Below are 72,089 nucleotides of genomic sequence, written 5' to 3' on the forward strand. Positions count from 1 at the left end.
TGCTGTTTTTGAAGCCTGTTTTGGCCATAAACTGCTCATCCGAGCTCGGATTTGAGCACTTTGATATTGTAGAGTGGGGTTTTTGGCCGTTTCGGACGCAATTTGTGTGTGTGTGTGTGTGTGTGTTTGTATGTTTGTGTTTAGTGGACAAATGGATAGTCTCTCTCCTCTCACTCCATCGGTGTGTTTTCTGTCTCGGTCAGGTGGGTTGTGTAAGCCGAGTGGCATCCCATAGTGTGTGTATGGGTGTGTATTATCCCAAGAGTGTGTGTCGAGTGATTGTAGAGGCATTGTGTGTGTTTTTATCCCGCTCACATTCTTTTGGTGCCTCCATGGAGGATCTTCTTCGAGTACCTTCAGCTTCAGGATTACAGATTCAAATTACAGATTACAGATACAAGTATAGGTATAGGTGATTCACACAGGTACAGGTAACTGAAGTAGAGTGATATACTGGCAAGTGGGAGTCACTTGCAGTTGTTGTGGATATGCATCATTTGGTGCATGTTTGAGTGCATTGTCTTGTATTGTACGTTACTTGTGGATACTTCCATTGTACACCTTTGTGGAGTCATACTTGGTTTTATTTGGCAGTCCCATCCATTTCTAAGACTTGGTCTGAAAGATAGTCCTTTTGAGACTTGACTATACGATATTTACATATCCTTCATGAGAGGGTCGTGGTGAGGTTTTATTGAGCTCGGGGATTCTCCAGTGTAAGATCCTTTCGGTGATACAGGTGGCTGGAGTACCCTTTTTGTGACCTCGTCATAAGCTATGTACTAGTGATTCCTACTTGATGCTTGGGTGCCATTGTTGGCAGGTTATGCATACATATATAGTCTATATTTTGGGTTTTTACTTCTCTAATTTTGGGGAAACTCTACAAAATTTTTCCAAGTTGTGATGGTTGGTTTTTTGGTTTTTTGAGCCATTTATGTTGTTATGCTGCTGAAATTCTAGTAAGATCATAGGGTAATTAGTCAAGTGTGATTTCTTGGGAGCTGCATGGTTTGTTTTTAATGGATAATCACGACGGGTTCAGTTCACTCCTTTTCATTTTTCACAAAGAATCCAGATAAATTTTCATGTGGACAGGAAGATTTTTTACCAACAGCACATAGTCTTTATATTTGGGCCAAGAAGATTAAGAGAGATATTGGAATCCCCTTTGCCTGTTGTAATTCCGATGATTAACTATGAAAACTCATTTGATGTGCACGTGTTCATTATTTTCTAAAGCTTGAGCTCCATGGAAGTTTTTGGGATTGAGTCAATAAAAAGTTTTGGGTTCTTTCACCTGTGTTAGAAGGGGTTCTCAAAACATTGAAACTTGGGTAGCAGTGGCTTTACCCGGAATTTCATGGAAGAAGTGATGAAGATGTGGAAGAATTTTTGAAAAAGATGGAGGTTTCTTGCATTAGCAACTAGATTTATGATCCTGCCCAGATGTTACGTCTTCTCCAGATTTGTTTGAAGAGTGATGCACGAGTTTGGTCCAAAGCTTTTGAAGAGGAGTTGCGTGCGGTTGATCCACCTGTGAGACTAAGTTGGGACAATCTAAGGCATGAATTGGAAGTGGAGTTTGTGAAGACAGAAGATCCTAACAAAGTGTGGCAAGAAGTACAAGGTTTGATGCAAAGGGAAGGTGATCCAGTAGATGAGTACATACGTAAGTTTTCAATGGCATGGAAGCAGATGTGCAGGGCCTTAGCACCACAGGTACCCCCACCTGACATGATGAAGAAGAAAAAATTCTTGGCTGGTCTTTGGGAGAATATACGTTGGAGAGTGGAGCTAAAGAAGCTTAGGACATATGAAGATACACTAGATGTAGTGAGGAACAAAGAGTGGAAGCTGAGAAGAATGTGTCAGCTAGGAGTAGAGTCTTTGTTGAGCAGGCCTGAGTTTCAGCCTATGGATTCTTTGCAACGTCGCATGCCAAGGTTTCATCATGAACCAGTGGTTTCTATTACTCCTCATGTTATGCCAATAGCTCTACATCAATGCAAGATGATGGACTAAGGCAAGACATGAGGCAAGTTGTAGATCTAATGAAGAATCTTAGCATAAACATGCTAGGTAATGTGGGAAATAATCGAGGTCGGGTGAGGTTTGCAAATCAGCCAGGAGGTGAAGATAAAACCCAGGAATGGTGTTGGATAAAGCAATGGTAGGGTCAGGAGGTAGACACCCACGTGTTTTAATTGCGGAGAGTTGGGCCACATCAGCCCGCAATGTGATAAGCCACCAAGGATGGAGGGGAGACATGTATCCATTGCCAAGACAGGTGCTAACTAGGTCAAATAATTATGGCATTGAAATTAAGGGAGAAAAAGGACCTAGTGGATTAACCCAAGAGGAAAACGGAAAAACAAAAGTGATAAGTGTGGTCACCTTGGAGAAGGCAGCATAGATGGAGGATACATTAGTGATGCCTATTGGGAAGAGGACCACACAGGACAAGGAAGGAAGAAATGATGCAGGTCCTAGTAAGAAGAAGGAAAAGAGCCATGACAACGAGGATCTTAAGGCCAAGAGGAAAAGAAGGGCTTGTTGTAAGTTTCACGTTTAAGATTTTCCACTAGGAGATGGGCAGTTAAGCTATGACTTTAAGGAGGATCTAACAAATAGGAAAGCAGATGTTACTTTTGGGCAGCTTATAGAGATGGTGCCTAAGCTAAAGTGACAGTTGAAGAGGATGGTTAGCCCAATGGAGAAAGAACCAGAGAGAGGTTCAATGAAAGGTGTTGGTGATGGATGACTTACCAGACATTTTTCCAATAGTAGATGTGTGGCATAGAAAAATAAATCAGGGACAAGGTTATGTTGATGGTAGATCCCAAATATGTGTCATAACACACTCATGCATTGAGAAGATGGGTCTTATAGTGACTGGGATGTCAGGCTTTCGGATCAGATTAGTAAAATTTTTGGGTGTTGTAAAGATCTTAGAAGTGGAGGCGTATGATGCAAAGATGGTGGTTGATTTTCATGTGATGCCAGCGGGGTTGGGAGCATATCCTATTATACTGGGCATACCATGGCTACGTGCAGTGGGAACTGATCAAGATTGAAGACGTGGTACGATTAGCCTCTATGGAAAGACAGGTGCCAAGAGGCTATATAATATGGACACAAGGAAACTACTGGAGGAACCTTATGAAGATGAGGATGAGTCTAGTGATGACGACTATTCCTACAGTGTATGACGAGGACAATGATAGTGCTACCAGCAATGATGAGGATGTTGATGTTGCATTTCTTTTGATGGACAAAGAAATCCATGAGTCTAGTTTAGTTGCATTTGCAAATGAGATTGAAGATGAAAGTGAAGGGCCATATGAAGTGATTGAAGGGCTGATGCAAACCAAGGTTGAACTGTCAAAGAAGAATTGATGACACAAATGATTAGTGGAGACCTGTAAGCTTGGAGAAGGAGATATATTTGCACATGCTGGCTAGTTTTCCTAATTTGTTCATTACTTCATATGAAGAGATTAGAGGGTTTAAAGGAGAAGAGATGCATATAGAGCTGAAGGAAGATGCTAATGCTAAGACAGTGCAACAAAGGCTAAGAAGGATGGGTCAAGAGTAGATGGAACCCTTAAGCAAAGAGGTGGACAAGCTATTGAAGGTAGGGTTCATAGTCCCAGTAGAGACCACAAAATGGGTGAGTCCAGTAGTGGTCAGCCCAAAGAAGGATGGAAAGTGGAGGATTTGTTTAGATTTTAAACCCTTAAATGTAGCCACTACAAAGAACCCATATCCTCTTCCATTCATCGATCAAATCTTGGATTCAGTGTGGCAGGTTATGAGAGGTACAGTGTGTGTAATGGTTTTTCATGCTATTTTCAATTGAAGATTTCTCTTAAAGACCAAACAAAGACAAATTTCATTACGCCATGGGGTTGTTATTGCTACACAGTATTGCCATTTGGGTTGTCAAATCAACCGTCCTTCTATCAAGAGAGAGCAAATTGGGTATTGTCACCATTCATTGGTAGTTGTGTTAAAGATTTTATGGACGACTTTTGTGTCTACAGCAGTAGGGTTGAACACCATGAGAAGCTGCAGATGCTATTGGCTTGATATGATGAATGTGGAGGACAACTAAATCCAAAGAAATTTCATCTAGCACAGCCAAGGGTGAAGTTATTGGGCCATATGGTGTTATAAATGGCATTGAGGTTGATCCAGACAAGGTTAATTCTATTATTCTTCTCCCACCACCTAAGAGTACAAAGCAATTGGCAACCTTTATACACAAAGTGAAGTACATGGCGTGATGTATTCCATTGTCTTCACATCTCCTTTATCCATTACAACAAGTGGAAAAGCATGATACATTTCAATGGGATGACAAGTGTAAAGAGGTGTTAGGGGGGCTGTCAGCCATGCAAGCTCCTGATTTGGACCAAGTGTTTTATGTAAATCCATCAGTAGGGGATGATGCCATTGGAGCCATGTTATTGCAAAAGGAAAAGGGCAGCCATTATATGAGGCCAGTCTATTGTGCAAGCCGAGTGAAGTTGGTAGCAAAAAGAAAATTGTTGGAAGTAGAGCTAGTGATGGCCAGTGTAATATTTGTCTGTCAACGATTTTGTCATTACTTGCTACCACGACCTTTTGTTTCCTTAATGACTTATGCCTTTTTGCCGCAGTTAATTAATGGCACTAACATGTCAAATGTGATCGAGAAATGGTTAATTGAGATGCAAGAGTTTGAGTTCTCTTTTTTAGTGGAAGACAGTACAAGAGCTACCCTAGCTGATTTGTTTACTTACAAGGAGAATCCCCTTCTTGTTAAGGAAGAGGTGGTGAGAAGGGTAGTTGAAGAAGTTCCATAGATCAGAAATGCACATGTGTTGTTCTTTGATGGCTCATACAGAAAAAACCATGATGCGGCTTCAGGGGGTATAGCACTTTATGATCCAGAGTGGAAGCTAGTATGCAAGAGAGGGTTTAAATTGGATGTTCATAGTAACAATGAGGCTGAATATGCTACTTTAGAAGCCGGATTACACATTTGTTTGAAGCATGGGATTAGAAGGTTGAGCATAAAAGGTGATGCCTTGTTAGTTGTGAAGACAAGTGTTGGGTGTGTGGAAGAGCAAGAACGCCTCATTGAAGGAAATGTGTTTCAGAATTAAAGGCCTGTTAAAAAAGTTTGAAGCATGGAGCATCAGACACATTGAGCGTTCTCTCAATGGAGAGGCACATGGAGCATCTCAAAGCATGATTGGGGATCTATTTGTGTTAAGGACTAATTTACCTCTTTATCATGGCCGGGAAAGTTTAGCTCAAGAAGAGGAGTTTTTGCTAACAAGAACCATTCCGAAGGACAATCAAAAGTCTAAGAAGTATGGTTTTGTGCGTAGAGCATCCAAGTACAAACTGATTGGTGATGTCTTGTACCTGAAAGGGGCTGATCTAGTGTTGAGACATGTACCTTGGCGGGAGGAGCTTTATAGAGTGTTGGAAGAGGATCATGAAGGCGCATGTGGAAGACATTTTGCTCTAAAAATCACCTTGCATAAGATCTTGCAAGAGGGGTATGTATGGCCTAGTTTGCACAAGGATTCTCACCATTGGTGTAGTTCTTGCAATAAATGTCAAGCATTTAGGAAGACAGTGATGAGCTACAAAAAACCATTATGGCGTTTGATGTGTTTGAAAAGTGTGGGATTGATGCAATAGGCTCTCGTTACCTATCACAAGCAGGGGCAAAAGCTATATTTTGACTGCAAATGACTATCTCTCTAGATGGGCAGAGGCTACAGTAGTAAAACAAATCACTACAAAGGATGCGGTAAAATTTGTGTACGATGAAATATGTTTCAAGTTTGGGGTGCTAGTGGAGTTACTTTCGGATAAGGGGGCCAGGATTTAGAGCTAAACTATTAGACTTTTTATGCATGCAAAGATGAAGATTAGGCAACAGTATACCACTCCTTATTATCCACAATGTAATGGCTTAAATGAAAGATTCAATGGTGAGTTGGTACAAATTCTTTTGAAAGTGACAGAGCACCAAGGAAAGAATTCGGATTTGGAATTGCCTAGTACATTATGGGCTTACCGTACTTCGATGAAGATAGGTACAGGGTTTACTCCATTTCATTTGGTATATGGAAAGGAAGCACTATTGCTTGTGGAAGTGGATTTTTTTGCGGTAAATATGTTTAAGAAAAGTTACTTGGGCAGTCCAATGATGCATTCAAAGAGAGGCTCTTACAATTACAAGAGGTTCAGCTGGATAGGATGAGCACATTGGAACATTATGGACAGATGCAAGATAAGGCTTTAGCAAAGATAAATAAAAAGGTCAAAAGTAAGGGTATCAAGAAACATGACTTGGTTTTGCGCTTTGATAGTAAGCTGGACAAGACATTCCAAAAGAAGTTTCAAGTTAAGTGGGAAGGCCCTTTCAAGGTAGTAGAGTGTTTCCCGAATGGTACATATCAACTGGCTAACCTGGATGGGATTCTATATAAGTCAAGGGTAAAAAGATTGCATCTTATTATATCATGCTAGATTAATGATGGTGGAGCAACATGAGTTGTCTATAGAACAAGTAATGTATGTGAGGGATGAGGAGACCTGTGACGCGGCGAGTCACATATCTCTTTTTGTTGTTGCTGATCATGAATGATCTAGCAGGCTAGGGGATGAGCAAATTATGTTAGGATTTTTTTGGAAGAAGTGATTGCACATATGTACATACACATGCATGGTGTATTGAATAAATAATTGCCCATTGCCCAGAGCCAGGTGGTTACGTGGGACCCACATGTGTACAGGTAGGACAGTGTGTACATAGTACATCGATTTTCATTATCACTAGTATCAATATGTTTTTCTATAATAATGAGGAGTTGGTGAAGCATAAAACTTCTCAAAGAAGCTATCAGCGGGCCCATGCCATGAGGTAAGCAAGTGTGTCGGATGGCATCCAGTGGCGTCAGGAGATTGAATGGGATCAAGACTTGCACGTGGGTAAGTGAGGACACAACAGGAGTGTTTTCTTGTGATGAATTATGTAGAAAGCGCATCATGAGGACTATATTTGGGGGACACTTCACGTGATTGCGGGTCCAAATCTTAGAAAAAAAGATGCATTATTGAGAAAATTTGAGTTCCATGTGTGCGGATGGATGCAGAAGGGTAACAAAAACGCACTGCGGGGCCATTTTTTGGATGTTCAGGATCTGTTTGAGGTCAATCAAAAGACCAAGGGTGCCCAAGGGATGAGGTTAAGTGTGGACACTAAAAAACTTGAGAAAAAAACCAGAAAAACGTGGAGAGAAGGGGATGAAGAGCTGCTGCTCAATTTTTGTTGTTTTTGGAGCCTGTTTTGGCCATAAACTACTCATCCGAGCTCAGATTTGAGCGCTTTGATATTGTAGAGTGGTGTTTTTGGCTATTCTGGATGCAAGGGTGCTGTCCATTTTGCCAAATTCCTCACTATTTTCCTGTTGTTTTGGCTGTGTAATTTTCTCTTGTGAGCGAAGCCTTTGCTCAGATGCAAATGGGTTATTGATATGGATTATGGGTGGTGTATTTAAATTGCTAATGCTCTACCAAGGGATCTTTACGGAGCATTCTTGAATGTCAACATTACAATAGGGGATGTGAGTGATGAGCAAAATTTCTTTGTACAAAAATATTGTACTTATCCTCTTAATTTGGGGCAGCTTTTCATTGTGGCGGTGTGGATAGAGACCAAGGTCTTAGGTATGGATCTAATTATCACTAGAATTTAAAAGAGAGATGGTAAGAAAGCTATTCAATTTTATTTTTATTTTGTAGACCATGCAAAGAAGTAGGGATAGCCTTTGGGATCATCCTTTGCAAAATATGATGTTAGCAGCGGCTAACACAGGCTACACCGATTATGCATCAAGCGGGAGATATGCTATGGATGTGCACAAAATTTCCTATTTACATTGTATAAGGTTTTTGGATCATTGGGAGTTCCAAATTGTATATGCTAACTAGGAGGCTCAAAATTAATCCTATAGTAGGAAGGATTGTGGTGCAAGCCTTTATAAGAAAGCCTTTATGCAAGGAGGCTCCATTCTTGAGTATCCATACTTGAGATCTCTCTCTCTCTCTCTCTCTCTCTCTCTCTCTCTCTCTCTCTCTTGAGTGTTCACTCTATGGATGGCCTAGCCTTGAGCTTAATTCCCATGCTTAAGAGGCTAGTGCTAATCCATGGTAAATAAAGAAGCATTTCTTAATCTAATCTCTACGTTCTTTATTAGTCTTAATCCTTCTATATTCCATTATGTCATGAAGTAGTTCACCTTCTCATTATTCCAAATTTGAGTGTGTGTGATGAGTGTGTGATGACTTCTTGCTTATTGACCACTCATATCCTTCTATGAGCACTTGATTTGTGATATTTAACATCTCTAATTAGGTTGATTAAGTTGGTTCTTAATCTTGTGATTAGTGTATGTGCCCTGTTGTTTGCTTGTGTGGATGGGTTTAATGAAACTCTAGCACCATTCACCTTGTGTGTGTAGCTTTTGATGAAGTACCTTGATTGGCATGTGGTGATTGGAGAGGCCAACACCAATGCAATTAGTGTGTGCTTGTCATGAGTGTGCATTGAGATTCTAGTCTATGGTAAGTCGGACTTTGGTGGGCTTAATGTGTTTAGGTGATTCTTGATTGATGATGTACTTAGAGTTAGTGATTCATGGATAATCTCTATTGCATTATTGGAAGAGCATTCTCTTGAATCCTCTCATTTGATACATCCGATGATGCTCATGCTTCCATACCCTAGCCGGGTTGTCGGTCCTAGGATTGATGATTTTGTCGGTCTTGGGTTGATTAGGCTATGCTATGATTGCCCCCAACATTTGGCGCCGTTGCCGGGGATCAATAACCTAAGCTAGTGACTATAGGATGTTTAGAATAGAGTAATTTCACTATTAATTTCATTGATTTTGAGTGTGTGTAACTCAATTTTGGTGTGATTTGATGATAAAGTGCAAGTAATTGAAGCTAATTTTTGAGTTATTAACACCCCAAACCCCCAATTTCACTTATTCTATACTAATTCTTACTAATTTTGCTTCATTTCCATGCTAATTTTTTACTAACATTGCTAACCTAACCGCTTACATTTGAAGTGTAATGTATGTTCAATACCCTTATAAGAGGTGGAATCAACACTTTTATCAAGTTTCTTTGTGCTAATCCATGTCTAATTTGGTGATTTGAGTGTTTGATTTTTGGCCTACAATTGTCAATTTTTGGGCTAATTTGGAAGAGCCACACATGTGTGTGCATGGTGGAATTGTCGCGTGGAGCAAGAGTTAGCCTAGATGCAATTGATTGTAAGTGCATTGACCTACTCCATTCAATTTTGGGTGATTAATTTTATTCCAATGTGTTGCTAATTTATTGTTAAAATTAGGTGTGTAAATCAATTGACATACTTTGAGAGCCTAATTTGATTTTTTTGGAATGAAATTGATGGTCAATTTTGACTAATTAATGATGTGTGTGTCAAGATTAAGCTTGATTTGCAACAAAAATTCATGTGTGTGCATAAAAATCATTGTGTGTGTAATGCACCAAAGAGGGAAAATACTGCCATAAAATTCAAGTGTATGTGCACCTAATCTTGAGTGTGTGCATGCAGAGAAATTGATAGAATTGATGATATGAGAGTGTGAATTCATGTAATTGATGTGTAAGTTAGGCTAATTCAATCATTGGATAAGCCTAAATACCAAAAAATTGGACAAAATTTGAGTGTGTGTTCCTATTCAAGACAACTTGATGTTCGATCTTGATGGTCAATTGGGGCACCCAAATGCTTTTTGATTGTGAAATCTGCATAAAATGTGTGTGCAATCATTAGGGATAGACCTAAATACATTGCCAATTGAGCCAAATTTAAACTTTTGTGCTTACTTTTTTAGTGTGTGCATTTGCTTGATGGGGTCAAATTAGTGCTAATTTTTTAGAAATTGACCATGCATGCATTCGCTTATGCTTGATCAAGTTTGCAATTTGAGCATTACATTGTGCAATTGATGGACTAATTGCATAGATTTTTTGTCTAAATTTGGGTGTGTGTGCCTACTCAATGGCATTCAATGTCCAGATTGAAGATGAATGATTGGTTTTGGTTGCCAATTGTGATGAGTAATAGACATAAAATATTGGTGTGTATGATCAAATGACTTGGTATGACTCAATTGTACACAATTGAGGATGATTTTGTTGCCATTGATGTGTATGCTAATTGGATATGGTAGAAATTTGAATGATTTGTGCAATTTCTAGTATCATAATCAAAAGTGTGTAGCAATCCAAGCCTAAATGACAAACCTAATTAGGGTTGAATGATTTTAGATATTGAGAATGAGCAACTTTGGTTGCAATGATTATTAGTTGGGCTTAAATCTTCCATTGAAAAGTGGTTACACTCATTCTCCCTATGTCCATTAATATTTGATTGAGTGCAAAATTGCATTGATTTTGAGTCGAGAAAAATTGGAAATTCATGCATGCTTCCATATGTATCACATATGTGTATCCATGAGGTTGTGTCCAATTGGCGAATTGTCCAAAAAAAATTGCATGCTTTGAGGCATTTTTCTAATCAAGTGTGTGTGCCATAATTGGCCTTTGGAGCTTGTGTTTATACTTAGCTTCAAGAAGCTATAAATAAAAGGGATCAAGAGACTTCTCTACAAAAGTATGGATGTGTTGCTCAAGGATGCTCAATTGAGCATGAATAGGTGAAATCCTTCCATGATATTGCTCTTTTGTTTATCTCTCCATTCTCTATGCTTGGCTTAAGTAATTTTTACTTCTAAGCTATGGTTCTTTCATGTTCAAAAACTAAGCATATTAAAGTTTCAACACTTTGCTTTGTGAATATTAACTCATTAAAAATTTGGTTTTATTGTGCTAAGCATAGGTAATCTGCCTTGACCTTAGGTTAATGTAGGATCATTGCTCATTAGTCCTAGAGTCTTAGTGATAGTCTTAATACTCCATTCATTTTTAACATAACATAGGCCTATGATTAGGCTTTAATCTTTTAGTCCATTTTCCATAAATACTCTCATGATGGAAGCAATAAAAAGTGCTAAAAATTGAAAACAATGAAGCAAAAAAGTGTCAAGAAAAAGTAGCAAAAATGCTATTAGACACATGAAAAAGAACATTTATATGTTATGTTATGTCTATGTGAGGCCTAGCACCTTATTGGCACTTGGCAGGCGAGGGGAAACACCTTGGCTCTCTTGGTCAAGGCCCTAAACCGATGCCTTAGGCTGATAAGGGTTAGCCGTCACCTTGGTAGGCTAGTAGGCTTTTGGAACACCTTCTTGAGGGTTCAAGGAGCCGAAAGTCGTACCTAGACTTGCCTTGGGGTGGTAGCCTTGTGATGTGCTTTACTTTTTTCTATGAATGACAAAAATAAACTTCCGTGAGCTTCAAAAGGCTGTGACAATGTACTAATAGATTAGGAGCTTTTTGATAGCCCGTAGACATAATAGACTTGAATGATTTATTAAGATTGGTCACATAGTTTTTAGGCTAGTAGGTTTATGACCTTACATTAGCCTAGGGTCATAATTGATTGCTTGTGTTTCATGCATAAAACTAAAATTTCAAGTGGTTTAGTATTAATGATAGTTAGGTGTTTTTTTGCTTTATGTTGTTTAGTTTTTGACTATGATTAACCCATCTTTTAGAAAAAAAAAATCACTTTGCATGATTGTTCATTGTACTTCATGTTTTATTTATCCTTGTTGGCCTTTGATGCTCATTACTTGTTTTACGTTTTGAGGTTCAACATTTCTTCCATTTATGTGTGTTTTACCATGTCTCCGTGCTCTGCTTCAGTGGCACACGCGGACGTGCGCCAAATTAGGAAGGGGGGAATGTTAGTAGAGGCTAACACAGGCTACACCAATTATGCATCAAGTGAGAGATATGCTATGGATGTGCACAATATTTTCTATTTACATTGTATAAGTTTTTGGGATCATTGGGAGTTCCAAATTGTATATGCTAGCTAGGAGGCTTAAACTTAATCCCATAGTAGGAAGGATTGTGGTGCAAGACTTTATAAGAAAACCTTTATGCAAGGAGGCTCCATTCTTGAGTATCCATTCTTGAGGATCCATTCTTGAGAGCTCTCTCTCTCTCTTGATTACTCTATGGATGGCCTAGCCTTGAGCTTAATGCCCATGCTTAAGAGGCTAGTACTAATCCATTGTAGTTAGAGAATCATTTCTTAATCTAATATCTACTTTCTTCATTAGTTTTAATTATTATATATTCCTTTATGTCATGAAGTAGTTTCACCTTCTCATTATTCTAGATTTGAGTGTGTGTGATGACTCCTTGCTTATTGACCACTCCTATCCTTCTATGAGCACTCAATTAGTGATATTTAACATCTCTAATTAGGTTGATTAAGTTGGTTCTTATTCTTGTGATTAGTGTATGTACCCTATTGTTTGCTTGTGTGTGAATGGGTTTAATGACACTCTAGCATCATTCACCTTGTGTGTGTAGCTTTTGATGAAGTACCTTGATTGGCATGTGGTGATTGGAGAGGCCAACACCAACGCAATTAGTGTGTGCTTGTCATGAGTGTGCTTTGAAATTCTAGTCTATGGCAAGTGAGACTTTGGTGGGCTTGATGTGTTCACGTGATGCTTGATTGATGATGTGATTAGAGTTAATGATTCATGGCTAATCTCTATTGCATTGGAAGAGCATTCTCTTGAATCCTCTCATTCGATACATTCAATGATCCTCGTGCTTCCATGCCGGTCTTGGGTTGATTAGGCTATGCTACGATTGCCCCCAACATTAAGTTCAAGGCTAGGCCATCCATAGAGTGAACACTAGAGAGAGAGAGAGAGAGAGAGAGAGAGCTCTCAAGAATGGATACTCAAGAATGGAGCCTCCTTGCATAAAGGCTTTCTTATAAAGGCTTGCCGCACAATCCTTCCTACTATGGGATTAAGTTTGTGCCTCCTAGCTAGCATATACAATTTGGAACTCCCAATGAGCCCAAAATCTTATACAATGTAAATAGGAAATAATGTCCACATCCATAGCATATCTCCCACTTGATGCATAATTGGTGTAGCTTGTGTTAGCTGTTGCTAACATCCCCCTGACATCGGCACCAAATGTTGGGGAAAATCCTAGCATAGCTTAATCAACCCAAGACCGACAAAATTATCAATCCTAGGATCGGCAACCCGGCTAGGGCATGGAAGCACGAGCATCATCGGATGTATCGAATGAGAGGATCCAAGATAATTCTCTTCCAATGCAATAGAGATTATCCATGAAACATTAACTCTAATCACATCATCAATCAAGCATCACCTACACACATTAAGCCCATCAAAGTCTGACTTGCCATAGATTAGAATCTCAAAGCACACTCATGGCAAGCACACACTAATTGCATTGGTTTTTGCCTCTCCAATCACCAGATGCCAATCAAGGTACTTCATCAAAAGCTACACACACAAGGTGAATGGTGCTAGAGTTTCATTAAACCCATCCACATACAAGCAAACAATAGGTCACATACATTAATCGCAAGAATAAGAACCAAGTTAAACAACTTAATTAGAGATATTAAATATCACAAATCAAATGCTCATAGAAGGATAGGATCTTATCAATATGCAAGAAGTCATCACACACACTCAAATCTAGAATAATGAGAAGGTGAAACTACTTCATGACATAATGGAATATAGAAGAATTAAGACTAATGAAGAAAGTAGAGACTAGATTAAGAAACGATTCTCTAATTACAATGGATTAGCACTAGCCTCTTCAGCATGGGCATTAAGCTCAAGGCTAAGCCATCCATAGAGTGAACACGAGAGAGAGAGAGAGAGAGAGAGAGAGAGAGAGAGAGAGAGCTCTCAAGAATGGATATTCAAGAATGGAGCCTCCTTGCATAAAGGCTTTCTTATAAAGGCTTGCACCACAATCCTTCCTCCTATGGGATTAATTTTGAGCCTCCTAGCTAGCATATACAATTTGGAACTCCCCATGAGCCCAAAATCTTATACAATGTACATAGGAAATATTGTGCACATCCATAGCATATCTTCTGCTTGATGTATAATTGGTGTAGCATGTGTTAGTTGCTACTAACATATAAAGAAGGAGCTTAAAGAGTATAGAGACATTCACGATTTTTTTTTAGTTCCATTATAAAGAGGACCTATCATGGTGCTCAAAGAAAGTCTCACCTATTGTTAACGCTAAAGAGGCTTTTTTTTATGATTCTCGGAGTTAAGTTCAAAAGCTTCAATATCTTACAAGAAATGTAATGGTTTATGTTAATGGGAGAAGCAAAATTTTTGCAATGCTCAAAGACTTTTCACTAATGTAAACTGTTAGATGTGGATGAAGTTATCTCAAGGGTTTTGGAGAATTTTGTTTTATGGATATGATGGATGATCCTACTCAATCCATCATGATCGTATAAACTCTATGAAGGTAAATTTGGTGGACACTCATGAATTCCTTATGCATTTGAAGATTTTAATGCGGAGGCCATGCATTCAATACAAAGAACAAAATAATTAAAAATAAGATCACGCATGTAGATGTACCTCTGCCAAAGTAAAGCAATGAGATTATGGAGGAGGCTTCTCAATAGCTTAGTCTTTGGGATCCAATGAAGATTAGGCACAAGTTTTCCACAAAGACATTGTAGGAATTGAATATTGGAGATCAGGGTTTTCTGACACAAGAGGCATTAAAGCGTTTCTAGAATATAATGTAGAGACATGGGAAATATTTTCCTTTCTCCCCAAGTAAGATTAATTGTGTTGGTCTTTGTGGCTTATTCCAGTTTTACAAAGGATCATCTACCTAAGTTGATTGATTTTCTTAATGAAAAGATCAAGATGGGGATTTTGGAACCATCTTGTGTTGCCATTAGGAAGAGGATGAGGTCTAGTAGGGCCTCTTTATTTTCCATGAGATTATGGAGGTGATTAACATTTTGACGAATAGGTGCATGCCATGTGTGCAAAAATGTTGGGTGTGTAAGAGAGGTGTAAGAGTGGTCAAAGGATGCACTTTCCCTCCCATAAAAGGAGGTGCACAATTTTATGATCAGTGGCCCTCCATAAATCCTACATACAACCTTCAATTTAAGCAAAGATTATAGATATGTGATCTTTCCATAGATATGCTACATGATATGGTTTTATCCGATAGATTTTGAATTTCATTTTGGGAGAGAAAAATTGAATTCGAATAAACTATTCATTTTGCCTTTTTGAAATTAAAAGTTGCCCTTTGATTGCTTTCTTAATGCTAAAGGTTTGACTCCCTCAAACTGTCAAATGTGGACCTCCTAGATCCTATTCTCTTCCTAATGATATTCCAACATGTAGTTGACAATTCCCAAAAACAATGGACCATTGATATTGATCAAAGATATGCAACCCATGAATAAGGTAACAATCAAGAACGTGGGAGCAGGTCCAAATGTTGATTTGCAGAAGACTATTTAATTAGATCCATCTATTTTATGGGGGATTTATGATTCATTCCAACTGGCTATGGAGAATAGGGATTCGACTTCTATGTGCAATTCTTTTGGGCTGGTAAGAACAGGTACTTTACCACAAGGAGCAATCAACTTGGCTACTCATATGATAAATGACATGAATAAGGTGCTAAGGATTTCATTCCTAAACTCACCATGCCTATTGATGATGTATCAATTAAGGGGTGTGAACAGGACAAAAAGGATATGGTAGTGCATCAAAGGAGGTGCAAGAAATTTTTCCCTCACCATAATTGTTAATTTTGATAGGATTCTATTTAGGCTTGGACGGGTTAACCTTATTCTTTCAAGGTAAAAGTCTCTGTTTGGAGTGAAAGAAGTTTTGATTGTGAGCTACTTGTGTAGGCCATCCCAAATATTATTAAAGTTGAGCCTATCCAAAGAATGAGTCATGAACTTTGATTGTAGAAGTTTAAAGATTCTTAGGTGCATATTTTTTCTATTTAATTTGGTTATCTCATTTTTCCCATACTAGAGAATTTTTGTATCATCTATTGCATAAGGGGGAAAAGATTCTATGGAAAGAAGAACGTACAAAAAGTTATACAAAAGCTAAAGAAGATGTTATAGAGAGCTCCAACAATGAGGAAAGTAGATTACAAGTGTAGGAGACCAATTTTTGTGACTATTAATACTAACCCCATAGATATAGGGTGATAAATTGAACATGATGACAAGAATGGTGAAAGGTATGTAATAAGATTTAGTGCAAAGATGTTAAGTGCTCAACAAAAACCATATCCACAAGTAAAGAGAGAACTTTGGGGTATTGGAACCAACCCAATGTGTGATAAATATTATTTTATGGGTGCTATTGTGGTACTCAAGATGGATTTTATTACCTCTTCTTGGGATGATTAACGAATTGTTCAACTTGTTCAACACCAGATATTTCCATGTTGCATTAGATTGTGTACATGAAGCCTTTAAATCCTTAATTTTCACCATATTGCAAGGAAGAAAAATTCAATTACTAATATGTTATATAGGGCCAAGTTTGAAGATGAAGAGGGTATGATTATGGAGAGAAAGTATGTAGGTTTAAAGTATTTCACTTCTTGAAGTATTGTGAAAAAATGGTTGATGTGCTTCAAACTTTTTGATATATAAAGGTGCTTGGTTCTTGATTGGTTGATACTTGAGCACATTGACAAAGCCAAAAGGATGGAGTGACAGGGAGTTCAAAAGGATTTGAAGGAAGGCTTATGGTTATTTTTTGAAGGACGGGTTTTGTTGAAAGCACCCAAAATAGAGGAGAGGGAATCTTCAAAAAATGGTCTATGATGAGTCTATGATAAGACAGCTTTACATATCATGAATGAGTTTCATGACAGCTTGTGGCTGTGACAGAGGTGTTTGGCCTAATTTTGCAAAGATCAATGATCATTATTAATGGAAGGGAATGTATAAAGATGTGGTTTACTTTGTGGAAACTTGTGCTACATGTCAAATCTATTCAAGCATATGGCATCATGATGGTTTGCATCCTATTAATCCTTTGGCTATGCATTTTTAAATGGGTTGTGGATTTGGTTACTAAACCATGGGTCTATAGCAGATGCACTATATTGTGCCTACGAGCAAAGATTTAACTAACCAAGCTGAAGAAAAAGATTTGAGAACCAAAGCTATGAGTACAATAAGTAATTTTTTTCTTGAGGATTCTATATGTAGGTATGGATGCATTAGTAAGATTCATGCTGACAAAGGGATTTGGATGTTGATGAAGCCAAGGATTTCCTTATTGTTATGGGTCTTAAGTTAGCTCTTACTACTACTTATAATCCTGAGGAAAATGGTAAAATTGAAAGGAGGCATCCTTCTATCATCAAAGCATTGTCAAATTCATGTGAGGACTCGTTCTAGAATGTCTTAGGTTGTTACCTTATGCTTTGTGGGTGAACCATACTATGATCAGTACAATTATAAGTATATCCGTGTAGAATTGAAGTATGGATAGAAGCCTAATATTCTTGACATCTTTTTGGAAGCAATGATCACTTAGAGTATTTAACCCTAGGCTACAAGCTAAGTTGAGGGGGTCTACTTCCTTTAAGGATACGCCAATCAAAACGATAGGTGCACATATTGAAGCGGCAAAGGGAAAGCAAAAGGATGTTCATTTGAAAAATGAAGGGGTATTGACAATCAACATACATTGAGGCTAAGTGAAATTCACGAAGGAGATTGGGTTTTGGTTTATGACAATAGCCTTGATAATAAGTTTACAAACATTGGAAGATGGTCAAGAGGTGGTTTGGTCCTTATGTTATAAAACATGTTTATGACAATGCTATTCAAGAAGTGGATTCAGATTTTTAGGTTGAAGACAAAATCTTGGAAGTGTATGAGGTTCAAGGATTGGATGATGAGGATGATGTATCCAATGGAATAAATAGTTTTGATGAGTTTTAAGGTTGGCACATGCCGGCAATGGATGTGCCGTTTCAAAGGGGGGGAATGTTGTGCCACTTTGTGTGCACAAATTAAAATTTTCAGTCCTAGACATAGTTGGTGGTTTCTAGGGTCCAATCGGGCTTGAAATGGCCCAAAAATAGCAAAAACCCATCATTATGTGTATTGTGGGGTTTTGAGGAGGGATAATGGAGAGGGGTCATGTGGTGATGGCCAAACCCCATATGGGGTTGTAATGGCTCAAGGATCACACTCTTTTGGGATTGTTTTGGAAAACAATGAGCGTAAGTAAAAGTGAGAAGTTTGCAACTTTGCAGCGTGAAGAGAAGAAGATAGAAAAAATAGAGATCTCTCTCTCTCTCTCTCTCTCTCTCTCTCTCTCTCTCTCTCTCTCTCTCTCTCTCTCTCTCTCTCTCTCTCTCTCTCTCTCTCTCTCTCTCTCTCTCTCTCTCTCTCTCTCTGCATAGAAATGCTAAGGTTGCATCTCTGGAAGTTTGGAATTTTGCTTAGCCTTAAGGGGTGAACTCCTCTCTGGTAAGCACTAAACCCAAGTCATACTCTATGTATACATCTTTGTACATATACTTAAAATGCCCAAATCGCAAACTAGTGACCGTTCCTTTTATCGCCTTCTCTTCTTGCTTGGTCATTTCACAAGGGATGACGCCCTCCAGCTCATTGGTGCTAAGATCCAACCATGCCAGATACATGCAATTTCCAAGTGTGGGTGAAATTGTTCCTAACAACGAATTGTTGTCAAGGTGCAAAAAATTTGATTCTTGGCATAAGCCCCTATTCCGATGGAATTAACTCATGAGACGGATATTTGAAATAGTTAGCCACTCTAGGCTACTGTAGTTTGAGAGACTGGGTGGGTTGAGGCTGAGGCTGAGCGTAAGTAGCTATAGTTTCCTTGTTGTGTTGCGGATGTCAATGGGGATTTCTTGCTCAATAAAGTTGCCCCACATAACCATCTCTTTCATGTTAGGCATAGCTAGTAGCGGTGTCAGGAAGGCTCAAGTCATCAAGTTACACCTGGCATCTATTGCAGCAAGGCTGTTGCAGCTCTCTAAGGGCACTACCCCGGACAAATCATTCATTGTCTAGCAATAGCAATGTGCGGAGCGAAGGACCACGGATCTTGCCATGAAGGCTTCCTATGAAGGCATTTGCACTAAGGTAAAGCACCTTTAAGCTATTTGCCAAGATTACTTCCTATGAAGGCATTTGCACTAAGGTAAAGTACCTTTAACCTACTAGAGTTGGGGAGGTATGCATGAAGAGGCCCCGTGAACTTGTTGAAGCTCAATACAAGCTTATACAGAGCCGACAATTTGGATCATCTTGTTTCTTCTTGTTGTCAAAAGATCCACGTCCCTAGTGTACAGAATCCCTAAAATCGGGAGGTATTGCACCTATGAGATTGTTTTTGGAGACAAAAAGCACATCTAGACTTACTAGCTAGTTGAGGATGGTGGGAAATATTCCAATGAAGGAGTTCAAGGAGGTGTTGGCATGGTGCAAGCTTCGGCAGGAGTTGAGGGATGTAAGAATTAGTCTTATTATAAAAGCCCTTTTAAAGAGACTTAAAAGGGTTAGTTCTGAGCAACTACCAATTATGACAGTTGTGAAGTTCAGTAATGAAATGAGAAGGCTTCAAAAGAGAAATAAGATTAAAGGAAATGTTAAGGTGTGTAAGTGTCCTGCACTGATTGATACGGATCGAGAGGCTACCTGAAAGGCTATTGTCTAAGATGCCAAGCCATGAGAAGGTGTTGCAATGACTCTATCATCTAGGATTGAAGCAGAAGTGCCCATAGCAAGGATCGTCATGCTTCCTCCTTGAGGAGGATAATATAGAAGTTTTTGGGGAAACTTGCAATACCCCTAATTGCATATACCTAGGCACATGTGACAGCCAATCAACTTAGTCAGAGTCTTACCAAAGGGAGAGCAAAATTTCTCAAGCAAAGAAAATATCGAGCGAGCATTCCCACAAAGAGAGAGAGAGAGAGAGAGAGAGAGAGAGAGAGAGAGAGAGAGAGAGAGAGAGAGAGAGAGAGAGAGAGAGAGAGAGAGAGAGAGAGAGAGATTATCACTCACATCATTTTTTTTGCCAATGCCACCTTAAGACTACTTACATTATCTCTCAAACCTCGTACTCTTGCATATGGTATTAGCCAACATAATGGTATTGGAGGGCACTTGTAGCAACTAAAGATGAAATTAGTTTGTAATATGTCTCCTTGTCTATGCATGTAAAGCTCGTTTCCATGTCTTGACTTAAAGGTTGCTACAAATTTCATCTTGTATGGGACTATTTGAAGACATGCCTCTTGTGGTGCAAGAGATGTATCCATCTGATATTGCATAGATCTTATATCCTACTATGGGCTTTACATGTTTTCATCTTGTATATCGAAGCTTTTGACTAGATTGATGGCACACATAGGGCTAATTCGATCACTACTCTCAAGAACACTCGAGGATTTTGCATCTAGGCTTCTCCCACCCTTCCTCTTTCTTGAGACACAAGACTAGCCACAACCAAAGAAATTACATTATTCACCATTTTCACTCAAAAACACTATTGTAAGATAATTCAGACCTTGGCTAGGGAACATGAATGAACTTTTAGATTATCATTTAGTTGCAAGAATGTTTATATCTTACAAAACAAGCATGTAAACAATATCAAGGGATCATTAATGTACTACTTGTAGCCATTCATGTCAGCACAAGCCGCAATAGTCTAATGGAAGCTAAGTGTATCATTTTGCAATCATTAAAACAAAATTTTGAAACAATATTTGTGTTTTAATTTCTTGACTAATTATTATGAAGATTGGGTAAACATAGTTCTTTAACACTAGAATGGTAACAGGACACTTTTATGTCCTTGGACACTTTTGTGTCCTGTTAAGTGACCATTTTGCTTGAATTATTTGAAGAGTATGAAAATGATTTTTTAGGTGCTATATATCCACAAAGTTGCCTTATGAGCTGAAAAAAACTTAGCATTTTTTTTTGAGTATCGATCTCACCATTAACCTTACTCTTGCACAACATTTTTGAACCTAAACTGTGTGAAAAAACGAGTCTTGTTTTTGGCTTTTTTTCAATTTTTGGCAACTATACCACTCTAAACTTCCTGTTTGTGAGGTTTAGATGGCTAGAAGGTTAGGCCTTCATAGTTATCAACATGTTTTGATGCTTGTAGGGAGAGCTAAATGTTAAAATTGAAAGTTATGACCAATTTACAAGAATTGCATAATCCTATTTTTTGGCCAAAATTAGCACTTTTATGATTTTTTCGGTGGCTTTCTTGATATCCAAATTCAATTTTGATTGTGTAAGTGTAATGTATAACATAAAGCTAATCTTCCTTGAGTTTTGGGGGACCTAATATGCTATATAGCATAGTATATGATGATGGTTGAGTTTTTTGATTGCTGAAGAATAAGATACATTTTAGAGTAGCAAGTATAACTTTCTCAATATTGCTAGTTTCTTAGACCAATTGTGTGTATTTTTTAGGTAGTAACCATATCTAATCATAGACTACAAACTTGGCTAGATATTGAGTAGTTTCTATGGGTTTCTAGAGGTCATAATGCTAAACCCAGTTTTTTCATGTTTACTGTATTTAGCACTTTATCATTGCCCCAAGGTTCCAATTGTAAGAGATCCATTATCCTTTTGACATGCTCCATGGCTCCTTTTGAATCCAAAGGCCCAAAGGGAACCAAGAAAACATGTATATAGTATCTGTATTAAGCGTGACTATAGAAACTTTGATGATAGGTCCGCAGAACGGTAAAAATGCAACTTTTTTGGAAACTTTTTTTTGCCCAAAAAAAAATAGTGAGGTAAAAGCAACCATATGTTTTGGTCACCAACCCATTGAAGTTAACGGGGCATTTTATCTCATGTCCTACAAAAATCCCCACTCTTATTTATATGCAATCAACCGTAAGAAATTGTTGTTTTGGGCAAAATGCACTGGTCCATCAACTTTGGAGGCTTGTAGTGACCAAGGGATGAGAAAAATTACAAGTTTCTCATTTTTTTCCATATGTAGTAGTTATTGAACTATAAGATCATGAAAGGATTTTTCAAAATGAGTGGATCTACTATGGTTTTGGAATTTTTTTCCAAAACCCTGAAAGGACACTTTTATGTCCTGTTAGGTTACCATTCTAGTGTTAACTAAAAATCAAGAAAGTTTAGGAAACATCATTTAAGTCCTTCAAAATATTTATGGTACCTATACATGACGTATTCATCATTTGGAACATTACCAAAACACCCCTTTGATTTGTGGAAATTTCGAAAACATTCCCCAAATAAGAAAAATTTCCAATATACCCTTGCATCATTTTGCGATGGATTTGCCCCAATTTTTGCATAGTCTAATGTTTATGATAACATAGATGTATCTTTTAGCATGTTAGACAAAATTATTCACCAATGAGCTCACATATAGAGGCACCTATGCTCAAAAATGATGAACGATTTCAAATGTGTTCAATACAATCTAAAATCCGAGTTCCATCCTCTTCTATTGAGGAGAAACAAACTTCCTGTGAAAAGTTGCAAAAACAATTGCTTGTAGAGATGTTTGTGATGTTAATTAGGTGTCTTTTGAGAATTTTGGTAAAATCAAAGGGTATTTTGGGAATTTTTGGCCAAATATGAGGGGTACATTGAGAATTTGTCAAATTTGAGGGATACTTTGAGAATTTGCATAAATTACAAGGGTATTTTGATGATTTTCCATAAGTTTTTGGTTACCACTAGCCATTTGTGGTGGCATGGATGGCTTGAAGGAAAAAAAGTCATTGAACTTTGAGAAAAACAAAGTGTTTAAATTTCTTGGCTGAATTCAATTTTTGCCTCAAATAGGGTAAAGGAGCCAATAACGGACCATGGTCCAAAACAAGGCCACCTTAAAATTAAATGAAAAACATTACCTAAATATATGGGAATTATGATTGGGATGGCCTTGGTAATGGCAAGAGCTTGATATGATCTATCTTTTTATATCAATTCATTGAAAACTGTCAATCTTATCATTTAATCCAGATCATTCAATTATATGTCCCTCTATTGGCCCCCATGTTTTAAGTGGCCTTATATTGGCCCCTTTACCCTAAGCAAGTTAGCAAGCCTCAATTCTTGAGAGGACTATTAAGAAATGCACAACAAAACCTGCTTTTAGTCATCCGCGCCATCGCGGACTGCCAAATGCGAGAGTTACATGACCTACTTTTGCTCATCCACACCGTCGCGAGCTGATGTCCAAGGTTGTTTACATGATCCTCAAAAAAACGGTTCTTAATCAAGCCTCAAGGGAAACTTTGAGAAACTCTCATCAAGATCTACCTCTACCCATCCGCACATGACCAGACGCAGGTTACTTTTGGGTGAGCAGAAGTGCTATTGGCAAGATTGGTGAGCTAGAGCACGCAGTTGTGTTGGAGAATCCGCACGTGAAGTAGTCGTCTCAACTCGATGGTGAGTTGGAGTTCAAAGGGCAACACAAATCACTTGTGAGCTGGGGTCAGGACCTGCAGTTGAAGTAGCCTAAGCATAAAAGCCTTAACCCAACCTCAAAAGGCTTGGGTGCAACACAGAAGGCTTTGGGGGGGGGGGGGGGGTTGGGTTTTCATAGCATGAGTCTGGAATCTTTGTTCCTGAAAACAAGCTTGTCAGAAACTAAGCATGTGAGTATGAATGTCTCACTTAAGTGTAAAGAGCACATTAGTTTATATGAGGCTATATGTGCAAAGATGGCACAATGCTTACTTGAAGGGCATGCAAACATCAACCAGTCGTAGTATTCAAGACTTGGAAAAGAGATTCCTTAACGGACCATCATCTATTGGCGTTGTAAGGAAATTAGTCGACCTAACTGAAATATGCAAGAGATGGGGATCAACAACCTTGAAATGAATATAATAAATGTTTAAGAGAAAAATCTTAATAAAAAAAAGGCCTATGTATTGCTTGAGAATGATAATCATCGGCTAGAGTCTATTACAATCACAAAGCCTCTAGTTGTGGGTGGGAAAAAACAAGCTGTAATTGGGAGTATTGTTGAACCTTGGCGAGATGTGAACATCTACAAATTTATATGAGCAACACAAACAATAGAACCTAGCCAAAAGAGGACATGTTGGGGCATCATTACAAGAACAATTTGTTGATGATGGCTCCCTCAATGTTCAAGTCCAAGGGAAAGTTCCTACTTTTGCGGTCGTCAAAAATATCCTTCTAGTTTGCAGCCTAGAGGATTTGTGGAGGGGTATTTCTAGTTCTACATAACCAATAGCATGCACTCTAGGAAGATTCATGATGTGATTGTTGTGCACAAGGTCTATGGGTTGTAGCACAAGGCACAAATCGGATGCCTCATGTACAAGATCAATTGCAAGCCAACTGATGTGGTTTGCAAATGGGATAGGAGATCACACAAATACATGCAGGGTGCAGAAAGGAAAAAGCGTGTGAAGTGGTTTCTATCCAAAATACAAAGATGGCAAGATAATGAAGTGGACTTGGAAAGGAATCATATGTGTTCATTCACACATATATTGCTTGAAAAGGCATGTTTTCTCTGTATCTGTTATGTTCACTCACACATATATTGCTAGAAAAAAACATGTTTTCAGAGTGTTTGTTTTTTCAGTATCATATGTGTTCACTCACACGTATATTGCTAGGAAAAAATATGTTTTCTTAGTATTTGTTATGAAAGTGGAAAAAGGTTTTGTTGTTTATCACCCCTACACATATATTGCTAGGAAAAAACATGTTTTCTTAGTATTTGTTATGATAGTGGAAAAAGGTTTTGTTGTTTATCACCCCTTATGCTTGCTAAGATAACCTTACTCTTAAATATAATGTGCTATGTCCAATGTTGCTCGCTTTTGTGATTTCTCGGGAATGTTTGCTCGGAGTTTAAAAACCCTCCTTAGTCATGGCCACCAAGGCCACAAGAGGTTGATGCCCAAGGCATGCGCCCACTTAATCTATGAGACAAACAGGTGTGTCATGGCCATCAAAGCCACAAGAGACAAATAGGTGTGTTATGGCATCAATCTACCTATGTCATATAATCACTAATCTTCTATTATCCTGTTCTAGAGGATCTCTCTCTCTCTAAAGGCTTACATGTGGTACCTAAAGGCTAATGTAGCCTGCCTAAGGTTTGCCTCTGATAAGGTATACGGGTCTTCCACCACTTTCTGTTTGAAAGGGGCATGCCTAAGGTTTGCCTCTGTCAAGGTCTCACCTCTGTTGCATCTAGCACATTTTCCATGAGAAAAAATTACTCTCTAACAAGCCCCACCTCCAAGCATGTTGTGGCCGAGAGCTTCAAGAGGCTACACAGTGACACATGCATATGGGCCATGACTTGGAGATATGCAAAAAAACAGGAGTCAACAAGCGGCAACGGCATACATGCCTATAAACAGCGACAAGGCGATCAACTCAAAAGAGTCATAAAAAAGGATGGATGGCTTGTGAGCTAGAACTCAGAGAAGGGTCTTGTGTCTATTGTTGAGAAAGCACCAGTGACCCCTCTGGTGGTTATGGACTTGATTAGTGTGCGTCCAAAAGAAATGAGAAACTGCAAGAGGTAAGATAAAGAGAGAGGAGGATTGGTCCATATGAAGATGCAGCTTGAGCTTCTGAGATGGCAGGCACCTATGAGGAAACCCCTCTCCCCCAAAAGCCCCCCTCTCTCTCATGGAGACAACCGAGCACATTGGTTGCAAAATCCTGGGCTCTTACATAGAAAGGAAAGTTCTACTAGTGGCCCCAAAACTCAGACACTCGGCAAATTATTTGTTGAGGGAAAATTACAGCCAAGTCCTACTTAGCTCTAGAAAAATCTGTTGATTGCATTGGACTTTGTGAGAAGGTGGTTCTTCTAATCTAGTTAGATTTTGGTGGCATTAAGGCTAAAATGGTGTTTCAGGCTCCACTAGTCATGCAGCCATGTATATAAGCCGTAAGTAAATGAGTTCTTAGGCGCTATCAACAGCGAAAGGACAATGATAAACCTGAACCTCCAGTGCAATCCCACACCACATTACAGTTCCTAATAGCTTGATCTTTTGTTGTTTAGAGATACCCTGCAAAAAGGAAAGGAGAGATGGACAATTTCCAGCTAGCCGGGCAGGCCAAAAAGTAAGCAATACTTTAAAAGGGCCTTGCTTGTTCTACATTTTTCTCAGGCAGCCCGAGACTGCATATAGAAACTTTGTATGAGGTTAGATCCAACAAAAGCAAGCATTCAGCAAAACAATCAATGGTTGGACTTGCCACAATTAACCCAACCTCCCTTGATAATGCATCTAATCTCAAAAGGCTGAATAAGAGCTGTCTGACGTAAGTTTTCAATTAAAGCTTTTTGGTAGAGGGGCTCCATCCTTTTGAAGGGCAAAGACGTTCATAGTAACTTTGCACGCGAAATCACCACGTTACCAAGTACTCGAGGTCTGGAGGTTCTACATATATCCTACAATGGTATACTAGACACCAATTCTAGAAGACAATAGCCTCCAGAGTAACTTTACGGGCTATAATTCGTCCATCAACATAAACTAAGGACGACAACGCTTCCAACCAGTATAGCTGACTCCATATATTTTAAGTACTCACAATCCCTCGATGCGCATGTCAACTTGGGTCGCCATAAAACCAAGTAGGAAATCCCTTTCCACCAAAAGCCACCTATTTCACAGATAGCATGACCTTAAAGCACATTAGCATCTGGCCTGTATCTAAGCATAGTATTATCTTAACTTCTACTCGAGGATAGCACCATTATTTTTGTAATGTGTCACACCAACTACGTTTCTCAATATTTGAGCATTTTTGTGAAAGTAATCAGCTTGTCCCAAAGAGCTCTTAAGTTTCAACTCATCTGTGCGATCCACTCGAAACTTTTGGAAGCAGGCAAAACAAGACACCAACCACACAATTTGCAATTTGACAGTACATGTCACAGAGCAAATCAAGAACATTCTTTCCGACACAATGTACATGCCACACAATTCTTATTGACCCGGCAAAGAATATTGTTTTTACAAACATTGTAGGGCTAGAACTAGCTTAGAACTTCACATGAAGCAGGATAAGACTCTGCCTAGGCAACCAATTACAGCATACTTTGGTCATGTTTATTTGCTTGCGGCAATGGAGTACGGATGTTTTTGGAAGTCCATGATGGAGCTTTGCTCAGCACTTGTCACCTCCTTTACTCGTAAAGTTAACTTTTCATTCTGTCTGAGATCAAGCATGAACATGACAAGAAGTGCAAGACAGGTGAAGGGGATTCTGGTAAGTGGCTCTCAACCTCAGCTGCAATGAAGACGCCCCCTTGAAGGTCAATTTGGGTTCACAATACAGCTATTGAACACAATCACTCTACTGAAGATAAGTCCACCCAAACATTACTGTGCTGTACAGCACAACAATTTCAGCAATTTTGGCCCGGTAACCATAGAAAAAAAAAACCAGAGACCACGTCTCATGGCTTCAGCACTCCCAAATGGTATGCAATGGTTTCCCAAGCTTTGAGAAGGCAAATAAAGCTATGGAGCTGAAACACCAGGTCTCCTTCCATAACGGCGATGACGTCTCTGAAAATACAATAATGCATTTGCATAATGCACTTCATCAACATCGGGCCACATGACATCCATGAAAAACAGTTCCGTGTACGCAAGCTGCCAGAGCAAGAAATTGCTGAGTCTTTGCTCTCCACTAGTCCGGATCAGCAGATCTGGGTTCCTTATATCACCAATCCAACTCGTCCCCAGCTGGTCCTCCAGGTGACGCTCTGTTATATCCTTAGGGTTCAGTTTTCCTTGCTGCACATTAGCTGCAACTCGTTGACAAGCTTGGACAATATCATAGCGACCACTATAACTAGCTGCAACTGTAAATTTTAATCCAGTATTGTTAGCCGTCTTCTGCTGTACTTTGTGAATCAATGACTGCAATGGCAGTGGGAACCTCTGAGTATCTCCAATAACACGAACTTCTATGTTCTCCCTATCACAAAAATAGTAAGCATCAGAAGTGTAAGATTTCAGAAAAGCTTAGAAACTTTCTACTGAAAGTTGACAAGTTGAATTACCATCTGGAACATGTATAATCATGTGAAGAACTTCAAATTATAAGCCGGACCCACTACTTGCTATAAGGAGAATCTAAATAGAGGCGTCCTTCACAAGCCAAATATACATTAAGACCTTTGCTGCAATTAGAAACTCCCTGCACCTCCCGCGTCCACAAACTAGAGAGAGAGAGAGAGAGAGAGAGAGAGAGAGAGAGAGAGAGAGAGAAACAAATAGTGCTCTAGTGTGCTACAATTAGAAAACATTTGAAACTTTTTGTGCTTCCAGCATCCACAAACTAAGAGATGTAGAAACAAATTGTACCTTCAACAAACAAATGCACAATAAATTTCTGAATTCCTGATACAAGAACAGAAGAGCCTGGGCTAAAAAACCATAAGAAAAGCCTACAACCAAGAGTTTAGGAAGAAAATATTTCTGGAGGTGAAATCACTTTATGCATTGTCGCCGACTTGATGACTTGGCAGCACAATGATGTGGTAGCATGATGTGTGGCAGATTTTCACATGCACAAGCTGCTTTCTCACGTAGATGTTTTTAGCCTGTGCATGCTGTTTCCCAATTGTGACTTGCTTTTAGCAACTAATTACTGTAAAAACTCAGATGCTTTTAAACAGTTGCTTAAAAAAGCACTGATTTGTCTTGATGAGTTTGTTTTGAGAACTTTGGCAGGAGTCATCCAAGGCCGATGGGGGGTATGTCCACAATGTTGTACAGTTCCTACCCGAAATGCTCCTCAAACACGTACACCAGTCATGAAACAAGATGATATATGCCTCTGAGTTAACACCCCTTCATTGAGAATAAATTGTCCCTGACATTGTGCTTTGTGATTATACCTTCAGAACCAGCTAATAGTTTTCTACATAGGCAATTCATAACAGCAACCTACCAGACACACGGACACTTCCTAACAGGGCAACCTTGGCTTTCCCATACAAGAAACAAATAGTAACGCAGTGGATGCCGTCGCGAGAGCTGCCATGCTTGTAGGAAATGTTGGGGTAATTGCCAATATGGCCGGCCGGACACGCCCATACTAACACAACTAACCTTATTCTTATACATAATATGAATAAGGACTCAGTGAGAGTGATCAGACTATCACAACAGACTCCAACACACACTGCGTACTCTCCTTCTCCCTCACCGCACGAGCATGCACATGCATCCACACTCACGCACTCCTTTCAGGGAAAAAATAATTATCACGGTTTATCTTAAAAAAAGGACCATGTTGGTGAGCAATATCATCTTTAGATGGCTGAAGTCTTTCTGCAAGAATAATTGCAACTGGCTGTTATTTTTTTATTAGAGACTACCAACTTACTTAACCAAAGTGTCGACCTCTTCTGTCAAGACGTTCTGGAACAACTGCATCAAAATTGAAATCTCCACCTGGTACAAGCAAATCATCTCCAATTCACTACAAGAAGGCACTTGAACCACCATATAAAGCATTGAAGGAACCAATTATAAGATCCTCAATCTTAATGCAACAATAATTAACAATACTTCTCTGGAAGCTAAATGGAAGTACCTGAAAATTTATGACAAAAACACAGCTGATGTTTAACACCATAAACATCTCAGAAATCTAGTCATCCATAAGAGTGTACCGTCTCTCCTATTGTTTTCTTCAATGTTTAATTGCGGTGTTTCTGTACCACCCATATGGCATTTTTCATCAACCATCCTCAAAGGTTCACATGGAATAGGAGCAGACCAACAAGGTATGACACATTAATGACATAAGAAAACATATGATTTGCAAAAAAAGTGAAAGGTGTAATTTGCAAGACATATAACAGCATCCAAACACAGTGGCTAATAGTCTCATCTACGTGTAGGGTGCAGCACGAACAAGTCCAATCATAGCCAAACCATGTCCCCACTAGCGAACTAGCATGAGCCATAAACCGCATGAAGTAGAGTATATGGCGGCTAATCCGCAAATCCCAGAGGAAGGACCAAGATCTGTACATGAAGGCATGAGATGGGCCAGCATCCAGCCAAGACTGCAATCGTGAAGGCCGACACTCCAAACTCTGCTGCCGCAATACAATATGCCGACCAATGCTAACATAATATTAAAAGATAAAGACTATCTGACACTGATCCGCAACTGAGGGCCAGCACCATTCCCCATGCATGTAGACGTTATTCTAAGCATGTCGTGCTTCTATAGCAAGACAACTTCTCTATCAGTAGATTATACATCCCATACTATATTTTTTGCGCTTGATGGTGTGTATCATGTGGTTGAGGATTCTCTATCCTCCGTAAACACCGATTCTGATATAAAACCTTATTTCAACAAAAGAGTTTGATGCATGGTGTCATAATCCTAATGTTGAAGGCTCAGTCTCTTTAATCAAGAACTCCAATGTTGCAATCTCAGTCTGTTTAGTCACGAACTCCAATGTTGACTTTACTTTTCATTATCATTCAATAAGTTGTCTGACCATGATGTGCATTTGTCTGATCATGATGCTAATGTAAACAGATAATTGGATTCTGTTTTATAAGAACTTGCTGATATGTTTCCATTAGAATGCACCGGCTACATTCAACCAAATGATGGATAGGATTTTCAAAGAATACCGATCATTGTGGGCGCTTTCTTTGACAACATTATCGTCTTCTCCAAGAGTGAGGCAGAACATAGACAACATCTGCTACAAGTTTTCCAAGCACTGCGAAAACATAGATTGGTTATCAATGGGAAAAAGAGCGAGTTTTTCTTGCTAGAGATACATTTTTTGGGACACATCGTCTCAGCAACAAGAATAACAATGGACCCAGCCAAAGCAGAGACCATTCGGATTGGCTTGATTTGAAAAATGTTCATGAAGTTCAAAGTTTTATGGGCTTGTGCTCTTATTATCGGCGGTTCATTCGGAAATTTGCAGAGACTGCTTCTCTCTTACATATTCTGACTCGAAAAGGAGATCCTTTTACTTTGGGACTGATAGAGATTGCAGCCTTTTAAACTCTTAAGGAAAAGTTGACAATTGGACCAGTGTCGGCCATGCCAGACTAGCAAAAGCCATTTGAAGTTTACTGTGATGCTTGTGGTCGTAGCCTGGGCACAGTTTTGATGCAAGAAGGCAATGTCATTGCTTGCGAGGACAGGATGTTTTCACGTCCTGAATTGGTTGCACAGATTTACGAGAAAGAGATGTTGGCAATTATCCATGCTCTTACGCAATGGCAACACTATCTACTCGGAGCCGACTTTACAGTCTTTACAGACCATCAGAGTTTACGATAATTGTCGCAGAAACAGCTTTCCAAAAAGCAGATGCGGTGGGCTAACATCTTGTCACAGATTCACTTCCAGATAGTCCATGTTCAAGGACAGAAGGACTTAGTGGCAAATGCATTGTCTCGAAAGCCCTTGGTTCTGGCTATTTCCGCAATACATCATCGAAGCTTCGAGGATATGGTAGACCAGTACGCCACAGAATACAGAGTGGGGAGACAGTTGTAGGCTATTCCATACGAACGGCCATTTGATGTCCAAAACGATGCACTAAGGCCAAAAACGGCTAACAAAGGGTTGTTTGTTAATTTAAGGATTAGGAAATAGTCCAATAGTCAATTGACACAAATACAAAAGTATGGCACTCTTGTCTCCTCTACCTTGGGTCTTTATGGTCCTATTTTGGTGGAGAACGGCTAAATGTCCCATTCTTTTGGCTAAAATCACTATATCTAGGTGTTTTCGGCGGCTAACATTAAAGTTTGGGTCCAAAGTAATGGCCTTTTGTTCCATTTTGTATTTCACAAAATCAAGCTAGAAGATAAGAAATCTCTCTTTTCAGGCTCTAAAAACAACACCATTAATGCCAAATCACCTAGTTTTTTCAAATGTCTATTTTTTTCACCTTCCCTCCATTTTCTGAGGGTTTTTTCTCTTTTTGTTGCATTTTTAAGTCACACCCCCTTCCTCTTCAATCTCTGAGCTTCCATGGCATCCACTACACGTCGTCCTTCTCATAGTATAATGTCTTGTGATTTTCATAACATCAAAGAAATAGTCTTTGACAACCCATGCCTTTTTCTGTGAATGACTGGGTAACAATGCTCCCTTCATGAAAAGGTGTCCACAGAGTGAAAAGAACCAAGTCAGATGAAGTGAAAAACCATTGGAAAGGTTGTGTTCTTGCCTTCAAAGAGACCGAGAGTGGCTATGGCCAAAGACATGGTGTTAAACTTGGATGAACATTTCATTCTCCATTCTCATTGTAAGCAACACAAAAGCTTATATATTTGATACAACCAATCTTTATCTCATTGTTCTCTCAATTTATTTATTTTTTTGCTTTAGTTTCAATTATCTTTCCATCAACAACCATGGAGTAGCAACCTATTGAGAGCTAAAGTGGTGCATTCAAAGCTATTCACAAAGGGATTGCAAATGTAATGGACGTTGGGCCATCCTCTCTTTATAAAACAATTGGTATACTTGTGTATTTTGCAAAATACAGGGTTTCATCAAGAGAAGATGCACATGAAGAACTACATGAGTTTCTTGTTCCCACCATACAATCACTAGAATGGGAAGCCCCCGATCCAAGTACCTTGAAATCCAAAATCAAAGAAGATATCCTCAAAGCTATGTCTCCGAGAGTGATTTCAAGAAGGATGAAGATTCAATGGTTCGTGCCTATACATGTCTTTGTGGCATGTTTCAAAACAATGGATTTGTAGAGGACAAGAATGATGTGGCTTAATAGAAGACTGTATATGATTGAACTAGACATCGTACTTGGAGAGGGTACTTGGAGAAGGTGGGGTACCAAGGAGACTTTCCATATTGGTGACAATATCAGTTGTACAGTAAGCCCAAACTCTATGTCTATCTCATACAAGCTATGCCGTTAAGTCATTACTTTTGGGCAATGACTTCAGGAGATGGAGAAGCAAGCTAGGTAGTTGGGTCCCTCTAGACTCTGAGAAGAACTATCCAAAGTTTGAATTGAAAATCATAGTCTATCCATTCACTAATCCTAAAAACCTTATAGTAACATCAAACTAGAGACTACAATATGTCAAAGAATCTCTCAAGTTTCTGGATGGAACGAGGGAAAGCTAGACAAACCCTTCTTTCTTGGATTACCTGCCCTCTTCAAAAACACAGATTAGGGATCGACACGCCCAAGTGGTCGGGTTACGTGCGACCACAACAAGCAAAAAGAATTATTGTGCTTCTTTGAACTTTCCTTGAGTTATGATACCAAATACTACCAAGGAGCTCTGATACCAATGTGATATGCAGTGGAAGTGAATGATGGTCTATGGCTCAAGATGAGTGATCAGTAGGTCCTCAAGGTTCCTTTTACTTAACGGAAGGGAGAGACTTCCCTACTTAGAGAGAGAATGTGCAATGACCGAAACAAGAGTGGAGTGCAAGAGTGCTAGAGAGAAAGAGGAGATGACACTAGATGGGGTCCCAAATCCCCCTCCAAGGGCCCCCCTCTCTATTGCTAGAGAGGTATTTGCTTAAGATTGCACAAAGGCCTGGTACAATGCTTCTAAATGCTGTGGTACTTGATGACAATGATGTCGACGACGACCGCAACGACGGCTGAGGGCTGAAAATGAAAAACGCTAGGGCTGAGGCTGGCTGAAAACTGAGCGCTATCCTAGGGCTGAATTCTACAACTGTGCTGGTGACGACGACGATGACGACGCGACGATGAGGCTATGCAAAAATATTGATGGCTCCTGAAATCTGAAAACGCTGGCTGAAACTGATGGCGTTCGTGGGATCCGGTGAGGAATCTAGTACGAAAAGTGTGTAAGGGTGTAGTACTGCGAGGCTAAAGGTTGATCTACTAATGCAAAACGCAAGGGCTGAAAACTCTGATCTTGGTGGCTGGAACGTTGATGCTAGACCTCCAAAAACGCTAGTCCTGCTGTTGAGAAAACGCTAGAGAGGCTATCACTCTGCCGGGCACTATGCTCTCTTCTCTATCTTGTAGATTTGTAAGCTCCAATTCATTCTTGGTTGCATCAATTTAATGCTTACTTTGTGTCACGTGACACATCCAACCCTATCTGTCCGTGGACAAGCTACAGCATGACCAAGGTTCGGTTCAGTCAAGTCAGTCTAGAATAGGAAGTGATCTGGCACTTTTGTGAGTCTATTCGCAGACCGTGCATGTCCAGACACTTAGAGTAGATGCATATCCTCCGGTTGCACACAGCATGATCATCAGCATTCCCATTAGAATCCATCACAAGCATTTTCCAATGCATTAGACCTATTTTCCCTATTTTTGACATTTTTCACTTATTTATTAAGTGACTTTTGTTGGAAACTAGGTAGGGCAATTTTGCTCAGATAATATAAAAGCAAACCAAAGTTAGCACTTTCTGGCAGAGGAGGCAGCAGGAGCATTGCTCAACAGGCCCACTCTCAGCAAGAACAAGAACCCAGCAGCCTGGCGTTTTCCCCTCAGTAGGCCAGCGTTTTCAGCCTACAGATCTAGCGTTTTCCACTCAGCTATACCAGCGTTTTGCATCAGCAAATTCAGCGGTTGAAAACCCAGCAGAGGTAGCGTTTCTGCAGCAGTATCACAGCTATAAGGCAGCGTTTTTAGGGCAGATTTCCAGCAACGTTTTCCATCACAGATTCAGCCCTACACTTGGCGTTTTGGACAGCCTCAGCCAGCGTTTTTAGGACAACAACCTCAGCGTTTTGGGCAGCCCTCATCAGCGTTTTGCACCAGCACTTCAGCACCAGTAGCATAGCGTTTTTGCGGCAGATATTCAGCAAACAGTTTCAGCCATTCGAAGCACTCAGTTTTCAGCATTAGCCTCGTCCTCGTCGTCCACACAGTCGACATCGACATAGCAAGCATTTAGAGTTCCATAGCATCTTGTACCAGATTGTGCAATCAATAGTAGACCTCTCTCGCCATAGAGAGTGGCGCCCTTGGAGGAGGGTTTGACAACTTGTCTGGTGTCGTATTCTTCTATTAGGTGCAGCGGAATGATTGTTTGCGCTTTGCTCAAGATGAGTGCTCCGAACTGTGCTCAAGGTTCCTTTTAGTTCTTATGGAAGGGAGAGCCTTTCGTTCTTTATGGAGAGTGTTGTGATCACGAACAAAGTGAGTGGATATTGTGCGTGCAAGTGAATGAGACTGAGAGATAGAGAGAGAAGAGAGATACGACACCAGAGACGTTGTAAAACCCTCCTCCGAAGGCCCCACTCTCGTCGGCGAGAGTGGTCTACTTATGATTGCACAAAGTGGTACAATGCGGATGCAATGGACTGATGCAACTTGGGACTATGCCGATGACGACGACGACGACTTTAGGGCTGAAATCTGTGGTCTTCTAACTACTGAATTTCGGGACTGTTTCGGGGCTCAAAATGACTGTTTTGGCTGCGTTTTCGAGGGCTCAATTTAGGAATCCTCTGCAACCAACTAGGGTTGGATCTGCTGTCATGTGGAATGCTGAAAAACGTTGAACATCTGTTGCATTTATGGCTGAAACCAAAAACGCTGGGCTGCCTTGGAAACGCTAGAAAAACGCTGGGGTTGTCTGGAACTTGGCGATGATACAAGGGCTGAAAAACGCCAGGGATCTGGGGGGTGCTGGCACTATGCAAAACCCTAGGGATCTGGTGTTGAAGGCGAGGATGGCAATGCTGAAAACGCCAAAAATGGGGAGGTGCTGAGGATGTCCAAAAACGCTAGGGTTGAGGGTTTTTGCTGAGAAGGTGCCTATTGAGCGGGGAGCTCCTGCTGCCTCTTCTGCCATTGACTGCTAACTTGGGTTTACTTATATATTAACTTAGCAAAATTGCCCTACCTACTTTTGTTGGAAAGTCACTTAAAAATAATAAGTGAAAAATGTCAAAAATAGGGAAAACAGGCTAAATACACTGGAAATTTCCCCTGATTGAATCTGATGGATTCTGAAGGAAATATTGATGATCATGCTGTGTGCAACCAGAGGATATGCATCTACACTAAGTGACTGGGCATGCACGGTCTACGAATAGACTCACAAAAGTGTCAGATCACTTCTAATCTAGACTTGACTGGACTGATTGAACCCTGATCATGCTGTAGCTTGTCCACGGACACATAGGGTTGGATCTGTCACGTGACATCCCCTCCTTTTCAAAGTGAGGTACTGCTACCGAACTGTATGGCGTCGAGACTCGAGGGAGATCGCCAATAGCATCCGGAATCCTGGAAGGGACTCTTCGCTAGCCCACTCTGATGTGTGGGTCGTGCGGTACTTGAACTTCATAAACGTCTGCAACGCTTGCTTCTTTGGGCCGCGCCGAGAGCGACACAAAGCTTTCTGTGGCTCCTTCCTTGCTTCAACTTCGTCTAGAGACCTGCTTCGTTCGTCTTCAAGAATCTCCATGGCTGAAAATTCCGGAAACCATTTCCAACACAAAACCATGAACAGACCCATTCCATGTAAAGTGCGTGGAAAACATCGCGTCTTCGCTAAAGACTGTGTATGCAATGTAGATGAACATAGAGACAGAGTGACAAACCGTTCATCAAACACATACAAACAATGCGACCGAATCTTTTTTGTTTGATCGAAATCAATCAACTGTGGCAAATCACAATGGAAATGCCCATGCTTGGTGCTCATACTTCCATGTGCTCTGTCTACAACTGTGTCATGCCAAGGAAGAGACATGGAATGTGACTTCCTTGAATGCATACCAAGGAAGAGACATGGAATGTGACTTCCTTGAATGCATACTTTTCAGCTTTTCATGAAAAATCCGCATACCATCCATGAGTGAGAAACGTGCTCAACATACAATATGTCATGCCTAGGAAAAGAGATCACATAATGATGCTGACTAAAATACAAGAAGCGATCACGAATGAAACATTCGAACAATGCGTGCGTATCAATCATGCGAACACATAATACTTCCTATGAGGGTTCTTTGGACCTAGGCTCGAGAGCCAAGATCAGTGCTTCGTGATTGATCGAATCTACAACGAGGTTAGCTTCGCTAGAAAAAGCATCCACTAACACATCATCCTTGTAAACAATCACATCTTCTTCATGAAACTCATCATGCTTGTGAGAAATCAAATCTTGATCATGCAAAACATCATACTTGTCATTGTCATCCAAATCATCATGTTGATCATTGTCATTCAATTCATCATCATGCAAATCATCATGCTTGTCCTTATCATTCAAATCATCATGCTTATCATTGTCATTCAAATCATCATCATGCTTCACACAATCATGCAAATCCTATGTGTCATGCTCTGGAGAAAAAGAGACTGAGAGAGTCTCTTTCTCCTGAATCCTTTCAATCTTGTCCTGCATATTAGCAATGAGAGATGGAGAATGAACAATGTCCTCTCCATGAATGACAATAGGAGAATCACTGTCGGCATTGAGAGTTATAGTGTCAGCCGAAAAATTCATGAGAGCGTCATTATCACGAAACCATCGAATGCCCAAAATCGTATCACATCCTGAGAGAGGAGAAACAACAAATCTTCTAGTGAAGGCAGCGTGTTGAATTCCAAACAACACATCAAGGCACTCCTCCGTGAGGAGAGCGTCCATACCGGGAACAAAGCCAGAGACCTCGATAGGAGATCTCGGACTACTTCGAGGCGGACACTCTCAACAAGAGAGGGACTGATCACATCATGCATACTACCTGGATCAAACAATATGACAAAACGTTGCCCCGACGTACGACCATAACATTTAATGAGAGAATCATCAATGATAGGGTCCTGAGAAACTTAGGGCACACTCGTTTTATCATTAATTGCATTGACAAAGGAAGTGGGTTCTGGGGGTTCTTTAGATTCATTCGATTCAAGCTTAAGACATATTCTTTTTATGTGACCCTTAATGTAACAATGAAAACAACGACCTTCCTTAGAATAAGTGCTTTGCTCTTCCGCCGTGATGTATCCTCCTACAATTCCTTGTGCTACCTTTTCATCTGGAGTAAGCTTAGGTTTAGCAATTGTATTAGCCTTGCCCTTGGATTCATTGAAAGAATTCTTTTCTGAGAGACTGTTGGAAGATTGGTTAGAAGAGTTACCATTCTTACCGCTCTTTCCGTTCTGAGAAGTCTGCGAGGTACTTGTGGAAGTCTTGTTCTCCTTAGGCTTTCCCTTGTTGTGCTTCATTTCTTGTGCGAGAGCGATCGCTACCGCCTTGTTGAGATCGATTGGATCAAGCACCTCGACATCGTACTTGATATACTCGTGCAATCCAAAGAGAAAAGCCTCTTTGCGCTCATCATCCGATTTTCGTAATTGAGTACCTAGCTGCAAAACACGATTAGAAAAAGACATGACTGGCATCATTTTGCTTGAGAGAGCGCCAATCGTCCTTCAATCGTGCGAAGTACTGAGGTGGGATAAACCACGCCTTGAGCTTGTCTTGGAAATCAGCCCAATTGAAGGAAAGGGACATGAATCCGTCGGCTTCTTCTAGGTGCGCGGCTAGCTGTGCCTCTTGTCATGCGTGGTACCAATTGATGGCATCACCGGCAAGGTACATAGCTGCCGTCAAAACTTTGCTATTTCTTGTCTTCTTAGTTGTCGCAAAATAAGCATTAAATTGATGCAACCAAGAATGAATAACCGCAGCATCCATCTTACCGTCATACTTTCTGAAAGTCAACTTCTCTGTCACTGGATGGTTGGAATCCGCATCGTGGCTTGCACCACTTGAGAAACTCCCACGATCCTTGGGTGGTTCGGTCTTCGAGGCAAGTACCTATCGAACCAATTCTTGAGTTCGTAGTTCTCTTTGAGGCTCTCGCTCGATCTCCAAGGCCGCGATTCGTGCTGCCTCTTCCACCTTTCTTTGTTGTTTTCTTTCTTTGCGTGCATCACGCTCGCGTTGCGATTTGCTTCTTGTTTGTCCATCATGGCCATCATCTGCTTGACCATTCCCTCCATAGGGTTTGGTACACTTGGTGACGTAGATTGCGAAGGGGGAGTGTCGAAAAAGTCTCTTGGTGGGGAAAAATCTTCGCCGCCTCTCTCATGCTCATCACCTGTATGCGAAGTATCCATTCCGCTTCGGGTGACGACCATGCACTATGATCTTTGGTCCTTAAGTCCACGAGGAACTTGGGTTCTTGAGGGTCTTGGGGTCTTGGGGTCTTGTGGGTCTTGAGGTTCTTGAGGTTTTCTTTTGCTTGCAAACCGCGTTTGAGAAGGATCTTCTCTTCACCCGAGTTCTACTCCTTTCTGCGGGCGCACCCATTGGCGGCCTTGCGCTCAGATAAAGGTTGTTTTTTCCCCACCTCACGTCGATGGGCCGGCCGCTAAGTGCACGGTCCGCTCTCAATGAGTGAAAAGAGACACAAGGGGAGGCTGGACAAGCCCTTCTTTCTTGGGATTCCTGTCACTCTTCAAAAAACACGATTAGGAATCGACACGACCAAGCGAACTTGGGTTCGTGCGACCTCAACAAGCAAAAAGAATTCTTGTGGTTCTTGTGGTTCTTTCCTTGAGTGATACAGAACAGTGCTAAAGCTCTGATACCAATGTTAGGTGCAGCGGAATGATTGTTTGCGCTTTGCTCAAGATGAGTGCTCCGAGCTGTGCTCAAGGTTCCTTTTAGTTCTTATGGAAGGGAGAGCCTTTCGTTCTTTATAAAGAGTACTGTGATCACGAACAAAGTGAGTGGATATTGTGCGTGCAAGTGAATGAGACTGAGAGATAGAGAGAGAAGAGAGATACGACACCAAAGACTTTGTAAAACCCTCCTCCGAAGGCCCCACTCTCGTCAGTGAGAGTGGTCTACTTATGATTGCACAAAGTGCGGATGCAATGGACTGATGCAACTTGGGACTATGCAGATGACGACGACGGTGATGACGACGACGACTTTAGGGCTGAAATCTGTGGTCTTCTAACTGCTGAATTTCGGGACTGTTTTGGGGCTGAAAATGATTGTTTTGGCTGCGTTTTCGAGGGCTGAATTTGGGGATCCTCTCCAACCAACTAGGGCTGGATCTGCTGTCGTATGGAATGCTGAAAAACGTTGAACATCTGCTGCATTTATGGCTGAAACCAAAAACGCTGGGCTGCCTTGGAAACGCTAGCAAAACGTTGGGGTTGTCTGGAACTTGGCGATGATGCAAAGGCTGAAAAACGCCAGGGATCTAAGGGGTGCTAGCGCTATGCAAAACGCTAGGGATCTGGTGTTGAAGGCGAGGATGGCAATGCTGAAAACGCCAGAAATGGGGAGGTGCTGAGGATGTCCAAAAACGCTAGGGTTGATGGGTTCTTGCTGAGAAGGTGCCTGTTGAGCGGGGAGCTCCTGCTGCCTCTTCTGCCATTGAGTGCTAACTTGGGTTTGCTTATATATTAACTTAGCAAAATTGCCCTACCTACTTTTGTTGGAAAGTCGCTTAAAAATAATAAGTGAAAAATGTAAAAAATAGGAAAAATAGGCTAAATGCACTGGAAAATTCCCTTGACTGAATCTGATGGATTCTGAAGGGAATACTGATGATCATGTTGTGTGCAACCAGAGGATATGCATCTACACTAAGTGATTGGGCATGCACGGTCTACGAATAGACTCACAAAAGTGCCAGATCACTTCTGACCTAGACTTAACTGGACTGACCGAACCCTGATCATGCTGTAGCTTGTCCACGGACACATAGGGTTGGAGGTGTCACGTGACATCCTCTCTCTCTCTCTCTCTCTCTCTCTCTCTCTCATGCACCATCATTCACACTGTCTATTCACTTTGTTTGTGTCCGTTGCACTCTCTCACTAAAGGAACGGAAGGCTCTCCCTTCCGTAAGTAAAAGGAAACCTTGAGCACAGTTCGGAGCACTCGTCTTGAGCAAAGTTCAACATTCACATCCGCTGCACCTTACATTGGTATCAGAGCTTTGGCAGTGTTATGTATCACTCAAGGAAAGAACCACAAGAACGTACACAAGAATTTTTTTTGCTTGTTGCGACCGCACGTAACCCAAGTCCTCTTGGGCGTATCGATTCCTAATCGTGTTTTTGAAGAGTAACAAGAATCCCAAGAAAGAAGGGCTTGTCCAGCCTCCCCTTGTGCCTCTTTTCATTCATTGAGAGCGGACCGTGCACTTGGCGGCCCGCCAATCGACGTGAGGTGGGAAAAAGCAACTTTGGTGTGAGTGCAAGGCCACCAAGGGGTGCGGTGCACCCGCGGAAAAGAGCAGAACTCGGGTGAAGAGAAGATCCTTCTCTAACACAGATTGCAAGCGAAAGAAGACCCTCAAGAACCCCAAGAACCAAGACCCCCAAGAACCCAAGTTCCTCGTGAACTTAAGAACCCAAGACCACAAAAACCGTCGACTTCAGTGGATGGTCATCACTCGAAGCAAAATGGATACTCGCTTGGAGGTGATGAGCATGAGAGAGGCGAAGAAGAATTTTCCCCACCAGGAGGTTTTTCTGACCCTCCCCCTTCCCCATCTACGCCAAGGATTGCACTAACTCCTATGGAGGAGTTGAAGCGGTTGTTTATGGAAGGAAAGTTAGAACGCGAAGAAAGAAAAGCAGAAAGAAAGGCCGACGAAGAAAGGAGGGCAACCATAGATCGTGAATACGAAGAACAAATGGCAGCCATAGAGCGTGAGCACGAGCCCGAGAACAAAGAAAGAGAAGCAAGGTTTGATCGCGAGAACAAAGAAAGACAAGCAGCATTTGATAGCGAGAACAAAGCAAGTCAAGCAATGAACGACCGACACATGAAAGAGATGTTGCGACTCTTTTCTCAAGTGCAGGCACAGATGCAAGAGATTTGGAATGGATACTTCGCTTCGAGGTGATGAGCATGAGAGAGGCAAAGAAGAATTTTCCCCACCAGGAGGTTTTTCTAACGCTCCCCCTTCCCCATCTACACCAAGGATTGCACTAACTCCTATGGAGGAGTTGAAGCAGTTGTTTATGGAAAGAAAGTTAGCACGTTTCACTCATGAATGAGCACGGATGTATGCGGATTTCTCATGAAAAGCTAAAAAGTATGCATTCAAGGAAGTCACATTCCATGTCTCTTTCTTAGCATGACAGTCGTAGAAAGAGCACAAGAAAGATTGAGCATCAAGCATGCACATTTCCATTATGATTTGCAACAGTTAATTGATTTAGATCAGAAAGAAAAGATTCGATCTCATTGTTTGCATGTGTTTGATGAACGGTTTGTCACTCCGTCTATATGTTCATCTACATTGCATGCACAGTCTTTAGAAAAGACGATATTTTTTCCAATCACTTTACATGGAATGGGTATGTTTTTGTGTTGGAAGTGGTTTCAAGAATTTTCAGCCTCGGAGATTCTTGAAGAAGGTAGACGCATGACTCTAGACGAAGTAGAAGCATTGAAGGAGACTCAGATGACTTTGTCGCTTTCGACGCGGCCCAAAGAAGAAGGCATTGCAGACCTTTATGAAGTTCAAGTATCGTGCGACCCACGCATCAAAGTGGGCCGACGAAGAGTCCTTTCGAGGATTCCGGATGTTGTTGGCGATCTCCCTCGACGCCATACAGTTCGGTACCAGTACCTCACTTTGCAGAGGAGGGGATGTCACGTGACACATCCAACCCTATGCATCCGTGGACAAGCTACAGCATGACCAAGGTTCAGTTCAGTCAAGTCAATCTAGAATAGAAAGTGATCTGGCACTTTTGTGAGTCTGTTCGCAGACCGTGCATGTCCAGACACTTAGAGTAGATGCATATCCTCCGGTTGCGCACAGCATGATCATCAGCATTCCCATCAGAATCCATCACAAGCATTTTCCAATGCATTAGACCTATTTTCCCTATTTTTGACATTTTTCACTTATTTATTAAGTGACTTTTGTTGGAAACTAGGTAGGGCAATTTTGCTCAGATAATATAAAAGCAAACCAGAGTTGGCACTTTCTGGCAGAGGAGACAGCACGAGCATTGCTCAACAAGCCCACTCTCAGCAAGAACAAGAACCCAGCAGCCTGGTGTTTTTCCCTCAGTAGGCCAGCGTTTTCAGCCTGAAGATCTGGCCTTTCCACTCAGCTATACCAGCGTTTTGCATCAGCAAATTCAGCGGTTGAAAACCCAGCAGAGGTAGCGTTTCTGCAGCAGTATCACAGCTATAAGGCAGCGTTTTTAGGGCAGATTTACAGCAGCGTTTTCCATCACAGATTCAGCCCTACACTTGGAGTTTTGAACAGCCTCAGCCAGCGTTTTTAGGACAACAACCTCAGCGTTTTGGGCAGCCCTCATCAGCGTTTTGCACCAGCACTTCAGCACCAGTAGCATAGCGTTTTTGCAGCAGAAATTCAGCAAGCAGTTTCAGCGATTCGAAGCACTCAGTTTTCAGCATTATCCTTGTCCTCGTTTTCCACACCGTCGACATCGACATAGCAAGCATTTAGAGTTGCATCAGCATCTTGTACCAGATTGTGCAATCAATAGTAGACCGCTCTCACCATAGAGAGTGGGGACCTTGGAGGAGGGTTTGACAACTTGTCTGGTGTCGTATTCTTTTCTCTCTATCTCTCAGTCTCATGCACCTTCATTCACAGTGTCTATTCACTTTGTTTGTGTCTGTTGCACTCTCTCACTAAAGGAACAGAAGGCTCTCCCTTCCGTAAGTAAAAGGAAACCTTGAGCACAGTTCGGAGCACTCGTCTTGAGCAAAGTTCAACATTCACTTCCGCTGCACCTTACACTTTGCAACTAAAAAGAAAACCAAAATAGTAAAGTTTTGACTGCTGCCATGTATCTAGTGAGTGATGCCATTAATTGGTATCAAGCCTAGCAAAAGGCACAGTTAGCTGAGCATCTTGAGCATGTCGCGGATGGAGTACCCCTCTCTTTCAGCTGGGTCAACTCCCAAGACACGTTCAAGGCTCATTTTATGCCACCACAATACCTTGATCGATTGATAGAGGATTGGAGAGGCCTTCAGTAGAATGGCACTCCTGTTATGTCTTTTTTTTTCAGAGAAAAAGATCCTTCTATTAGTTAATAAAAATTGCCCATAGGGCTACAGCCACCTCTACTAGAGAGGGCTACATCAATCATATGGGGAGACTCTCCCAACGAAAAAACAACATATGTACAATGAGGGCTAAATCAAGAGATGGGAGGAGGGAAAAGCCACACAGGTGGACGGTAGTGCCATCTGAGCTCACCCCGGACCATGGTGAAGAAAGGCCCAAGGCGCCAGAGTCAAAGGAGCTCCTCTCTGCGCTCTCGCATGCGGTCGGAGCTGCCTTGAAGTCTCTCGAAATGTCCCCTGAGAGTATGGATCAACCCCATCCAAAAATCTCGAGAAGTCTCCGCTGGTGGCGCAAGGCGAGCCTCAAAGATGCGGAAGCAACGGGCTCGCCAAATGAACCAGAGTGTCAAGCCACATACGAGCTCCAACACACCTCTCGCTCACTACACCACGCCTGTGGGGTAAGCTCTGTGGCAGGCTTGAGTGTAGGTCGACCCCCCTGTATCACTATCATCCTGCTGGTGAAGGATAGCTCAAACTGTAGTGCACGGCCCGTGAGAGTGGACCAGGCAGCTGCCCCCCAAGTGTATTGTCGTGATGTGGAAAGAGTCGGCATCAGCCGAAGGACCTGAAGCCAAATCTATTGTGCCATAGGGCAGTCCCACAAACAATAACACTGACTCTCCAAAGGGTGGTCACAAGTTGCGCATGTTGCCGAAAGGCCACTATGTACTAGCCAACTCCCCATTGTTGTAGCTCTATGTGCAACTAGCCACTGGAACAGAGTGACTCGCCACGACTGTCTGGTGGCCCACAACCTCGCCCAAAAGTCTGACAAGAACTCAGTTGTGAGACCCTCCTCCTGCCAATGAGGTGATGCAGTAGGACGAGCCTCTCTCCGTGCTGCCAGTATGTGACGTCCCAGTCAAACAGTGTACTGAAAGAAAGGGACCCCTGGATGATCGGCTGAGGAAGCAAGCTCACAGCGAAACGATCCTCTAGTCTCCTGCTCAGACCAACTCTGCACATCTCTGTAAAGATCCATCTGATGAAAGGTCTCCAAGGGCCTCCTGCCTGAGGCACTCGAGCTCTAAGCCGCTGAAGCAAAAACTCCTTCCAGGGCTCCTAGTCCTCTGACCACAAACTCCCAAGAAGGGCTTTGCTGTGCTGTGCTGGGTCTATGATCCCCAACCCCCCCTGAGAACAAGGTAGAGTGATGACCTGCCATGCTACTCTCGCCCAGGCTATCTGAATGTCACGCCTTGACCAAAAAAAGTTCTTCATCAACCTCTCTACCTGGCTGATATAGGAGCTCAAGAAGATCCAACAAGATGTAATGTACCACATAGTAGCCAACAGCACCTGGTTGGCTACTACAACTCTGTCTGCCAAAGAGAGTCATGCCAAACTCCAATGATGCAACTTCCTTCTAATCGACAAGAGGAGGGGAGCAATCTGTTGTTCACAAGACAAGTCCATGCCAACCTAACAGCCTAAGTAGCAAACTGCACTCCCTGGGGAAATCCATCTAAAACCCTCACCTGGTAGCCAATCACACGTAGGAGCACTACCAACCCAGAAAGCCATTGTCTTCCTCGAGTGGATCACTGCGCATGATGCACAACAAAAGGTCTCAAGAGCCTGCTCGCACATGTGCAAGTTGGCCTCCTGCCCTCCAAGTATAAAGTTGAGTCGTTTGAAACTCAGCATCCAGTAGCTCATCGCCCGAATAGGGAGCGCTAAGCCACGTAAACCAACTTGCTGTGAAACCAAGAATCTACTCATTGCCTCAGCATAGAACAGAAAGAGAAAGAGGGCTAGAGGGCAGCCCTATCTAACCGAGCATGTGAGCATGAAACAGTCTCCTCTACCTCCTGCCAAAAGCACCCGACTGTGTGCTCGTCTGTAGAGAGCTGACACACCTCTGATCCACGCATCTAAGAAGCCCATCCTACGTAGAGTACCCTCCAAGAAGTCCCAGTCAACTCTATCGTAGGCCTTCTTAAAATCGAAAAGAAGTATCACCAGATCCTCACCTCGAAGGCGCGCAAGGATAGACGCCTCCCAAAAAGTGAAGATGTTGTCAAGGATACTGCGCTCCTTGACAAAACCTGTCTCGGTCCCATGTATAATGCTCTCTAGAAGTGGTTGAATCCTCAAATTCAGAGCCTTGGCTAGAATTTTATAGGCTTAGTTGAGGGTGGTGATGGGCCACCACTGCCGAATCTCATCCAAGGAGCCACCCTCCTTGGGAATGAGGTAGATCAAGCCCTCACTCATGATGTGAGACATCTCTCTTGTGTGCAAGATGTACTGAAAAGCATTGCAAAGGTCTGAGCCCAGCAAGTCCCAGTACTCCAGGAAAAAACTGGGAGTCAAACCATCCTCACTGGGACAACTACCTCGGGGAAGTGCTCTGGGGGCCGCATGGAGCTCCTCTAGCTGGAGAGGCAGCTCAAGCCTCTGGCGCATCTCCTCAGTCACAAGACAAGGCATCTGTGCCCAAACCTACTCTTTGCATGTAGCCTGACACTTTGACTGAGGCTCTGCTGACAACAGGTCAGGGTAAAAGTCGATAGTAACTGCACGCATATCCTCTGGCTCTGAAGCAATTGACCCGTCAGGTCTCCTCAATTGGCCGACATTGGTGTGCGCATGACGAGGTTCCACTACCTCAAAGAAAGACCCAGTCACCCTGTCACCCACCTAAGTCCACTAAGATGCCTGTCAATGGAAAGCAAACTCATGACACCTCTCCTCTATGCTGGCAAGCTGGCGAGCCTGCTGCAACTGCTCCTCCAACCAAGGGTTGTCTGGATGCTGCTCATGCATCCCCAGCAAGGAAGCAACGCCCGTCAGTGGAGACGTTGCTCGTCCTCTCTCACTGCAGCCAGGCGGGCCGTAGACTCCTGGAGAAAGAAACCACTGAGCTAAGCAAGTCCAGAGGCCACACTATCAACAAGAGTTATGTGTGTCCAAGGCCTCTGTCCAAAGAGCCACCACTTGCTCTCTAAGCTCGGAGTCCAACAAGATCCTCTCAAGGATGCGTAGCATCGTGCTCCCCCTCTAACTATCTGTCACCGTGAGGATCATTGGTGCATGGTCCGAAAAAAATGTCCCAGCCAAGATGCTAACTGACCCACCCAAGTCACAAATGTGGTTACTAGCGTAGAAGCGATCTATCCAAGATAGATTCACTCCTCCCACTCTATGGTCCGAGCGAGAGAAGGCCAAGCTGTCTGGGGGCCTCACAAAGCCAGAGTACTGCCAAACATTTGAAACCCTCAAAGTCATACATAGCCTCTCCCAAGCTGCCAACTCAGCTTCGTGCACAGTAGCATGGCTACCTCCAATGTTGTCAGAGGGGTCCTCCAGCATGTTGAAGTCACCCCCAAGGCACCATTGCTCTGCATGAGGCAGAGACTCTACAATGTGAGAACTTAGCCAACGGCCACAAAGTCTGTACCAGGTCTGTACAGTGTAACCCCCAGGTCTCCCATGTGAGAGAACTCGAGGGCCTGTACCTACAGCCACTCCAGCACCGAGTCCAGAGTCCACTCAGACTGGTCCCAGCCACATAAGGGAAAAGAAGCCAACCGTTGAGTCCACGGCCTCTATCCCTCTAGCTGCAAGGAACAGAACATGAACTCTGAATCAAGTTGCCTCAAAGTCTGGTGAAGGATCGTCAAGAAACCACGTGAAATTGTAGGCAAAAAAATCCCACCTGCGACGAATGTCGAAACTCATCAGTCCACGAGGAACTGCTGCAAAGAGAGAGGTTTGCACCAAAAGGGAGGTACACAAGAAGGGTTGTCCCTCTCTCGCCAAGCGACTTGTGGCAAATGCGCTGCCAAGAGATCTCCAAGCCGTCGAGGAAGGTCCTACCCCATGGGTCGATTGCGGGGTAGGAACGAGGGGAGATGAGGAAGCAGTGGGGCTAGTGAGAGATGGAGGAGTGGTGGGGCGAGGTGCGGCAAAAGAAGAGGGGCGAGACGGGGAGGGGGAGGGAGGCGAGGGAGGGGCGGAGGAGAACTCAGGGGAAGGAGGGGTTGTCGAAGGTGAGACTGAGGTGGGGGGTGGATGAGACCTCTCCTGCTGAAGAGGGTTGAAACAGTTCCCTGTGGGAACCCACTGCTACTGGCACGAAGCCTGACGACCAACCGGAGGGCCAAGCTAACGTTGTGGTCCCTGTCGACGTCGACCATGAACCTGCTACCAACCCTCCTTTGCCTGAGCCCCAGGCTTGGAGGGTGAGTCTACCTGAGTACCCTGTGACTTCGTCTGCTGCTGCTAGCCAGCCCTAGGAGGCTGGGGCTAAACCTGAGGTGAAGGACGAGGCCTCCTTCGTGGACAAGCCTTCGCAAAACGACCAATCTGATGACAAATAAAACACTGACTTGAGAGGCCCAAATACTCCACACTTTGGCAGAGCCAACCACCACTCACCCGAGGTAGTAGAATGACCTTCGAGAGGGTCTGGGTGTCCCGAACAAGAACACGTACTGTGGGAATGCCAACTGCCTTGGCAGCTACAGAGGCTGTCGTACAGGGTGTCTCCAGAACAGTCCCAATCCCTAAGCATATCCTCGATACGAGCGGAAGGTACTCCCTCCTCAGGCCGGGGAAGCAGACTGAGATGGGAAGGTCTACCTCCTCGACAAGAACGTCGGTAGCTCAGTCCAAACCATGGCGCCACTGTCGAAAATGAGCTTGAATTGCTCGGATGGCCAAGGGACTCATCGCAATTACCTTGGATGCCATCTCGGGGGTCTCAAACTCTGTGGTAATAGCCACGCCCAAGAAGCTGAACATGCCCGCCTCTGCTAAGAGGCGGGCCTGGAGGAGGTCACGCACCTCCCCTCTGGTCTGATGCCGAGAATCTTGTAGATAACAAAGGTGACCTGAAGGTGCGCCAGCTCTGCCTCTAAGCTGGCTTGCTCTATCGGAGAAAGAGTAAGTCGAATGGTGGGTTATGTGGGGTCGGGCGAGGGGGCTTCAGTGGAGTCCCTCTATGGCGGGGCAGAATCCTCCCATCCGTGTTTGCTGCTGCGAAGGCAAGCGAAGGGGATCGAGGGTGTCGATGCGAATGAAGCGAGTCGTTGTTGTCTTGAACCAACACTGAAAGAAAAACCCAAGGTGGGGGTGGGGGGAATGTGGGCAGGCTGTCGACAGCGCAAGAAAGGGGGGATGAGGGACGGGCGAATAGCACAGGGCAACATGCGACGGAGGGGAGCTTAGGGCAACCCGGGGGGTGGATGTGGGGTGTGAATAGAGCGATGGCGATGGCGATGGCGATGGCGATGACGATGGCGATGGCGAAGGCAAGCAGGAGTGTCAGCAGCAGCAACGAGCAAGACGCTGAGATACGTTATCCAACATATGAGAAGGAACTTTACGCCGTAGTCCCCTGTTATGTCTTTTTCTAACCGTATTTGCAGATTGGCATTCAATTGCGTAAGGTGGCTTTCCTTTTTGGTTTGGACGAGTACATCAAGTTCGATGTGCAAGTCTTCGACCCAAAGGACTACGATGACACCGTTAGAATTGCTCTAGCGCAAGAAATGAAGCACAACAAAGGCAAGTCGAAGGAGAACAAGTCCATTACCCCTCAAGATCAACAGAATGGTAAGAATAACGATAATTTTTCTTCTCAATCTTCCACTACATCTAGAGTACAGAACTCTTCTCCTCATAATGATAATAAAGAAAAGGCTAAAACTAAGAAAACCCTGCCTAATGAAAAATCTGCTAAAGGAATAGTAAGAGGTTGATTAAGTATTGAAGAACGAATCGAGTATGAAAAGGAAGATGTTTTCAGTCTCACACTAAAGGTCACATGAAAAGAGTCTATCCTAAGAAAGAACCCACAGAATCCACATCTTCTGTTAATACAATAAATGAGAACACTAATGTGTCCCAAGTTTCTAATGGTCATGTAGATGAGTCTCTCATGCAGTGTTATGGTTATGGGAATGATCAACGCATTGTGATCTTGTTTGATTCTGATAGTATGCATGATGTGATTAGTGACTCGTGAAGAGTGCACGTTTAGAAGCTCTTCCAATAGATCCCATTGTGATCTCTGGATTTGCTCCAGGCATGCACTCCTCACTCACGCAGAATGTCCTCATGTGACCATCTTAGTTCAAACTGTCGATTTTCGTCGCAAGTCTGGCATCAAGTGGTTCAAAGATTATAATCCACAAGTTAGCTAGAAAGAAAACACTCTCTCACAGTCAAAAATGCTGCTCCTGTAATTCTTCGCTATGACAAGAATATACTGTCTTTGTCATTAATCTCTCTCTCTCATGTTTTGAAAGAGGATAAAGTCTCATAGTCCCTCTCAATACATAGTCCCACAGTCCAAAAAAATCAATCATTGCATTAAAACGAACCTCTCTCTGTCGTTCATTCTCCTAAGCACGACACGCATTTTGTGAATGATAGAGATTTGATTGTTTGTAAGAATCATTACGCCTTCAAGTTGCTCCAATCTGTATCGAGTACACCTTGGAGTGACCATCAAGCTAATTGGTTCCAGTCTTGTGAGTAGTTTGGTGGTTTGATTGATTGTGTTCCTAGTAAAGCTAACCCAATTGCAAATGCGATCAATCACACAGGACCGATCTTGGCTCTCAAGTCGAGGCCGAAAGAACCTAATCAAGAAGTATCTTTTGTTTGCATGAATAATCAATATGCATTGTCCCGAGTCTCATTCGTGACGGTCTCTTGTATTTTCATCACTGTCTTTGTGTGTTTTTGTGACTTTGGTAGTGAATTGTATGTTAAAAGCCCAATTACACATTATAATTTTGTACACTCTAACCCTATGCATTGCCATCAAGGAGCTTCACATTTGCTTTTTGACAACAAAGGAGGCCGATTTCTTTTACTTGAAAAGTCCCTCAAAACACCGAAATGGTGTCGATTGTGAGGGCAAGTACATCACTGATTATAGGCCCAAAGGAAATAATCTGGAAACTATTAAAAATGGAATAACTAGCCTCATGACGACTTTAAAAACTAAAAGCCACGAAAAAATGCTCTAGCAAGCTAAGTAGAGAAAGGATGACAGCAACCTCTAAAAGATAGGCACTCCCACCAAGAGCAAGCTCCTCTAATGCAAATAAAAAACCCATCAGAAGCCACCAATAGTGAAAAGGACAAGGAATATCTGCAATGGCTAGAGCTCGAACGTCAGGCATTACCCGCCAATAGATAGACATGATAGCAAAAGGCAACGGAAAGACAAAGAAAGAGAGCTGTCGGTTACCAAGATAAGAGAGAATAGACGACAGACATTAGGAAACTGCAAGAGGATGCCACACTATACATAACAGAGCATTGAACTGGAACTAACAACGAACTATCAGCTAAGGTAGAAATCAGTCTACTTGTTGAAGGTTGCCCCTGAAAGCCAGAGTTGCCAAGGGAACTCCAAGAACACAGCAAAGGAGACTCAAGGGACATCAGCTTTGAAAGCCCGATGTAAAAACTTGGTAGAGCGAGTCGAGAGCAGAGCGACAAGCCAACACACGTAAACCCAAATAAACACAAGGAAGATAACAGCAAATAAGAAACCGAGGAAATCAAACCAAAAAGACATAACTCTGAAAACAAATTTCACTCACTCCTCCGCACCCACCCAAACACACACCTATCCGCACTCACTCGCCCCAAAGTTGGTTGATAGTCAAGGAACTTCACTTACCTGTCCACGGTGCCAATTCTCGGTGGAAAAAGCAAACACGGTGAGTGCCGCAAGGCCCCATTCACAAGAAAGCCGAACTATCTCCTTTAGAGACTTTGCTCCTGCTTCATGCCCAGCCGCACACGAAAGACCCCTTGTATCTGCCCACCTAGAGTTGCCATCCATGATAATGGCCACATGGCGAGGGAGAAGATGTGCGTCCAGCCCATGAGGTAGCTCTCTGTGCGAAGGTCTGACAGCAAAGAATGCCGGAGGTAGCTCCGTAGCATGCGAAGGACTCGAATGGCATACGCCGGAAGAGCTCTTAGAATGATGAGGACTGGGGGGTTGTACTTGCTCGGAGAGCATGAGGTGCAGAGGATTTGAGAGCTTGATGGCGATCGGGCCATGGCATTTTCTGCGAGGTGGAACCGAGCTCTCTGACGAGTGACAGCAAATCGACAAAGAAGAAGAGTTCTCTAGGCTAAAAGCCATTCTTCAAAGTTCCTCATCGGAGTCTGGATGGATTGCCCTAAAAAAGATAAGACAGCTCGGCCTGCTCAAATTCACGAGAAGTTTTGGACAAATTCTCCCACATTTCTACTTGCCTCAACATCATGAGCTTCTTTGACGGAGGCTGCATACCTAGCTAGGAGGCAAGGGACCGCCCCCAATCGTACCAAGCTAGGTATGCGGTGCCTCTCGAGCAGAAGCTCATGATGTTATGCAATGTATAAAAAACACTGAGAAAGACTCCATTTTCCTATGTGAGAAAATTTCTAAATCTTCTTGTGAAAGGGAAGGCCTTAGAGATGCCTCCCCTTTTGCTAATGAAAAAGAGAGAGTTATTTTTTTTAAACATGGAGAGTTTTTTGATTGGCTGGTGGTGGAGACAAAAGACACTGATAAGTCATCACAAAGACACCATTGTAAGGATTTAGGACTCGGTATCTATACTATTATAAAAGGGGGAGGGGACCCCCCCCCCCCCCCCCCCCCGTGACACGTGGCAGAAGCGATAGTGCAGCCTGCAACCTTCGACAAGACAAGGGACTGAGCGCCCGAGAGAGGGAGAGAGAGAGAGAGAGAGAGACGGCCGAAGGCCGCCAGCCACACTAGTTAATATTATGCCTAGACGATTTAGGAAAAAGGCAAAATCTTTGAGAGCCTAGCCTAGAGGCACTACCTATTGGTGATTGGCTTGCAACTCCCAAATCCACGGCAGGTGTGAATCTTGCAGCATACTTGATCGTCGTCCCTTGATCACGACAGAATACAACTTCGGAGATACGAGCTTTCGTTTTAGAACACGTCCTTATGCTCCAAGCATCATACACCACATAACAAGCTAGCACAGACATTGTGGTGTTATGGAGTATTAAGAAGAAGTCCCCATCCCATAGGGACAAGCCGACGCCCATAAATCTCGTTCTTGGAGATGTAAACCTCCAACTGCACGGGCAGCTTTGAGTTATAGAAAGAGCAGCAGATGGAGAGCAAGCACGGCGTAATACTGATTAGAATCACCGCTATCGAACACCGTGGCTCATAGAGCAGAAGGGATTGAAGCTGGCAAGACAAAGGTGATATGACCTTGCAAAGAGGTGGAAGCACCTTCAAGGACCTTGTGAAGCATTGCCCCGGCCCCCACGACAATGAATGAGAGCGCACATGAGACCATTGTCGACCATGGCATTCCTAATGCGACGTGATAACCTTCCAATCAGCAATGAGAGAGGGGACATCCTAGAAAGCTAAGAGAGGCCCCTTGTACCGAGCAAGAAATTGCTGCCATGATGAATGCATGCACCACGGAACAAAGCTTCTAGTGTTTGGGATTGGGCAAGGGTAAGAAAAGGAGGAGCTTTTTTGTTGTCAAGATGGGCTAGTTGTTTCTCCTGTTGTAGGCCAAAAAATCCTAGGTTTTGAAGTTATGTTTGGGTGGCACAACGAATAACCTATACTCCTCATTATCAATGCATCCCTGGCTCGACTGAGGCCACACCTCCTAGCATAAGATTCCAAGCAGACAGCACATTTGTGAGCTTTGTTAAAGTTAAGGTCAAAGGATGGGGTACTTCGATAGTCAGGGAAAGCTCTAGAGTCTACGTCATCAAAGCTCTGTGTGTGTGTGTGTGTGTGTGTGTGTGTGTGTGTGTGTGTGTGTGTGTGTGTGTGTGTGTGTGTGTGTGTGTGTGTGTGTGTGTGTGTGTGTGTGTACCAATAACAATATAACATACATACCAAAGAATCCTTTCGAATTACAAAAGACACTAGAAACTATGTCAATGAAAAGGTGGTTTAATTCCCATTCATAGTACAGAATAGTCTTTATACACAAGTGTTGAAATCAAGGGCCAGAAGATATAATAGTCCGTCATCTTCAAGCCAAGGAACTTTGAAAACCGTAGTTGAGGAGGTAACCCTCACCTGCACCCATGGAAACAACACAACATTTAGTTAGCATTGGTACCGTATGCAGGTGATGCATGGGTATCCCACATGTTATAGATGTCACCCAACTAGATTGCTTTCAGAGATAAATAATAAGAAAGGTCAAGCTAATCATACATTCAGAGATGAAATCATTGACAAGGGGAAAAAAAACATATGAAGCTCCTTGTGCTTTACAGGCTCTCAAGAGATAAAGTTCAGCAGAAGAAGCTATTCAAGTGCCTCTATCGGTATATTCATGAGGAATACTCACAACCATCAAACAGTTTGGACAGCAGCCCATTTCAATGCCAAAAGTCACCTAAGATTGAGTTGGAGCAACCAACTCCACAATAGCCTGCTTATCCTTGCCCTTTGCCATAGATCCGGCACTTAATACTACCCCTTTGCAATTAAAATCCTCACAGTCCTAATGTACATACACTTCTCCCAAATACACACACCACCAATGCTAAGTGCGCATGTAAAGCTCACCTTTTTATAGGGTATGGAGCAAGTGGTCACCTCCTTCTAAGCCGTATGGCGGGCGCGGCTTCGAGAGGGGGATGGTGTAGCAACGCCGCCATGTACAGAGAGAGAAAGAGGGGGGGAAACAGAGAGAGAGAGAGAGAGAGAGTAAGAGAGAGAGCACTTAAGAGCGCAGTATTGCAGACCCGTCAGGAGGGAGCCACCTTGCTATTAAGCAGAAGAATGACATCATTTACAGAGTCGGGTAGCCCGTCCATAAACCCTTTAATAACTAAGGGTTAGGTGCCATTAAGGTACCACCTATAAAATTATTTTCTAGTGAATTTAAGCCAATAATTCACCTAAGATACCCCAGGCCAATAGTTCCAGTGTATTATACCAGGGAAATGGCAACACGAAAAAACCAGCCATATGAGTGTGTGTGTGTGTGTGTGTGTGTGTGTGTACCAGTACCAGTACTAGTAACAGTATAGTCCAGTAGTACCAGTACAACCAGTGCTACAAGTACAAGTATAGCAATATCAGTATCTGTAGTGTATATGGTCATTACCAGTACTAATATAGTCTAGTGGTATCAGTCAATACCAAAGGTACCCAGGCCAACAATTCTAGCGAATTATATTAGGGAAATGGAAACACGCAAGAACCAACCATGTGTGTGTTTGTGTACCAGTACCAATACCAGTACAACCAGTCAGTATCAGTGCTAGTATAGCAGTATCAGTATCAGTAGTGTATAGTGCCATTACAAGTACCAATATAGTCTAGTAGTACAGGTCAGTACCAAAGGGTACCCTAGGCCAACAGTTCCAGCGAATTATACCAGGGAAGTGGCAACACGTAAAACCAGCCATATGAGTGTGTGTGTGTGTACCAGTACCAGTACTAGTACCACTATAGTCCAATAGTACCAGTAAGTACCAATAATAGTACAACCAGTACTACCAGAACTAGCCGACAACAAAGAAATGTGTTAGGCAGTGGAAAGCACGTGTTATCAAAGTAACCCACGTGTTATTGATGTCCACTCAGAACACAATGCAAAAAATACTCAAAGCTACTGAAGGGAAACCTGCGTGGAGCACTCGATGGTTGACCTTGGATGTATGAAGGAGTAGGGGCCAAGAAGTTTCTCTGTGAACTCCAAGGTGGTAGTGTCATGCACAATAGCCCTCAAATTGTAAGTTTCCCTCTATACCAAATCCGAAAACCATACTTCCTTTAAAGCCGTGACAACCCAAGCATAAGCTTGTGGCAAGGTGGATCCTAGCTTCAAAGTGTAACTGCCACGTAGTGGGAGGCCCGCGTTGTAGGAGGTGGGGATGTAGCAGGTCGACCCACGAGGAGGAGTGAGGAGGAGAGTAATAATCCTCATGCAAAAAAATTGATGGCCCATGAAGTGACCTTAGCACTGAAATAAGGGGGAGTGCACACCTAGTTGGTGTTTTTTGAATCTCTTTAATGAAAAATGGGAATAAGTTTCTATGCCAAGGGTAGTGCATGAGCCCTTAAGGTAGTAAATCGGTATTTTGGGCTCGGTGTGGATCCCTCCATTCATTCCCACACTAGGGGAGAGAGAAGGGGCACTAGGCCCACTCTCAAGGGTCCTAATGCCCATTAGAAAGAGACAGATTGTGCAACACTTCTAGAGGATCATAGGCAAATATGGAGGAACTATACCCTTGTAGGGCAAGCTTGATGAGTCTCTATAGCTTAGCCTTTTGAAAACCATTGTTGCAAAAAGCAGTCACAAGTTGAAGGATGTCCTTACAAGCATGTAGGGGGTTGCTATTGCAAAACAAATTGGGTTCTATTTGTGAGAGGATAATCTTGTGTGCCCACAAACTAAGTCTATTGCTAGCCCTGTGAATGTATCTAATAGGAGCAAAAGGTAGCAAAACCACTTTTATGGTCAAATATTTGTGTATGTTATCATCCTTAATAGATAAGTAGAGGTTAAGAAAAGTGATATCTGGTGATTTTTTCCCTTCAATACTCAATTCATCGGGATAAATTCTCATGTTAGATAGAAAGAAGTTTGGATTTGGACAAGCTATCCATAGAATGCCATTAAAGTATCTAAAAGGGTGAGAAAACTTTGATAGTTTGTCTCTAGTATCAAGAGATAAGAGCATGTGCTGAAAGAAGCTGTACTCTAGGGCATGTAAATAGAGGTTACACCATATGGGGGAATAGAATAAGCCCATAGGAATCCCATTATCCTCTTTGTAAATAGTTTGGTAGCATTGCATGTACATATGGTTAATTTACTAGGTGTTCATGTTGATCACTTCATCAAGCAGAAATGAAAGCCCACACTTATATATGACTTTTGATCAAACTCCTTCTTGACAAAAATTGGGAAAGGTTTTGAAGAAGATAAAAGGGAATCCCACATACAGAAAGGTATAAGAGATTAGTTCATTCACTAGGCACGTTAGCCCAAAATCACTAGAATGGGGAATATTCTCGTAGCATTTTGTTATAATTGTAGAGAAGAAGGAAGAAGCTTCCTGGCTCTACTTTTTGGGCATCCCTTGTAACAATAAATAGGTCCACAAGCCCTCACTTCTCAGAGCATCTGGACGCTGAGTCTGAGAGTGAGACCCACGGGTCCTCTTTGTACTTTGAACACAGATTAATATAAAAAGAAATACCGAAAGGGGCGCTAGTCTTTGTGGCCAATACCTCTAGGCACGGAACTATGTCGGGCCGTGTCATCTTTGTGAACTGTTTTGAAGTGAATCTCTGTTGTGTTGCAGTAGAATCTTGACTTGGGGTGTCCAAGTTTGTTACACATTCTCTCTCTCTCTCTCTCTCTCTCTCTCTCTCTCTCTCTCTCTCTCTCTCTCTCTCTCTCTCTCACAGAATCTTCGTTCACAATATCATCGCCATATAAAACTACTCTTGTGTAGCTTGTAAAAAGCCATAAGAAAAGGAAGAGGAGTAATCGAAGGTAAGTTCAATCTCTACAACATGTCTCTTACAAGAGGGGTGGGGTCCTGAGAGAAAAGAGAAAAATCATTGCTAGAAAGTCTTTTTTGAATTTTTGCTTGAATAAATACCTTGCAGAGAAAGAGTGGATTATTTGGGACTTTGTCAATGTTGATGATAAAAATTGGACTTTCTTAGTTTTTGAAAATCAAGTGCATATCAATATTACAAACATAACCAAACTCTTTTGGTAACCAACCATTACAATACTCATAGAACAGCTTTTGGAGCATATTTTTTTCAAGCATGGGAGGTAAAAGCACTACCTTTTTAGCTATCAATCAGACCAGATTAGAAAAGAGATCTTCACATACCTTATCCAAAACATGGGGAGAAGAGGGATATAAACCATATTGAAGGATTTGCTTAACCTCCTGCTTTAGTGGCAATCCACCTCAAGAAGATCAGCATGGGTTTTTTAAGGGATGGGGTAGGGAAAAAGGCAGAGAGGTTATGCATAATCATCCATGAAGCATGCTCAAACCAAAGGATATTGCAACACAGTTTGCGGGATTTGGATTGACTCTAGAAGATGATGCAACTACATGGTTCGACTCAGTGGAAAGATGTGATTTTGAGACTCTAGACGAGCTATTTAGGAATTCATCGAAGAATTCTTGCAGAAAGGCATAGCTCACAATACAATCTCGCAAATTCACAGATTTAAACAAAAAGAGTGTGAATCAGTATGCAAAGCCACATTAGGCTCAAAAGATATGTCAAGTTCTATTTGAGAGTTGAACTACCTACGCAGGCACGATTGATGCTGATCTTTATCTAAGGAATGAGACATGTGGATCTTCAAAAGGATCTGCATATGATAAGGAGCCTGACGCTAAACAAATTGATCACAGAAGCTCTTTATCTGGTGGATAATTGTGAGAAATATAAAGAAAACAATTGTAAGAGTCAAGAGGACGACACATCCTCTCAGCACAATTATTCACAGATGAGTGAGTCCATTGCAAAATCAGCGACACCTATCGATCAAGAAACATTTATTAACAAAATGGTCAAGAGGTTAGCTCCTCTTATACATGCTAATTTGAGGGATCTTAAGTGGTGCGAAATTGAGAGAAAATGGACAAACCATACAAGGGAAGATTGTTACTATGGCATGGAATATGCTAGGGAGAGGTATGTACAACCTATTCCAGTAGCACCTCCTCCACCATTTTATAGTACGGGGAATGCTCCAGGACCAGTAGGAGTTTCAAGGCCACAACCTGTCTTAGGACAACAACCTCCGCTACCAGGTGCTAGAATGCCTATAGACATGAGATACACACCGATGATGGAAGCATCTAACAAACAAGGGCTAGTACCAACCTCAATGCACTATAACAACCAAAGTGGGTACTGCACTTCAAAGAGACAAAAGATGAGAGAAACAAATGGAATGATGAGGCCAGTACAACCTCCACCTCCTGTGTTTTGACCTGGAGAAAGAAGGTCTGAGATGGACGAAAGGACATTGCGGTTCATTGCGAATAGAGTCTTAGCTAGGTCAGAGCTGTTTACAGCCTAGAGAAATTGGAAGAAGAAGCTTCTAAACCAGAGATAGATTGTCACAAAAGCCGTGGAAACCACTTAGACAGACAATGTACTCAGACGGAGATCACAGAAGTAAATGCCTATTTTCTTGACTGTGGTGTCATTCCCTTGATCCCTGACTATCCAAAAAACCCAAACCGAGTCAAAAAGATCACAAAGAATGTCTCAGGAATCGTTCAGCTGCTCAGTAGCTCGGAAAATGAAAACATCATACCGGTTCAAGTAGTTACGAGAGTGTAAGCTCAAGGAAGCCGAGGAGAAGCAAGAGATGGAGAAAACAAAAATTGATGCGAGTCCAGAGATAAATGAGCCAAAGATCAACGAACTTAGTCAAAAAACCAAGAGAAAATGGAATAGTTGGAAATGTAGAAAGGCTAGGATGAAAGCATGTATGGAACAAGAGCAGAAATACCTAGTTGAGGAGCTCACCAAGCTAAAGAGAAGATAAGACGACACGAGGAAACGTTTCAACCTCTAGAAGAACCATCCACAAATGAGAAACCGAGAAGTGCTAGTTCTGGAGGATCAATATTGGTCAAGAAGGTTAATGATCCATTAGATGCCCTCTTGAAAACCTATGAAGTATGGTTCAAAAACAACAAAACCCAAGAATAGAGATGGATGACATATCCATATGCGAAACTAGAAAAGGACAAGCTTGAAATGTTCCAAAAAATGATTCAAACAACTCAAGATTTACTAGAACCACCAGTTGGAAAACGTGAGAATGTGATCCTTGTTCCACCTACACCAGTAATCCCACCAAACCAAGAACAAAAAGAGATAGATTCCATCACGAGCATGGACAAAAGCTCAAGGACCCCGCATTAGAACCAAAAACAGTGTTGAATACCATGGATAACTCGTACAAGAGATTTCACATAGCTATACCTGAGAGTTATAAAGAAATAGATGGTCTTGACGAATTCTGGAAACAAGTCAGAGAGGTTAATGAAGCGAGTGAGCTAAGGAGACGAGTAAACCGGATGGGTGATGGAAGAGGAGTGTCTCTTCCACCAATAGAGGAAATTGAGACTTGATCTCAAATGAATCTAAGTGGAATCGTATTGGGGAGATAAAGAATTTGTACAGTCATGGATAGTCAACCCCATTCGCTAAGAACACTACCATCCTATACGAGAGAGTACGAGGCCAAGTCAGAGGTTGTTGCAGTCCCATCACAGAGACTGTCTTCCAACAAGGTCATCGATTCCAAAGGGTTGATAGACATTTTATTGACACCAGTCACCTGTACGATAACGTTATCCGAGTTGCTCAAAATACGACCAAACATGTGGGCTACTGTGGAAAAATGCCTAGAGAACTTTGGCGTTAAAAAACCAATGACTCAAATCGAGGAAGGGATCAAGAGCTGGAAATGCCTCAGCTAAGATTTAGGCCAGTGCCACTAAACAAGATAGGTGAGTACTATGAGGGAGAAGATGGGAACACCATTCTTCCTGTGGAATGTCAAGGTGTAAAAACCATGGCAATCCTTGACAATGGATCTGCCCATCACAACAAAAGAGATCTGGAAAAAATGGGGAAAACCAGCAGTGAGGGCTACCAAGATAAAACTGCAGCTTGCAGACAAACACACGGAAAGGCCCATAGGACTGCTAGAAAAAGAAGTTGTTACTTTTTGTGGCATTGAATATGAGCAAACCTCTACTATTTTTTATTTTGTCAAGAAGAACAACTATGACATCATTCTAAGAAGACCATTCATGCAACAATTGAAAATGGTCCAAGACTGGGGTTATGACCATATCTACCTGAGACATATGGAAACCACGACAAGAATAAATATGAATGACCATAGTTACTGTTGGGTTCAAGCCCTCGTTGAGTTATTTTGGTGTCAGTCCGTGGGAACAAGCCCTTATAGCATGCAAGAAAGCTTTAGTCATTTTTACCAGTTTGCATGGCAAGCATTGCTTTATATTGTAAGTAACAAAAGAAATCAAATCATAGCGTGTGATTTTGCTTCTCTTGTGTCGAGTTGAAAGGGCGGTGGTAATGCGTGTGCTAATCTCCACCCAACCGTGCTATCTTATAGCCTCCCCCTAGCGTACACATTGTCCGGCCGTGCCGGTGGCCTTGCCCATAGGACCCATGTCCTTACATTACCCCCCCCTTGGAGAACTGTTTTCGTCCTCGAAAACGAACGTAGGAAAACGTTTCTTAAGTGCGGAGACATTTTCCCTTGTAGAACCTTCTTCAGGTCTATCTAGCCATTTTACCAACACCTGTCGTATGACATGATGTCTGGTGCGAAGCTCATGAGAATCCAAAATCTTTTCGGGCTCATGAGGAATGCTTGGCGGTTCGATAAGGTCAACCAGCACACCTGTGTCAATGACATTATCATTCAGTCCTAGTTGTTTTCGTAAACGGCTAACATGGAAAACAGGATGAACTCGTGAGTGCTCTGGAAGAGCTAACTTACAGGCCACTTGACCTATACGTTTGAGAATGGTAAATGGTCCACAATAGCGTGGTGAAAGTTTAGCAACTTTTCCTATCTTCAGACTTTCTGAATGCTCCGGAAATTTGAGGAAAACCTTGTCTCCTTCTTCGAAAGTAGCAAGATGTCGATGCTCATCTGCGTACTTCTTATATCGATCTTGAGCTTGCTTAACATTCTGTCAAGCAACTCAAAGCATGTCAAAATGGTCTTGGAGAAAATCCTTCGCTTGTTGTATCTTCTCCTTAGCCAACCCCACCATAACAGGTGATCTAAGTTGAAATCCATACAAAAGCATAAATGGACTAAACCCCGTAGTCACATGTTTTGAACTATTATAAGCAAATTCCAATATAGGTAAGTAGTCTTTTCAATTGGTTTGCTTCTTGCTAACGTATGCTCGTAGCATATCCTCTAGCACTTGATTAACTCTTTCTGTTTGACCATCCGTTTCTGGATGATCAGTCGTACTTAGATTAAGTTTAGTTTCCAACTTTTGGAACAGCTCTCAAGAAGTGATTATCGAACTTTCGATCTCTGTCACTAATGATACTAGCTGGAAGACCATAGAGTTTATGTATATGCTCTACAAATACCCGTGCTAATTCCAATGTCTTAACCGTAGTCTTAGTGGGAATGAATCGACCCATCTTTGTGAGACGGTCTACAATTACCCAAATGGCATCATGGCCACGATTTGTAGTAGGTAGTTCTACTACAAAATCCATAGAGATACTCTTGTTAAGTATGGAGCCTGATTAACCCTTGTAATTTTCTGTGGTAAAAGCGCACATTTGTAAGGCCCCCATTATGAGGAGAAGCCATCGTGCGTGAAGGAAAATCACTCACCGGAAACCAAAATTTTCATGGACAAGAATCAGGGGCAACTTTAAAGGCCTCGGGGGCGGAGGCCCCCGAGACTTTTTTTTCTCTGGAATATTCCTTTTCGCTGGAATATTAAGGCCGGACGGCGGTCGAAAAGTGGTCGGAAAATAACCGATCGGTTGACCGGTGGTCGGAAGTCAATGGCCGGTGGCCGGTGGCCGGTGGCCGAATTCAAAAGCGGACTTGTCTTCTCAAGGGCGGCCACACATGGGCGGATTGGAGGGTCCGATTTGGACTTATTCGCACAAGGGCGGCTACACATGGTTGTCTCTCATAAGAGAGGACAGCCCTTTTGGCCTATAAAAGGAGGCCATTTCTACACACATTTCATAGTGTGAAGTTGATGCAACAAGGTGAGTGTGAGGTGGTGAGAGTGAAGCAAGGCGGGAGCTCTATCAAGGGTTTAATCCCTTTGTAAACTACTTCTTCTTTTGAAGTGCTAAAGCCATTGAGTGGCTGCTTTCCCGTGGACGTAGCCCACATTGGGTGAACCACGTATATCGTGTGTACTCTCTCTCTCTCTCTCTCTCTCTCTACTCTATAATCTCTTGTGTGTGAAATCTATCTCTCTCCATTAAGTAATCTACTCAAAAATTTATTTAGCTATGTCTTATTTTCTAACAACTGGTATCAGAGCAAGGTTTGCTCGTAGCTAAATTATCTCAAGGAAAGGATTCCTTGAATTGAGTGGGAGTTATGGCGGAGGAAGGGAAGCTCAAGATTGAGAAGTTCAACGGCAAAAACTACCAACATTGGAAGATGCAGATTGAAGACTATCTCTACCAGAAGGACCTCTATTTGCCATTAGGCGGTCTTGCGAAGAAGCCCGCAACAATGGCAGATGAAGCATGGATTGTCCTTGATCGAAAGGCACTGGGAACAATCCGATTAAGCTTGGCATCAACGGTGGCCTTCAATGTTTTGGAGATGAAGACCACGGAGGACTTGATGAAGTCACTTGACGACTTCTACGAGAAACCATCGGCATCCAATAAGGTATTTCTTATGAAGCGCTTGTTCAATCTAAAGATGGCAGAGAATGGTTCAGTTGCAGAACACCTAAATGACTTTAACACAAACATAAGTCAACTTCGATCAGTGAAAATCAATTTCGATGACGAAGTGTGAGCTCTCCTTATACTATCATCTCTACCGGATAGTTGGGACAGCCTTGTGATGTCTGTAAGTAATTCTATCTCTGGCACAAATACTCTTAAGTTTGATGATGTTGTGGGTGTTCTCCTAAGCGAGGAAATGCGAAGGAGAAGCACAGGAGAATCATCAAGTGCTGCATTATCAGTGGAAACAAGAGGAAGGCCTAAGGAGAGGTTCAAAAACCAAAAGGGTCGTGATCGCTCAAGGCGGAGCAAGTCACGCACAAAGTCAGTTCTTGAATGTTGGAACTGTGGCAAGAAGGGCCACGTCAAGAAGGATTGCTGGTCCAAGAAGAAGAAGGAGACAGAGTCTCAAGACAACAAGCCAACATCGGAGGCCAATGTGGCAGGTAAAGTAGAGCAAGATGCTCTAATTCTCTCATTAAACAATGTGTCTAATTCCTGGATAGTAGATTCCGGGGCTTCATTCCATGCGACACCACACAAGCAACATTTCCAAGACTACACCAAAGGTAATTTTGGGTATGTATACTTGGGAGATGATGAAGCTTGTGAGATTGTCGGCAAAGATTTGTACACAACTCCGGGTTAATTGGGATATGCATGGGCATGTTCAAAGCATTTGCATTTTAAATTACTGCACATGTATGCCTGTTTAGCATGATTTGATGCTACTTCATATAAATGATTAGATAGAATGTGAAAGCATTTGCTGATGTTTACATTAAAATTTGAATGCTATCTTAGTTCTTTTAAGAGAAGCTCATAAGTTTTTGACCTAATTTAGCCGTTTTCAACTGGAAAGAGATGGAAAGCTCATCAGCTAGAGAAAGTTTCAAGGTGAGCATTACAATAAGAGAGTTCATTCTTAGCCAAAGTAGATCTTTGAAGTCCTGTGAGTTTGCCCTAACTTCTGTTAATGTATGTTAGTTGGTCGAGATTGTAAAATCCCAGTTAGCTTTTGAGCTTGCCTTTGAAGAAACGGGAGGTTTACACAAGTTTTATTGTAAGTACTAGGAAAAGCTTTAAATTTTGACTTAAAATCAGGGAGAGACCATGAGAATAGAGAGAACAGGCGGAGAGAAGATTTGAGCTCGAGGCTCATTTCCATGATAGAGATCTTTGAGGTCTCAGGGATTCAAAAGGCAGGAACAAAGTCTTGCTTGACCTTAAATTATTGGTAAGAATATATTTTTATAGAAATTGTTTTCTGTTTTTTGTCGGCCAGCTATGAACGGGTATGCAGTTTAGGAATCGTGAGGGCGCTGTGGAGTGAGAGGCTGAGGAGCCGCAGGGTGGCGTGCTTGAGGAAGGCATGACCAGAGCTGCCAAGAGGTGAGGGTAGTTAGAGAGTGAGAGCATGAGCACGAGGCCAGAGGGGAATCGCTAGAGGTCGCAAGCATGCTGAGTAAGGAAGGGAGAGAGCATGAATCGATTTCAAGACCAAGTAGGATACTCTGTTTGTCTGTGTGATTGATTTATTGAGAGTGTGTGTATCATCTTGTGTGTGAGTATATTAGAGAGAGAGTACATGTTTTAGTGTTGATCAAGAAGGAGAGAGAGGGCGACTCTATTCTCTGCAGCTGAGTCGGATAGAAGAGAGAGAGAGCTATATCTTTGTGGGTGAGAAACTCCAAGAGGGGAGCTAGAGAGAGAGGGTGCCAAGTTAGCCAATTCTATTGTATGGAGAGAGAATCGAGTCTGCTGTAGAGAGAGGAAGATTTGACCACCATTTCGCTGACACTTGTGTGTGGGCATGAATGAGATAGTGAGAGAGATTGAGAAATTCCTGTAGCACTATTAATGAAAGAGTGGGCCGTATGTGATTGTATGTGTGTAGTGAGATAGAGAGAGAATGAATACCTTGCTGAGTTAGAGGAGAGAGAAATAGAGGGAGTCGTGTTCCGCATGTCATAGCACGCACACACACACACACACACACACACACACACACACACACACACACACAGAGAGAGAGAGAGAGAGAGAGAGAGAGAGAGAGAGAGAGAGAGAGAGAGAGAGAGAGAGAGAGAGAGAGAGAGAATATTGTGCATATCATTAACTGAGAGGTATTTGAGAGAGAAAGAGAGCGAAATATTGATTTCCGAATGAGCAAAGAAGAAGAGACAAAGCCGAACGGGATACTACGCACAAAAGTGTTCCGGAGAAATTGAAGAGAATAGTGGTTAGTCGAGTTCATTAATGAAATAAACATTAAAAATTAGTTCTTTTTTAATGCTTACAGACTTAAACCGTTAAAATCTTTCAAACATATTAGATAGAAGCATTAAAAACTTAAAAACAATATTATTTTCATGTACTAGTTCCATAATTTAGAATAAATTTGATCATTTGAAGATGTATCTGCATTAAAAGCATTAGAAATGAAATGTTGCATATTGTTGCATGATTAGTGGCATTTGGGGAAAGGAAATTAGATTATTGATAGTTTTTGACAATTTCAATGGAAATTTAATTTTACGAAATTATTCTGATGTTTTTGATTGAAAAAGTTTGCAAATCTATTCAATTCTAGTGCAATGTTCATTAGTCTCAAATCCAATGAGTGATTGCTTTGTTCTATGAGTCTAGAATGTGTGAGTTTTGAAGTGTAGTTTTGAACTCTAGCGGTCAAGTAAATGTCTGAATAAATGTGTGTTGATGAATCTTGGTTAAAAACTCGATTTAAAATGTATATGAGAACTCAATTTTTAACCATAAATAGCATATTTAGAGACGCATACATGAGGAATAGTGCATATTAGAGAGTTGGACTACAAGACTAGGAGAGAAAGCATTGTTGGACTAGAAAATTTAGCAAAATAAATAAATTACGAATGCATATTAATAAAATTGTTAAAATGGGTTGAGAGTAGTAAATGAGAGACAGATTAGTGCACTTTTAGGTTAGTTAGGGGGCGTTGGTTTAACTGAACGTCACTAGAAAGACTTGGAAGGTAGTGTTCATCTGGTGCGTTCACCGAGAGACTCGACTAGCTACTTCAGCTACGGAGCACCCCGGTGCATAGACTTTGCATGCCAATCGTTCCCTGGTTTGACCGAGAGAGCTAGAGTGAAATAGAGAGTTGCTTAGTCTAAGTAAGTGAGTGAGAGCACACGTAAACATTCCCGCGGGCTCCTTGAACTTAAAGAGCCGTTTTCGTTTTGTGAGAGTGGCAATCATGTCAAATATAGTACACGAGTGTCCGTGGGCAGTTAGGATCTTCCAATTTCTAGAGAGAGTTAATCAAATCTCAATAGCGTAGATTTCCTTTACTCGAAGTAATACGATTGCAGTCAAGGATCCTATGTCGTTAGAATGGGTCGCAATTTGCCTTATCTCATTAAGTGGAGAATTTTAGACAAGCTTTTAGAAGCCACAAGCATAGTTGAATACACTTATAAAGGCTTGTACATAGGTTGGCTGTGTAGTACGTTAGGGGAAGAAGGAGAGTGCGTACACGAGTACACTGAAACGGAAAGGGCCCTTTCCGTAGATGCTTAGCCGTTAGAGAAATAATCGTCAACACACCTAGTGATCCTGTGACAAAGCCCTTAACGCATTTAGACACATACACAGCAATCCAACTAATCGCCCACTGAAAATTAGTGGACGTGATATACTATAGGACGATAGCATTTGACTCAGGTGGGGGTTACCATTGTGAAAGATATTCAATTCCAAAGGAAAGGCCGCTAGCATTTAGCGATTCCTGAAAGTACCTAGCATTAAGGAGAGAGCATAGAGACATCCTAGAGTGAGAAGAGCAATCTGCGTCTGAGTGTCTTCTGTAGAAGCAAGTAGCTATAAAGTATGCTTAGAGAACTACATGCTAACGTTGAGTGGCTCCAGGAGTATAAAAATTGGCACTTCGAACGCCAAAGCATTGTGTCGACTAACTTTGTAGGGTCACTAAGTCGACTACAAACAGAGAGTAGAAGGAGGACTTGTTGTCGATATTGTTGTCGTGTTCCACATCCACCCTGTGTGATTGGAAACATTAGTTCAACAATTACACTAAAGAGAAAATACTTAAGACAGATTATTGTTAAAGTGGCACATAGGAGCAGAATAAAACCCCTTTTACGACCCTTAGTAAACCAATTACTTCAGTCGCTTAGAGAGATTGGAGAGGATAATATAAATATTGAGCATGAAATCCTACCCGTGGTATACGCTGCATTGAAGGATTAGTATTGATGGAGGCTACACGATTGTGTGTGTCGTATGAGTGGAGTAGATTCTAATAGAAGAGAAGACCAAAATAGGGGTAGAGAAGCACATAGAAAGAGGCGGGAGGAGATAATTGCTCAAGATCTTGCCAATCAACTCGAACACGTTAATGTGTTGCTTTTGAAACATGTACCAGTAGTTCTTATTGAGGGAATAAGAGAAGGTAGGCTAGTGGGCCAACCCACACCTGTAAGAGAAATAGTTGACCAACCGTTTAACTTAGACCAGTGCCACGACTTGGGGTTAAGACATTTATTCACTCTACCCAGACCACGAGCACTAAATTTTTGGGAAGACCCACACTTTGAAAATCCTTTAGATCAAATGGTAGTGCCAGTAGTGCAAGCTATGATACGATTGGTAGACTTTACACAGTTTGCAGGGCTCTGGGATGAAGACCTTGATGCTCATCTTCAAAAATTTGAAGTAACATGTGTAGCAAACAAAATCGTAGATAACGATAAAAAACAGCATATTTTCCCAGCTATCTTTAAGGATGAAGCTGCCAGTTGGTATGGAAATGTATCAACAGTGAACAAAGCTACTTACCTTGAGCTGACAATAGCATTTTTAGCAAAGTTTTGCTGTCAGGGATTCCAAGATAGACTCGCTCAACAATTAGACTATCTTCAGCAGGGAATGAACGAAATATTGATCATTACATCCAAAGGATGGAGACAATAGTACGAAAGATGGGAAATACATCACCCAATGAGGATACTAAAAAACGTAGGCTTGTAGATGGCTTGCGAGATCCGAACGCTCAACAACATGTGAGTTTAAGTAGACCGGTAGACTTAGTAGCCGCTAAACAAGAAGCTAGAAATTGGGAAGAGGTGCAATTAAGCCAACAGAGGAGAAGAGAATTGTTTAGTGGACCTAGTATGGTTACTTCTCCCACTATACCGATTCCTCAAACTCAAGAAGCTGTACCTGGGTATGGAGCTACACCCCCACAAGTGGTGGTAAATACAAATCAGACTCCTTATTATTCCCCAAATCCATACATGACAGCTCCAGCATACATGTTTCAGACTCGTATACCAACACCACCATCTCTCACAGTAGAGAGGGTAGTCCAATTATTGATAGTCACAATTGGAAAATTAAAAGAAGAAATTTGAGTGCTTTAAGACCTCAAACGAAATAAGTATATTCTATAGCTCAACAAGCAGATGGCCCGTCTATGAGTGCACCTCCAATGAGATCCAATGTGTGGTGTGGGAAGTGCAATGGTTACGGCCATTTGGCAACTGAGTGTCCAACTACATCAAGGGTAGTGCCATACCAAGTGCGTACACTATTTTTGTACCTTTTGTCTAAAAAACAATCATGTGGAAGACAATTTCTTTGTAAAGCAAGCATATGAATGCCGTCAAGCAAGGGCTATGCAAACTAATTATGACTTAATGGATAGAAGCAATACAACCTATGAGATAGGTCCACCACCACAACCTTGTATGCAAAGAGGACTACCTCAAACATATTAGCAGCAGTTACAACAACAAAGGCAAGGGTTACCCACATAGGGGATACCACCTACGCCAAGGTTGCAAGGACAAATGAGGAGAAATTCTCCATATGTAGACGCTGCCTTTGGGCTATGGATTGTTTGGCTCTAAGGCGTCCCTCACCTCATGTCTGAATGATTATGGGAAACCGCTTCAAGATCACATAGAAATTTCTAGCCACATCTCTCCCAACCATGCCACTATCCTCGACATAGGATTTTTTAAAGGAACAAAGTTTGCCTCCTCAAACCTTTTGGACTCTCTCTGCCATCAAAAACCCTTAAATGCTTATAACTACGTCCCTTGGATCTCTTGGCACCCTACACACTTAAAAGTAGCTTTCATTATCGCTGAACTCAAAAGATTTATCATTAGAGAAAGCTCTTTGGAAGGTTTCATTGCTATCCACAACCTCTTCTACCAACGCCTTAGGGAGAAAGAATACCCACAAGGTTTTCTTCATTATGTGTTCAAAAAAGCCACCTATCAGAATCGCACCTCCATCATGGAGCCCACACTCCAATTTAAAAAACCACCCCCCATAACCTTCAACTTACCTTTCACTCCTTCCACAAGAAGGCTATCACCCGCCCTTTGTATCAACAACCCTATCGCTTCGGCCTGCCAGTACAACCTCTCACTCTCGTTTCTACCTAGACCCACCATTTGTTGGACCTCTAGCCCAACCTCTGTAGCCTGCTTGTACATACCATGCACCACCCCGGAAAACTCACATAAATCTTTAAATGGGCTACATGTTTTCCCTTTTTTGCCACATACCTTTGAAAAAATATCTTTGGAAATCTCTGTTTTTCAGATACCCTACCCTTTAAGTAGTAGACTTTATTGTTTGGGCCCCTCCCTCCCTTCCGTTTTATCCCTTATTTTGTTCACACCTCTTTGTGGATATTCCCCCTCCCCCCCCCCCCGGTAACACCACTCTTTACTCCTTCATTTTGGGAACCTACCTAAATTAACTAAAAATCCCACCAATCCCGTACCTACCTCCTTCTGCACCTTTGTTAATTCATAAGCCAACTCTACCTACTAATACACCCTTGGTCTTCTAGCTCCATGAAAAATACAAAAAAAAAGGCTATAATCCTCTTCCCCCCCGCCTCTTTTCCCCCCCTAAAACTTGACCTTTCTCTGCACCCTCTATCCCCCCACTGACTTTGACATCAAATCACCATCATCTTCAAAAAACAAAACTCTATTGGGTACAACTTGTCTACCTCTCACCATTTAACCAAATACCAACCCTTCTACCATAACTCTTTCCCTTGTACTTTTGTACACTGCCATTAACTCACTTGTCCCTAACTCTTCCCCTATGTACATATGTACACTTCCATTAACTCCCTTGTTCTTTTCCCCTCAAAATCCCACCTCAGGCTGCCCCTCTATAAACCCCCACTCATCTCCTTCACTTGTATATGAAAACTCACACCACTAATGATCTCAATATGAGTGAAACGCGTTTGGTGTTGTTTCCCCCACCTTTTTACCTTAATCTCCTCCTAATCTCTTTTGGTACCCATATACACTTTGGTCTCTCAATGTTCCACCCTTTTCTTGTTTTCCCTAAACTCGGAGTCGTTTCGCACGCCTACTTACATTTATATGTGAAAATTTTGATTCTTGAATATATCGGCGATGCACACTCCACTTTGCTCTCTTTCTCTCGATTTCTCCATTTCTCTCTCTCTAAGGTCCATACAATGGCGTTACCCTTAAGAAACCTTGGGTCCATCACATTTTTTTCTTTTCCTCTAGAGTTCCTCGCTCCTCGAGTCCCTATCTCTAACTCTCTTGATTTAACTCCTCACCTTTTTATCCAGCTGTCACCTTCACCTTTTAAGAAGTTCATTAGACATGTAAGTTAAATTATTTTTCCCTGCCTTACATCGAATCCTCTGCATTCTGCTCCTTCTCCGGGCTTCCCCGCCATGGCTCGGGATGCAAGCTCCTTCTTGCACAGGCTTCCCCGCCATCATGCAGTGTGCTTGCTCCTACCTGCACATCCCTCCCCGCCTGCCTCATGTTTCCTGCCCCACAACCTCCCCGCCTTGCATCAAGCTCCATAGATCAGGTGCGCTTCTCCTGGCACTCAGCCACATGCTCTATCGCCTACCATCGGCACCCTGCTGAAGACATCTCCAACACCATATCCAATTAAAGGAAGGTGCCAAACCAGTGGTGCAAAGGCTAAGGAGATTAGGGCTAGTGCAACAAGATACACTCTTAAAAGAAGTAAAAGGATTACTCAAGGCAGGATTTATCTACCCAGTGGAAGATTCTGAGTAGGTGTCTCCAGTTGTGGTAGCACCAAAGAAAAATGGGAAGTGGAGGGTATGTGTGGATTACAAGTCTCTAAACACAGCCACAAAAAGGGACCATTTTCCTTTGCCTTTTCAAGATGCAATACTAAATGAAGTGGCTGGTCATGAAAGGCACACAGTGTGTGATGGGTACTCAGGCTACTTCCAAATCAGAATTACAGATGAAGACCAAAGAAAGACTACCTTCATAACACCTTGGGGGTGTTTTGCTTATA

The 72,089-nt window shown here is 42.1% G+C and overlaps 1 protein-coding gene across 1 annotated transcript; it reads right to left on the reverse strand.

Annotated features, from left to right (window-relative positions):
• Positions 1-27,062: 27,062 nt before the first annotated feature.
• LOC147451548 (uncharacterized) lies at positions 27,063-52,447 on the reverse strand. Its single transcript, XM_086517476.1, has 3 exons — positions 51,872-52,447; positions 29,513-29,580; positions 27,063-28,096 (listed from the first exon to the last, which is right to left on the reverse strand). The coding sequence occupies exons 1-3, from the start codon at positions 52,343-52,345 to the stop codon at positions 27,634-27,636; spliced, it is 1,005 nt and encodes a 334-aa protein (XP_086373602.1). The 5' UTR covers positions 52,346-52,447; the 3' UTR covers positions 27,063-27,633.
• Between the last annotated feature and the right edge of the window lie 19,642 nt (positions 52,448-72,089).

The sequence above is a fragment of the Adiantum capillus-veneris genome, chromosome 8, assembly GCF_014529385.1.
Source record: "Adiantum capillus-veneris isolate H3 chromosome 8, ASM1452938v2, whole genome shotgun sequence".
In the NCBI taxonomy this organism is placed as follows: domain Eukaryota; kingdom Viridiplantae; phylum Streptophyta; class Polypodiopsida; order Polypodiales; family Pteridaceae; genus Adiantum; species Adiantum capillus-veneris.

Excerpts from the sequence above, each read along its gene's own strand:
- LOC147451548 (XM_086517476.1), bottom strand. The coding sequence starts at position 52,345 with ATGGCTTTTAGCCTAGAGAACTCTTCTTCTTTGTCGATTTGCTGTCAC. Across the intron at positions 29,581-51,871 it reads AGAATTGGCACCGTGGACAG|GTGGAGATTTCAATTTTGAT; the intron begins GTAAGTGAAGTT and ends TGCTTGTACCAG. Across the intron at positions 28,097-29,512 it reads GAGGTCGACACTTTGGTTAA|GGAGAACATAGAAGTTCGTG; the intron begins GTAAGTTGGTAG and ends TTTTTGTGATAG.